The sequence below is a fragment of the Rana temporaria genome, chromosome 4 (assembly GCF_905171775.1).
Source record: "Rana temporaria chromosome 4, aRanTem1.1, whole genome shotgun sequence".
NCBI lineage: Eukaryota > Metazoa > Chordata > Amphibia > Anura > Ranidae > Rana > Rana temporaria.
This window is the reverse complement of record NC_053492.1, coordinates 123,401,464-123,473,552: the sequence shown is the minus strand read 5'-3', so window position 1 is coordinate 123,473,552 and position 72,089 is coordinate 123,401,464. Positions and strand designations below refer to the sequence as shown.

At 45.6% G+C, this 72,089-nt stretch overlaps 1 protein-coding gene across 1 annotated transcript; it reads right to left on the bottom strand.

The window, feature by feature from the left end:
* Positions 1-33,107: 33,107 nt before the first annotated feature.
* On the bottom strand, positions 33,108-63,599 carry LOC120936556 (G-protein coupled receptor 35-like). The gene is given in 4 exon segments (XM_040349004.1): positions 33,108-33,962; positions 33,964-34,406; positions 55,342-55,403; positions 63,098-63,599. Coding segments are annotated over 4 exon segments (1,023 nt in total). The 5' UTR covers positions 63,109-63,599; the 3' UTR covers positions 33,108-33,455.
* Between the last annotated feature and the right edge of the window lie 8,490 nt (positions 63,600-72,089).

Genomic DNA, 72,089 nt, shown 5'->3' with positions numbered 1-72,089 from the left:
AGAATCTGTCCTCTCCCAGGCTGCACAGCAACCCATTACAGTTTCCTCAGTTTTTCCTGGGTGTTGGGAGGGTATTTCCTCTGGCTGCAGCACAGTCCTGAAACATTCAGTGTTCTGTCTGTCTCTTTTCCCCTTCTCCACGGAGACGCTCTTGGGGCTCTCTGGCATCCTGAGAAGGAAGGAAACAGAACAGTGATGGCCGGAAAAAGATCAAGTAGTCCACTGAGTCCCCATTTATTTAATGTTTTTTTTTTTAAACTGTTTTGTCTGCATATAAATCTATGTTTGCCCCATGCATGTTTGAAAAAATGTGGGGGTGGCTGCGGCAGCAGTGTAATGATGACAGTCTGACAGCTCTGGGGACTGTGGTTACATTTTTTATGAAACCCTGTTTATTAAAGGATACAATCAACTTTCAATATTATGTAGCACCTGTGTACTTTTCAGTACAGGTGCTATACTAAATTTAGTGGGGAATGAGAGAGTTACCGTATTTATCGGGGTATTGTGTGCTCCGGCGTATAGCGCGCACCCCTAAAGTGGACCCGACATTCCTGTAAAAAAAGATTTTTGTACTTACAGTTTTGGTGTCTTGCGCGGCGTCCATCGGCGGCCTCGTCGGGTCCGGCGTCCGTCTGCAGCTTCGGGTGTCCTCTTCGTCGGGTCCGGAATCCTTCTGCGGCATCCTGCCCGCTCGATCCCCCCTTTCCCGCGCCGAATTTGAATACTGCGCCGGCATATACCGAGCGCAGTACACTCGCGTATAGTCGGCAATGCTCGGCTACTCTCGCGCTCACGGCCTGTACGTTCAGGACGTGAGTGCGAGAGGAGCCAAGCCTGCCCGACTATACACGAGTGTAATGCGCTTGGTATATGCCGGCGCAGTATTCAAACTCGGCGCTGGAAAGCGGGTATCAGCGTATATCGCGCACCCACGATTTTGCCCCGATAAATACGGTACTTGCTCTCATTCATTGATTTGTTAAATTTGGCTGTCGCCAATTCTGGAATGTCCTGTGGGTCAGTCTGTGCGTCCAGAGATACGGTTTCATCTCTGGATGGCAGGTGGCGCCAGAGGGGTCCAGGCAGAGCCACTTCTTCCCAGCAGCCAATGAGAGGAGTTTGGACCTCGCTGTGCATGCTGGGGAGGAGTATTTCTGTGGCGGAGGCCGTTGCTTCGTGTTCTTTCCGCAGGCTCCTGGTTCCAGGTGCGGCACCCACCTTCAGGCATTATGGCCTACCAGGCCGGGGCGCACGTGCTATGCGGAGTTCCTGACTCTGGGCTTTTTAGGCCCGGAGCAACTGATGCTACAAATGGGGCCCCAGTGACTTACTGGGTCCCCCATCTCTATTGAGAAGATCCCAACCTGGGTGCTGTTCGGTGGGGGATCGGTCTGAGGAGAACCCAGAGGCAGGTGATCCAATAGGGCTTGAATGAACCATCGGGGATCTGGGTGACCGGACACTGACAGGTTGTATTCAGACTGTCAGTCGGTGACCCCAAAAGATACATTGGGAGGATTCGCTCTACCGTTCAACTTTCAAGTACTAGGCCTGTGGCAGAGGTCTCATCTTCAAACCCAAATTTAATTAGAGCCAAGTCTGTGGCAGAGACTTGTTTTTCTTCCCAGAAGTTCTAAGTGGCGCTCTGGCTGCCAGGTTCGTGAGAGGAATCTGTCCAGGGGCAGTTTACCCACTTCGGCTGAGGTGGCGACGAGGAAAGAGTTGCTGTAAAAGCAGGACTGCTTTTACTTATCCGTAGCCTGATACTGCGAAGTTCATTCTTCTTTCACCATCCTGTCCTGTCTACCTCAAGTTAACATGTTGGTCGTGTTGACCAGGAAAATAAGGCATTGAAAACGTCAGCCAACAGCCTGGACATTCTATTACTGCTCTCATTGCTGTCATCATCCCTTAGACACATCACAGAGGTAACTTAAATACGCCAATCCCAAAATCTAATCAGCGGCTCCTCCGGGGGTAGCGCTACAATTAACTAGTAAAAACTGGACTAAAGACTAAATCCTTTATACTTTTACTTACGATTATAAATTGGTACATTGCTTTTGCAGTTTATAAAAATAAAATTTTTTAACTATGTGTAGCACTACCACCGGAGGAGCTGTTGGTTAGATTTTGGGTTTGCAAGTTACCTCTGTAGCTTCGTTGTCAGGGTGGGAAAGTCCATAATAAATGCAATGTCCAGACAGATGTAAAACCTTCAACAGTTAGGTTTTATTTATTTTACTGCAAGGTAACTTGAACTAGAGAAAGTAGAAGGGAGGAGAAGAGCAGGGGAAGGTTCAGGCACACGGTACAGAATAAATCAGTCTCCACTCTCAGCTATTGAGTGGGTATTGCACAAACTAATGTCCAGAGGGCAGGGGCGGACTGACAACTCATGGGGCCCCCAGGCAATAGAAGATTATGGGGCCCCCAGGCTTACAGATGGCCACCACGCCAGGAGGAAGTGCAGAGGCGGGGCAGCTAAAATCTCAGATTTTCACATCAAAAGCAAGTCGGTTTTGGACATATCAGGGACAGATGTAAAAAAACACAGATTTTTACATACTGTCCCTGGTTTTACTGAGCCTGGCAACCCTGATGGGGCCCCCTAGTGGCATGGGGCCCTCGGGCAGTGCCCGAGTGACTCAATGGTCAGTCCGCCCCTGCCAGAGGGTCTCTGCCACAGACCTTTTGGAATGAGCTTGGTCTCTGCCACAGACCTTTGAATGAACTTGGTTTCTGCCACAGACCTTTGAGTGAGCTTGGATGCGTCCAGGGAACCTTTGCCACAGGATTTCAAAGTCCCGAACCTTCAGCCGAGCAGTTGAAGAGCCTTTAAGCTGGAACCGGCAGAGTGCAGGGCTTTCAATGTAGTGGATCCCTCCTTAATTAGGTCACCAGGCCTTACCTGAGACGCTAGCACTTTGCCGGTCTCCTCCAGGGCAGATCCTCCCTCGGTTTCCTTCATTAAGATAGCTTCCTCCCTTGTGGACAGACAGCTTGGGATCCCCTTTTAGGATTGCAGGCCTCAGCTAGCATAGCTGGACCTACTCAACAGCAAAACTACTCTGGGCCAATGTGGCCCCGAAGTCGGGCTCACACACATGCACACCTTGCGCCAGGAGGGCCACGAGGTGTAGGACCCCGATCAATGGCGTCTGTCCCTTAAGTACCCCTCCCCAGCATGCACAGCGGGTTCACCGCTCCCACTGCACCGCTGCCGAGAAGGGACACCCAACACTCCCTGGTACACCTGCGTTCCAACATAGGGCCAAGATGGCAACACCACCTGCAAGCAACAAGGGAAACTACCAAGTAGTACCACAGCCAGAACAGAGGCAAATTTGTGTTAATCAAACAGGTCTGGGCCCAAGTATTGGCCCAGACTTCTCCTAAATTTGAAATAGCGCCCCCTAGATTTGGGGTGGGCGCTACATATGGTTAAATAGTAGTTGAAGTATAATATACATCTATTGTGGCCAGGTATATGGCTGGTCAGGGGGAGCAACTGTTAAGGCAGTGTTCTACAGTTGCTCTATGTGCTTGCACAGGACTTCTTTGTTGATAAACTCAGTGCAGTTCAGTCTCCATGCTCTAGAGGGAGCGGATGGGACATAAGGACTATAAAGACTTTTTATTGCAGACCACGCTGGAATTGTAACCTGGTAGAAGGACTTGGCTATTGCAGCAGATGGGGAGAGGACTTCAATTCCCAAGAGTGGAGATAACAGAGAAAGAACCAGAGGTTGTTTCCTGGACAGAAAAAGGAAGCTTGTTTAGGAGATATTCATTTACCTATAGCTAAGCTATATTATAAGCTTACTAGTAGGTAAAAGTTGCAAAGCGGATTTTACTACCACTTTAAGAAGACAAGCGGCCACTAGATGAAGTTGGACGAGAAGCGGCTTAAAAAGGGGTTGTAAAGGTTCATTTTGCTTTTCTAAAAAGGTTCCTTTAAGCTAGTGCATTGTCGGTTTACTTACCTTTTCCTTCGATTTCCCTTCTAAATGTTTATTTTCTTTGTCTGAATTTCTCAATTCCTGTTCCTCCTCAGTAAGCTGTTCAGTAAGCTGTTCTGGCTGACTAAACACCGCTCGGATGATGGTGTGAAGTTTACTGAGGAGACGCGGGAAGTGATAAATTCAGACAAAGAAAATAAACATTTAGAAGGGAAATCGAAGGAAAAGGTAAGTGAACCAACAATGCACTAGCTTATAGGAACCTATTTAGAAAATTAAAAATTAACCTTTACAACCCCTTTAACCTTAAACTGAGTAAGTGGTTCTTTACTGCTAGAGTGATGAGAATGTGGAACTCCCTTCCACTGTTGGTGGTAACAGTGTGTCAGGGTGTCAATAATTTCAAAGAACTTTAAAGTGGATGTAAACCCTCACATACACCCAGTGAAGTAAACAGCCTCAGATGATACACAGGGATGAAACAAATCTCCCTGCATAAGTTTTACGTGTATAGGAGATCGTGTTAAGAAATTTTCTCTTCCTAGTCCACACTGTAGTGAAGTCTGGGCATAGACAGTCAAGACAGCAGATTGGAGGAAAGGCACACACCCCCTCTCTTCATAGGTAGAGATGATAGTTGAATAGTTCAGGGTTCTGCTAATCAAAACTCAGGCTGCTTTTATCATATGTAATAGAGAACTTGTCAGGAGTTATCAGGCTGATAACAGAAGAATGGAGACATCTACAGGACTTTGTGAGACAGATAAGACAACACTGCAGATATATGTTCCCAGCTCAAATTTAATGAATCGGATTTATATCCACTTTAAGATCTTAGCAAATGCATACAAGGATGCATATACAGTGCATACAATGCATATACAGTGATATGGGAAATGGTAGTGACATAAACACACTCACACTCACATTAAACTTCCCCATAAGCTGTGTTCCATTTCTTCGATGTATATTTTTTGTTCTTTAGGCAGACCTAATAGTGCAGATTCTATCTGCTGCTGTACATAGGTTTACAAGAGGATATTATGAAGACAGATTAAGGCAAGGCTCGACAAAACCCAGGCGCCAGGTTGCCATGGTGAGTAGAAATTGCATTTTGGCGCCTGGGCTTTGGTCAGCCATCAGCATCTGCCTCCCACTTTCTGACCATGCTATAGCCAAAAGATGGCTACAGTTCGGTCTTCCAGTTCTGGGAGGGCATCTATTGATGCCTCCCAGAACCCTGATCCCTGGCGGGCCCTCAGGGTGAACATCAGGCACACTTTGTGATCGCTGTGTCCTTCGGAGACAGCTGATCACAGATCAAGGTAAAGGGCCAATTACACCGGCCCTTTACCATGTGATCAGCTGTGTCGAAGGTGATCACATGTAAACATATGCCAGTTATCAGCATTACCTTTCCTCAGCACTGTTACAGTGTGAGGAGAGGAAAGAAAAGAAGATTACTGGCTATGCAGCCCTATCAGTCCAATGAGTGACCATCAATGCAGCATATCAGTGCAGCTTATCAGTGACCATTGGTGCAGCATATCAGTGACCATCAGTGCAGATTATCAGTGACCATCAGTGCATCTTATCAGTGACCATCAGTGCAGCAAATTTGTGTGGCTTATCAGTGCCCATCAGTGCAGCTTATCAGTGCCCATCAGTGCATCCTCATCAGTGCCCATCAGTGTATTATCATCAGTGCCACCTAATCAGTGCCTATCAGTGCAGCCTCATCAGTGCCCATCAGTGCAGCCTCATCAGTGCCTCCTCATTAGCACCCATCAGTGAAAAATATCAGTGATCATCAGTGCTCATCAGTGCAGCCTCATCAGTGCTCATCAGTGCCGCCTCATCAGTGCCCATCAGTGCTGACTTTTCAGTGCCCATAAGTGCAGCCTCATCAGTGCCCAGCAGTGCAGCCTCATCACCACACATTAGACAGAGAGAGAGAGAGAGAGAGATTGTCTTTGTTTTCTAGCTAGATAGAGCAGGCAGGCTAGTTAGTTAAATTTACAGCGTGTAGAGGATATATATACATCCCAGGAGTTGTACATATATTTATACACTGTATAGTTTAGTTAGATTAGTTGTTCCTAATCTGTCAGGCAGTTGATTGTGCTAGCTGCAGTGTTCTCACTTACAGTGTGTAGAGGATATATATACATCCCAGGAGTTGTACATATATTTATACACTGTATAGTATAGTTAGATTAGTCCTTCCTAATCTGTCAGGCAGTTGATTGTGCTAGCTGCAGTGTTCTCACGTGTTGTATTGTCCGTGTGCTCAGTGCAACTAAACCCACTTGGTGGATAGTGCAAGTGTGCTGCTCATTCATTTGCAACTACACCCACTTGTTGCATAGTGCTAGTGTGCTCATTACTTTGCACATTAACCCACTTGGTTTCAAGTGCAAGGGTGCTAATTACTTTGCACCTAAACCCATTTGGTTTATAGTGCAAGTGTGTTCATTACTTTGCACCTAAACCCATTTCTTGTATAATGCAAGTGTGCTCATTACTTTTCACCTAAACCCACTTGGTGTATAGTGCAAGTGTGCTAATTACTTTGCACCAAAACCCACTTGGTGTGTACTGCACGTGTCCTCTGCAGTTTGCACCTAAAGCTACGAGGTGTGTGTACTGACTTTGTCCTCTGCAGGCCATTATAGTGTCTGGAAGGACAACAAAGAGAGGCAGAGAGTCACAAGGGCAAGCAGGCTCTGCATCTAGAGGCAACAGTGCTGGTGGTGGACACGGTGCATCCTCTTCAGCACGTGGCCGTTGCACTCACTCGTCCTTCTTTTCGGGAGCTGGCCATGTTGAGCCTCAACATGCAGACAAATTGGTAGAGTGGATGACCAAGCCATCCTTATCCTCTCTCAACCAGGCTCAGGGTACTTTGTCTGGCAAATTAGCTGCCAAGGCGTCCTCTTCCCTCTGCTCAATGGCATCATTTACTCCTTCCCTAGTCCCACCATGTCCTCCTGAGGAGTCCCCCGAACTGTTTCAACACAGTGTTGGGTACATGCTGCATGAAGATTCGCAGCGTTTTGAAGGCTCCGATGATGGAACACAGATAGAGGAAGGCAGTAATGTGAGCCCAGAGAGAGGGGGTGCCCAAGAGGGACAGCAATCTGGCAGTCATGTTCCCCCAGCTGCAGCATACTGCCAGGTTTTTGACAGTGATGAGGAGGGAGGGGATGATGAGGTCACTGACTCTACGTGGGTGCCTGATAGTAGAGAGGAGGAGGAGGAGGCACAGGCACATCTCTGAAGAGGCAGGATGCCCTCCAGGGCACAGCTTAAGGGCAGCACACCAACTGCATTACATCGCAGAGCTACGCCTGTGCAGGGCGCTGCTGTGTCTCAGCGTTACTGCAAAAGTTCTTTGGTGTGGGCCTTTTTGAAAACATGTGCATCAGATCGCACCATTGCTATTTGCAACATATGTCTCAAGCGTATCTCGCGTGGCCAAAACATCACCCGCTTGGGCACCACATGCTTGACCAGACATATGTCGACCTGCCATGCAGTTCGTTGGCAAGCATACCAGAAAGACCCACACCAAAGAACAAATCTGACCTCCCCTTGCCCCTCATCAGCTGGGATCTCCAACCCCACTATACCCTCAGTCCTCTCTGAAGCCTGCACTGATAGGACTGAAGGTGTAGAATTAGGTGTGTCACAACCTAGTAGTACATGCGGGCAATCTACTATCGGTACACCGATGTCAGATTGTACCAGCCAAATTTCCCTGCCCCAGCTGCTGCAGCGCCAAAAGAAGTACTCTCCCAGCCATCCACATGCCCAGCGGTTGAATGCTAGCTTAGCAAAATTGCTATTACTTCAACTACTGCCTTTTCAGTTGGTAGATTCTGCCCCCTTCCGTGAGTTTGTGGAATGTGCGGTACCTCAGTGGCAGGTTCCCAAACGCCACTTTTTCTCACGGAAGGCGATTCCAGCTCTCTACCGCCATGTGGAAGGCAATTTCCATGCCTCGCTGGACAGGGCGGTCAGTGGTAAGGTGCATATTACCGCTGACTCATGGTCCAGCAGGCATGGACAGGGACGTTACCTCTCTTTCACGGCGTATTGGGTGACTCTACTGGCAGCTGGGAAGGACGCAGGGCAAGGTACAGTAGTGTTGGACGTTGTTCCGCCACCACGCCTCCAAAACACTACTACTGGTTGTGACACACCTCTCTCCTCCACCCCCTCCTCTTCTTCTTCCTCTGTGGCCTCTTCCTGTGCTGATGTGTCCTCGGAACCAGCCATGCTCCGTAGGCGTACGAGGGGCTACGCAGGAATGCAGGCAAAGAGATGCCATGCGGTGCTAGAGCTGGTGTGCTTGGGAGACAGGAGCCACACTGGGGCAGAGGTTCTGTCAGCTCTGCAGGGGCAGGCTCAGAGGTGGTTGACGCCACGCCCGCTTAAGCCAGTAATGGTGGTTAGCGACAAGGGCACCAACCTCCTCTCTGCCCTGCGACAGGGACAACTGACCCATGTGCCATGTTTTGCTCATGTTCTGAATTTGGTGGTGCAGCGGTTCTTGGGCAGGTACCCGGGCTTACAGGATGTCCTGAAGCAGGCCAGGAAAGTCTGTGTGCATTTCGGAAGGTCATATAATGCCAATGCTCGGCTGACAGACCTCCAAAGGGAATACAACCTGCCCAAGAACCGCCTAACCTGTGACATGCCCACCAGATGGAACTCTACATTGGCCATGCTGCAGCGGCTGCACACGCAGCAGAGGGCCATCAATGAGTACCTGTGCCAATATGGCAGCAGAACTGGGTCAGGGGAGCTTGTTTTTTTCCCCCATGCCAGTGGGCCTTGATCAGGGATGCATGCACTGTCATGTCACCATTTGAGGAGGCCACAAGGATGATGAGCAGTGACAGTGCATGCATCAGTGAGACTGTCCCTCTTATTCACATGTTGGAGCACACGCTACGTGGAATAATGGACAGGGCCCTTGAGGCAGAACAGAGGGAGGAAGAGGAGGACTTCCTTACCTCTCAAGGCCCCTTTTATCCAGACAGTGGTCCTGGAGGAGGAGGATGATTGTATCATCAACATGGAGGTGGAGCCTACCACTCAGCATCAGCAGCAGCAGTCTTCAAGGGATCATTTACAGTCCCAAGGAACCCATGGACTTTTACGTGGCTGGGATGAGGTGGCTGCGGATCCTGTCGTCCTCAGTGACCCAGAGGACTGTGCCCCGAATGCCTCAGCAAACCTACGCTGCATGGCCTCCCTGATCCTGCAAAGCCTGCGTAAGGATCCTCGTATTCGTGGTATCAAGGAGAGGAATCATTACTGGCTTGCAACTCTCCTTGATCCACGTTACAAGAGTAAGGTTGCGGACCTTATCTTGCTGTCGCAGAGGGAGCAGAAGATGAAACATCTTCGGGAGGCCTTGCAGAAAGGTCTGTGCAATGCATTCCCAGTACCTGGGGGATTACCAAATCCTGGTCCTGGACAACCTGTTGCTGAGGCTTCGGTGAGTCACAGAAGGAGCGGTGGAGAAGGTGGCCATCTGACCGATGCATTCAGACAATTTTTTAGTCCGCAGCCCCAAGGTATGACCGGTTCCAGCAACCATCGCCAGCGCCTGGTTTACATGGTGCAGGAATAACTAGGAGCAAGATCAGACTTGGACAACTTTCCCACCGAAATCCTCTGGCTTACTGGGTCTTGAGGATGGATCACTGGCCAGAGCTTGCACAGTACGCAATTGAGCTACTGGCTTGTCCTGCATCCAGCGTTCTTTCAGAATGCACATTCAGTGCTGCTGGAGGCTTTGTGACCGATCACAGGGTGCGCCTCTCCACCGACTCCGTCGATCGACTGACCTTCATAAAAATGAATCAGGCTTGGATAAACACCAGCTACCAAGCACCTGATGCTGATGTAACTGAATAATTTTTTGGAAGTGTCAGATCCCTTGGAGACTGCCTATGCTAATGCTGTGTGACTATCCTGTTAAGCTGACTGAATATCATTTTCCTCCTCAATGATCTTGCTCATAGCTAGTAAGAACATTGTCGGTTCTGGGCACCGCCACCAGTGCCTAAGGCCCAAATTTTCTGCCCCTGTTTAACAGGGGCGTGTAATAAAAAAATTTGATGCAATAGTTTGCATGTGGATCTTTGCTGTGCTCCAATTACAGTATCTGTGAGGGGTTGCAGTGTTGTGGCACCAGCACCAGTGTCTAAGGCCCAATTTTTCTGCCCCTGTTTAACAGGGGCATGTAATTACAATTTTTGATGCTATGCTTTGCAGCGGGCTCATTACTGTGCTCTAACTAGAGTATCTGTGAGGGGTAGCAGTGTTGTGGCACCAGCACCAGTTCCTAAGGCCCAATTTTTCTGCCCCTGTTCAACAGGGGCGTGTAATTACAATTCGTGATCTAATATTTCACAGCAGGGCGTTCCAGCGCCCACCAAGACTAACTGTGAGGGCTTACAGTGTTGTGGCAACACCAATACCTAGGGCCCAAATTTCTGCAGAGTATATACGTCAGGCCCCTACTTTCAAACATTCAACTTACAAACGACTCCTACTTGCAAACGGAAGGAGACAACAGGAAGTGAGAGGAAATCTACCCCTAGGAAGGGAAATTCTCTTCTGTAAAAGGTGTCTCCTGTCCACTGATGCTTTATCACAAATCACAATCCTTGTTTCACAAAAAATGTTTTTTTTTCAAAAAATCATTTGTCTTTGGGACAGAAAGTGAGGTGCAATCTTCTGAACAGATGCACACAGACAGCAAAACAAATGTTACAGGGTGATAACCCTTCTCTATGTTTTCAGAAAAGCTTAAAAAAAGATTTTATGGCTGAAGCTACACATTAAAGAAGTACCAGTTGGAAATTACAAACAACAAACCTACAGTCCCTGTCTTGTTTGCACCGCCTGTATACTGCTGTTCAAAGTATATAGGGCTAAAGGGGCTTGTAATGACCTGGGGGAGGGGGGCGGGGAAACCCATGCTATTTTTCTCAGTGATTTTCATCCATATTGCAGGGACCAAACATTACATTAAAGCCGCAAGCAGTCTTAAATGATTTTTTTCTTATAGTAATCTTATTTTGTGCAGGGACAGTTCTAAACATGTACCACTACTATAGACACCCAACAGGTACGATATTTAACCACTTCCATACCGGGCACTTACGCACCTTCCTGCCCAAGCCAATTTTCAGCTTTCAGCACTGTCGCACTTTGAATGACAATTGCGCGGTCGTGCTACACTGTACCCAAACAATTTTTTTATAATTGTGTTCCCACAAATAGAGCATTCTTTTGGTGGTATTTTATCATCTCTGCGGTTTTTATTTTTTGCGCTATAAACAAAAGAAGAGCGACAATTTAAAAAAAAAAACACAATATTTTTTACTTTTCTATTTAATAAATATCACAATTTTTTTTTAAAAAAACATTTTTTTTCCTCAGTTTAGGCCGATACGTATTCTTCTACATATTTTTGGTAAAAAAAAAACGCAATAATCATATATTGATTGGTTTGCGCAAAAGTTATAGCGTCTACAAAATAGGTGATAGATTTATGGCATTTTTATTTTATTAATTTTTTTACTAGTATTGGCGCGATTTGCGATTTTTTACTGTCACCGTGACATTGCAGCAAACACATCGGACACTTTTGACACGTTTTTGGGACCATTCACATTTATACAGCGATTAATGCTATAAATATGCATTGATTACTGTGTAAATGTGACTGGCAGGGAAGGGGTTAACCACTAGGGCGTTGAAGGGGTTAATATGTTCCCTAAGATGTGTTATAACTGTAGGGGGAGGGGACTCTCAAGGGGAGGAGACCGATGTGTGTTCCTCTGTACTGGGAACACACATTGGTCTCCTCACCGCTGACAGGAGGTTGATCTGTGTGTTTACACACACAGATCCACACTCCTGCCATGATTACCGACAATCGCGGCCGCCGGGCACCCGCGCTGGGTCACGAGCATCGCCGTGAGCGTGCGCGCACGCGCCCTAGATCGCCGGGAACGCAGGATGTCATATGATGTCCACCCGGACCGAGGAGGGGTTCCTACCGCAGTCATTTTACAATGACGCGGTATGGATGTGGTTATAGGAATTTTTCATTTTTTTTTTCACTTTAAGCATCATTAAAATCGCTGCTCCAGGAAAAAACAAGAGTTTTTAAAACTTTTTTTTCCAGTGATACATGTTCCCTGGGGCAAGACCCGGGTCCCCAAACCAGTTTTCCGACAATAACTTGTATATTTTGCTTTAAAATGAGCACTTTTGAATTCGAACGTTCGAGTCCCATAGACGTCAATGGGGTTCGATACGTTCGTGCGAACGTTAGGTCCGTTCGAAGGTTCTGGTGCGAACCGAACACGGGGGTGTTCGACTCATCCCTACTCAGGACGACATGATCCGCAGCAACCTCCTCCCAGCCACGTACAAGTCCATGGGTTTCTTGGGACTGTAATTGATCCCTTGAAGACTGCTGCTGATGCTGAGTGTTAGGCTCCACCTCCATGCTGACACAATCCTCCTTGTCCTCTTCCTGTGTGATAGGCGGGCAAGCAGGAACACTGTATGGATAAAGGGGGCCTTGAGAGGTAAGGAAGTCCTCCTCTTCCTCCCTCTGTCCATTATTCCATGCAGCGTGTGCTCCAACAGGTGGGACAGTGGCACTTATGCATGCACTGTCACTGCTCACCATCCTTGTGGCCTCCTCAAATGGTGACAGGACAGTGCATGCATCCCTGATCATGGCCCACTGGTGTGGGGGAAAAAAAACAAGCTCCCCTGACTCTGTCCTGGTGCCATATTGGCCCTCTGCTGTGTGTGCAGCTTCTGCAGCATGGCCAACGTAGTGTTCCACCTGGTGGGCATGTCACAGATTAGGCGGTTCTTGGGCAGGTTGTATTCCTTTTGGAGGTCAGCCAGCCGAGCACTGGCATTATATGACCGGCGGAAATGCACACAGAGTTTCCTGGCCTGCTTCAGGACATCCTGTAAGCCCGGGTACCTGCCCAAGAACCGCTGCACCACCAAGTTAAGGACGTGAGCTAAACAGGGCACATGGGTCAGTTGTCCCTGTCGGAGGACGGAGAGGAGGTTGGTGCCATTGTCACAAACCACCATTCCTGGCTTAAGTTGGCGTGGCGTCAATCACCCCTGAGCTTGCCCCTGCAGAGCTGACAGAACCTCTGCCCCAGTGTGGCTCCTGTACCCCAAGCACACCAGCTCAAGCCCCGCATGGCATCTTTTTGCTTGCGTACCTGCGTAGCCCCTTGAACGCCTTCGGAGCACCGCTGGTTCTAAGGACAAATCAGCACAGGAAGAGGCCACAGAGGAAGAAGAAGAGGAGGGGGTGGAGGAGAGAGGTGTGTCACAATCACCAGTAGTAGCATTTTGGAGGCATGGTGGCGGAACAACCTCCAACACTACTGTACCTTGTCCTGCATTCTTCCCAGCTGCCAGCAGAGTCACCCAATGCGCCGTGAAAGATAGGTAACATCCCTGTCCATGCTTGCTGGACCATGAGTCAGCAGTAATATGCACCTTACCGCTGACCGCCCTGTCCAGCGAGGCATGGACATTGCCTTCCACATGCCGGTAGAGAGCCCGGAATCGCCTTCCGTGAGAAAAAGTGGCGTTTGGGAACCTGCCACTGAGGTACCGCACATTCCACAAACTCACGGAAGGGGCAGAGTCTACCAACTGAAAAGGCAGTAGTTGAAGTGCTAGCAATTTAGCCAAGCTAGCATTCAACCGCTGGGCATGTGGATGGCTGGGAGTGAACTTCTTTCGGCGCTGCAGCAGCTGGGGCAGGGAAATTTGCCTGGTACAATCTGACGTTGGTGTACCGATAGCAGATTGCCTGCAAGTACTTGGCTGTGACACACCTAATTCTACACCTTCATTCCTCTCAGTGCAGGCTTCAGAGAGGACTGAAGGTATAGTGTGGTCGGAGATCCCAGCTGATGAGGAGCAAGGAGAGGTCCACTTTGTTCTTTGGTGTGGGTCTTTTAGTTACACTTGCCAACGAACTGCATGGTAGGTCGACATATGTCTGGTCAAGCATGTGGTGCCCAAGCGGGTGATGTTTTGGCCGCGGGAGATACGCTTGCGACATATTTTGCAAATAGAAGTGGTGCAATCTGATGCACTCGTCTCAAAAAAGGCCCACAACAAAGAACTTTTGGAATAACGCAGAGAGACAGCAGCGCCCTGCACATGCGGAGTGATGCAGTCAGTGTGCTGCCCATAAGCTGGCCCCTGGAGGGCATCCTGTCTTGTTGGAGATGTGCCCTCTCCTCCTCTCTCCTATCAGGCATCCATGTGGAGTCAGTGACCTCATCATCCCCTCCCTCCTCATCACTGGAGCAAACCTGGCAGTATTCTGCAGCTGGGGGAACATGACTGCCAGATTGCTGTGCTTCTTGGGCACTCCCTCTCTCTGGACTCAAGTTACTGCCTTCCTCTAGATGGGTACCATGATCGGAGCCTTCAAAACGCTGCGCATCCTCCTGCAGCATGTACCCAACACTGTGGTCAAACAGTTCGGGGGACTCCTCAGGAGGACATGGTGGGTATAGGGAAGGAGTGACTGATGCCATTGAGCAGAGGGAAGAGACCGCGTTGGCAGCTGCTTTTCCAGACAAAGTACCCTGAGCCTGGGCATCACATGATGTGAAACATATCAGCCACCTTTTTTCTGTTGTTCACTTAATTTTTACTGCATCGCTTTGGTTGTTTTTTGGATTTTATTTGTACAATAAAGACATCGTTTTAAGGAGTGCGGCAGTCCAGGATCTTCTTCTATTCAATACCCTGAGCCTGGGTGAGAGAGGATGAGGACGGCTTGGTCATCCACTCTACCAAGTCTTCGGCATGTTGCGGCTCAACACGGCCAGCTGCCGGAAAAAAGTACAAGTGTGTCCCATGGCCACTTGCTGATGAGGATGCATTGTGTCCACGACCAGCACTGTTGCCTCTAGATGCAGAGCCTGCTTGCCCTCTTTTATCAGCTATCTGCCTCTCCTTGTTGTCCTTCCAGACGTACTAATGGCCTGCAGGAAGATGTAGCTGCACAAAGTTGGGATGTATATATATATATATATATACTGATTATACTGCACCCTGGCTTTGGCCTCTGTACAGGCGGCGCTGTGATTGGCCAAGCATGCGGGTCATAGTACATGCTTAGCCAATCATCAGCCAGCAATGCACTGCGATGCCGCAGTGAATTATGGGCCGTGACGCGCCACTAGAATGGGTTCGACTCGAACTCGAAGTTCATCCCCAATTGCAATGAAAAGAACTAAACATTACTCACTTAACACATATTTGTATGCATAATTTTTTCACAGTAAAACTGTGTTAAAATGCAGAACCGGATAGAAACCTGACACCATAGAGGTTTATATTTTACTAGTTCTACTTCTGTTTTCCACTCAGTTTTATTGTGTCATCAAAACCACAGTTTACACAGTTTAAATTTACTTTTTACTTCTGATTTGTGAATAATAGGTCTCTAGAAAAGAGAACTATTTTTCTGTGCATGACAAAATCCATGCTGTAATTTCACATGGGCTTTACTCCTCCACAATTTTAGAAACAGTTGTTTGTAAATGTTGTCATCCACATTCCAAGCCAAGTGTAGATATGCTGCCTGCACTACTATCAGCTTATTTAGTGTGAATTAGTGAATTGGTTCCAAAACCTCCAGGTTTGATTAGTGGTGTATGTTATACTGATTACTTCAAAATCAGATGTCACAATCCTGTTATTGTTTTTCTCTCCATGATTGTTCTCCATAAGCATACCTACCAACAGCCCTAAATTGTATGGAACTGTCCTGCATTTGTATCCTGAAAAAAGCCCTGTGTGTGTATATATATATATATATATATATATATATATATATATATATATATATTTATGCACTGCTCAAAAAAAAATTATGGAACACTTTTAAATCAGAGTATAGCATCAAGTCAATTCAACTCCTGGGATATTGATCTGGTCAGTTAAGTAGCAGAAGGTGTTAATCGGTTTCAGCTGATTTGGTGTTAATGAAATTAACAGGTGCACTAGATGGGCAACACAGAGACGTCCTCCAAAACAGGATGGTTTTACAGGTGTGGAGACCACTGAATTTTTTTTCCCTACTCATCTTTTCTGACTGTTTTTCACTAGTTTTGCATTTGGCTAGGGTTAGTATTAGCTTACTGTTAGCTGACTACTGATAGCATGAGGCTATATCTGGACCCTACAGAGGTTGCACAGGCAGTCCAACTCCTCCAGGATGGCACATCAATACGTGTCATTGCCAGGAGATTTGCTGTGTCTCCCAGCACAGTCTCAAGAGCATGGAGAAGATTCCAAGAGACAGGAAGTTACTCTAGGAGAGCTGGACAGAGCCGTAGAAGGTCCTTAACCCATCAGCAGGACCGGTATCTGCTCCTTTGTGCAAGGAGGAACAAGATGAGCACTGCCAGAGCCCTACAAAATGACCTCCAGTAGGCCACTGGTGTGAATGTCTCTGATAAAACAATCAGAAACAGACCTCATGAGGGTGGCCTGAGGGCCCGACGTCCTCTAGTGGTCCCTGTGCTCACTCCCCGGACACTGTGGAACCCGACTGGCATTTGCCATTGAATGCCAGAATTGGCCACTGGCGCCCTGTGCTTTTCACAGATGAGAGCAGGTTCACCCTGAGCACATGTGACAGATGTGAAAGGGTCTGGAGAAGCTGTGGAGAACGTTGAGCTGCCTGTAACATCAGTCAGCATGATTGATTTGGTGGTGGGTCAGTGATGGTCTGGGGAGGCATATCCATGGAGGGAAGCACAGACCCCTACAGGCTAGACAATTGCACCCTGACTGCCATTAGGTACCGGGATGAAATCCTTGGACTCATTGTCAGACCCTACGCTGGTGCAGTGGGTCCTGGGTTCTTCCTGGTGCACAACAGTGTTGGGCCTTATGTGGCGAGAGCATGCAGCCAGTTCCTGGAAGATGAAGGTATTGATACCATTGAATGGCCCCCACCTGACCTAAATCCAATAGAATACCTCTGGGACATTATGTTTCGGTCCATCCGACGCTGTCAGTTTGCACCTAAGTCTGTTCAGGAGCTCAGTGTCAGTGATGCTCTGGTCCAAATCTGGGAGGAAATACCCCAGGACACCATCCTTCCTTCATTAGGAGCATGCCCCCACATTGTCAGGCATTCATACAAGCACGTTGTGGCCTTATAAAACTACAATTTTGAGTTGCTGCAATGAAGTTTCAGAAAAATGGACTAGCCTGCTGCATCCCTTTTTCACTTTGATTTTCGGGGGAGTCTTTTGAATTCCGCCCTCTGTAAGTTCATCATTTTAATTTCCATCAAACGATGTGGCATTCTTTTGTTCCTAACACATTACCCAGTCCCATATCCGTATAGATATCAACCATAATATTGTTCCCCAATGAGATCTGATTTGTTTCCAAGTGTTCCTTTCATTTTTTGTGCAGTGTATATAATATATATATATATATATATATATATATATATGTATATATATATATATATATACTATATATATATATATATATATATATATAATATATATAATATATATGTTATATATATGTAATCTGACTCTTCAGATCCACACACAGCGGGAGCCTAGCGGCGGGTACTGTGGCACCCGCCGATCATCAAGCACAGAGGCAAACAGCGATCTGCCTGTGTAAACAAGGCAGATTGCCGTACTGACAGGAGGGAAGGCATGGATCCTGTGGTCCTCTGCAATGCAGGGTCTAGAATCCATGTCTTCCCCTAGTAAATGCACCCTCAACAGTTTAGTAAAACATTAGTTAGGCACACAGTTAACACTTTGATCATCCCTGGTGTCATTAGTACAGCCAGTACAGTAACAGTACATATTTTTTAGCACTGATCACTGTATTGGTGTCACTGGTCCCCAAAAAGTGTCAAAAGTGTCAGGTAGTGTCTGAATGTCAGCCACAACATCACAGTCCCGCTACAAGTTGCTGATTGCGCCATTAACTTTTTTACTTGTTGGTCTTTTTTTTGTTTAGAGTGCAAACAATAAAAACTGCAGAGGTGATCAAATACCAGAAAAAGAAAGCTCTATTTGTGGAAAAAAAAGGACATTTTATTTGGGTACAGCATCACATGACTGGGTAAACCTTCCGGAGGTCAAGTGGTTAATCAGCATGTCGCTTTCATGAAGCGTCGATGCTTGTCAGCTGCCTTCATTAATTTTAGTAGTAATGCTCTGTAACTGCACCTTAACAGCACCTAGAGCATTTATGGTGTGTTAGTGAAGCATTTATAAGATGTTTAACTGACATTGGAGGGCAGTGGAGACTCCTATATCACAGATTGCCCGTGTAAATGATAGAGAACTATGACAGAGCAACTCCAGCCTCTTTTCTGTTTGTACAGAGAAAGAGTGTGGTAACATTATTTTCTGTGTGCAGGCCAAAATCATCAACCATCCAGCAATACTGACTGTGTCAAGTAGGAGCAGAGACAGTAGCATTATTGTCAGTGACGCTATGTGTGGCTCAGTGTGTAATGGGCTCTTATGTGGACCACGGCTCAAAAGGCACTATAGATTTCAAACACTTTAGCTAGTGTTCTTCTATTGTTTCTATTCATAATACACCCAATTTAGAGCCAAAAAATGTATTTTGCAGTGTTTCCTCCAGTGTTTGCAGTTTTTTCCTCCATATCTGTACGTGTGAGTGAGTGAGTGAGTGAAGAACTTATATAGCGCAGCACATGCGAATTAAATCGCCTCTGGGCGCTCGTTGTTTCTGTCTCCTTTGATATCAAAAGAGATGAGCTTTGATCTTTCCTCTAAGGTCAAGTGATTCTCCTCAATCGAATGCTGGTTGGTAAAGCATTCCATAGTCTGGACCTTGGAGCGCAAATCTTCGCTCTCCTTTCGACTTGTGTCTGGCTTTGGGTATCTGGAGCAGATTTTGGTTGGTGGATCGCAGCACGCGATTGGGGTTGTGAGCTTTTGTTTTTTTCGCATAGATATTGGGGGGCCTTCCCATGGATGCACTTATGTATCAGACAGAGAGCTTTAAAGCAATTCTGTCTTTTACTGGCAACCAGTGAAGGGTTCTCAGCGAAGGTGAGATTGATTCCCATGGTTTTTTTCCCAGTCACCAGTCGGCGGCCGAGTTTTGAACGACTTGCAGACGAGTGATTTGGTACTTTGGAGTCTGAGATAGATGTGTTAGATAAACATTTTAGCTAGTGTCTTCTATTGTGCTATTAAAAAAACACCCATATATATTTTGCAGTGTTTCCTCCAGTGTTTGCAGTTTTTCCTCATATCTGTAACGGTGTGGAGATAAAACACTTTAGCTAGTGTTTCTTTCTATTGTTCTATTCAAAAACACCCATTTAGGGCCAAAAAATATATTTTGCAGTGTTTCTCCAGTGTTTGCAGTGTTTCCTGCATATCTGTACATGTGAGATACACACTTTGGGCTAGATTTAGGTAGCCCTGCGTAATTTAGTGCGGGCGTAACGTATCTCCGATACGTTACGCCCCCGTAAATTAGGGCGCAAGTTCCGTATTCATAAAGAACTTGCGCCCTAAGTTACGGCGGCGTAACGTTTGTGGGCCGGCGTAAGCCCGCCCCTAATTCAAATGGGGATGATGTGGGCGTCTTTAATTCAAATTAATGGTGACCCCGCGTATTTTACGTTTTTTACGAACGGCGCATGCTCGAAATTCCGCCGCAAATCGTCATTGCTTTCGACGTGACGTAAATTACGTGCAGCCCTATTCGCGAACAGACTTACGCAAAATACATAAAAAATTCAACGCAGGAACGACGTCCATACTTAACATTGCGTACACCTCATAATAGCAGGAGCAACCTTACGCCGAAAAAGACTAACGTAAACGACGTAACAAAATAGCGCCGGGCGTACGTACATTTGTGAATCGGCGTAATCTAGGTCATTTGCATATTCTACGCCGAAAACGACGGAAAGCGCCACCTTAGCGGCCCAGCGTAAATATGCACCCTAAGATACGCCGGTTGTAAGAGATTTACGCCAGTCGGATCTTAGGCTAATGTCGGCTATCTTGCTTTCTGAAATACAGACAGATGCTACGCCGGCGTAAATTCTTGCTGAATCTAGCCCACTAGATACTGTTTTTCTATTGTGTTATTAAAAAAAAAAAAATATTTAGGGCAAAATTATTTATTTTTTTTGGTGCGTTTCCTGCATATCTGTACATGTGAGATACACCCTTTAGATACTGTTCTTCTATTGTGCTATTCAAAAAACACCCATTTAGGGCAAGATCCTTACATTTGAGAAATATGAGGAACTGTGGCAAACTGTGTTTCATCATCATTTGAGACGTGCTGAGATGGTCCCCCCATGTACTATCTTGAAACATAAGTGGTTGGACATTGGTGCACTCAATCTCTTCCACTTGTGGGGCAGGGCTAGGTGGATGGCCCGGGAAACCATGCTAATAGGAGTCATTAAAAAGCAGAGGAGACTGCTTGCCCGATTTGTGCTCAGGACTGCTTGGCTGAGATGGACTGATGGACATCAGCTGCAGGTGCCAACTCTGATCTTTCAGCATAAGACTGGTTGGGAGACAATGTGAAGGAACTGGAGGCACTGTCAGCAACCCAATCTACTACCGCCTGTTCTGCTCCTGGCCTCATCAATTCGTAGAGCCGGTTTTGGCCCGACCCAAATACCGCTGCAGGCCTCTGTCGCCTACTCGCACCTGAGAAGGTGTTTCACTTGAACGTGTAGCTGGCACAGATTCATCCACGTCCTCTCCCTGTACAGAGCCAGAGAGCCAATAGAGGGCAGTGATGCTTTGTCTAAAACCCTCAGCACCAATCCAGTTTCGTTTTACAAACAGTATCACACCTCCTTGATTAGTCACCACAGTGAGAAATCTCCCAGTACTGTGGTGATCAGGAAACAGTAAACCAGGAAGTGTCCAGAACAGAGAGGAATTACCAGCAACATCAAAGCAAAAACTAAACAATGAGGACATGAAACCAGGACTGCAGTAAGGTAAAGGAAGCTATTTAGCTAAAAAAAAAAGTAGTCATGTACAAACTGCCTGCCATCATAACCCCCACACTCTTCTCCTCTGCATACTGCCCACTGTATTACTCGTCACACTCCTCTCTTGTATATACTGCCCACTGTTATACCTTGGCATTTCTCCCCTGCTCACACTTTCTACTATCCATAGCCTCTGCACTCTTCTTCTAAATATACTGCCCACTCTCTGCACTCCTCTCTGTACATACTGCTTACTGTTGTCATAGCCTTTGCACAACCTCTACTGTACATACTTCCCATCCCTCTGCACTCCTATACTGTATACATTTTTTCATTGGCTGGTATTTTCTCAGACTTGCCTTTATGGAATAAACATGCTTTTACTGGTGTTTATAACTTGATATAATTTTTTTGCCTCCCTAAACTTGCTTGGTTGATGTGGCCTTTTCCAATGACCTTGAACCAAGTACTTCTGGGTTTGATGGCTCATGTGGTTCTGTAGTATTCCAAGCAGAATCAGAACTTTAACTGTTCAGTTTACTGTTCTCCGGCCAATATTTTCTCAGAGTAAAACGTACCTGTGAGAGAGTTTCTCACTCAACATTATGACAGAAAGTGTGCTGAATATCGTAATATCTTCTTCACAACTTTTTCTTAGGTATTTAATGTAAGTTCCTTCAATTTTAACGTAAATATTTGCAAAAGTCATTGCTATGATATATATTTTCATTACAGCCAGATAACAGTGTGCAGTTAAAAAAATACATTTTATGCGCTCAGATTAAATTAGATTAGTCAGGATGCATAGGAAATTCTTCAAATAATAATTAATAAGACTGCAAATGTATTTACTTTGAAATAGTGAGGAATTTATTAGGACAAAAAATCTTATCTAGATAGGCTGAAAAATGGCTTATGATGAGGTTAAGGAATTTAAAATAATATGTTCTGAAATCTCATTTTTTATTATGGTTCATAGTTATAAACAGATGTTGTTTGTTGGCTTTCAATCAATCCAAATCTCTAAACACCACTAAGTTTTCTCTTAAGGAGACCTTAACCGATATATTTTTCAGTGAGATGTTATGGGGTCTGAGTCTGACTGTTATGGGGTCTGATTGTTATGGGGTCTGTTGTAGTACAGCAGTCCCTAACACAGAGGATGAGTTGACAAGGATCTTTGTCTCTCCTTATCCCAATCTTGGATCCTTTCTCTGGTGTATAATTATGTGAGGCCAAAGCAATCAATCAAAGAACCAACTATAGCTCCCTCAATTCCTTCCTTCTTATTTACTGACCCCAGTCCACTTAAGAAGACCCCCCATGTGTCTTTGGTCTGGTCACCATGATATCATAGGCTATCTTCCTGGATGCTTAGAAAGCAAGCAGCACTTCCTAATGGCACAGTGCCATTCTTGGCAGTGTTCACCAGTGTGTCCAGGTTAACCTGATGACACTTTGGGGTCACGGGAACTGGATTCACCATCATTCATCCAGAACCTTCTAAAATAGAGTATTAGACCCATTTCACACTGGAGCAGTTTGCAGGCGCTATTACGCTAAAAATAGCGTCTGCCAAACCGACCCTAAACAGCTGTTTGCTGTTTCTCCAGTGTGAAACCCCCGGGGGGCTTTCACACTGGAGCGGTGCGCTAGCTGCATCTTTGGAGAGGTGAAGGAGCGGTGTGTATGGGACTGAATGGGACTGTAATGGGACTGAAGCAGCGCATTTAGGGCGGTATATAGCCGCGCTGTCCCATTGATTTCAATGGACAGGAGCGGTAACACACCGCTTCTTCACCGCTCCACAGATGCGGCTAGCAGGACTTTTTTTACCGTCCTGCTAGTGTACCTCTAGCTCAATGTTTTTGTAATACTGGATGCTACAAAGCTGCATAGGTAGAAATGAAAAGTGGCGATTCAGCTGGCTCAAAAAGCTCTATATAATCACCTCTCAATGCCCCATATTCTGATCTATGGTTCACTGTTTGAATGTGTAGTCTAACCCTACATAAATTCCCACACTGCATCAGGACCTGAAACATGTCCTTCAGGTGCAGGGGAGAGGCAAGTTTTAGTGTTCTCTAGACCTCTGCTAGCTAAACAACCAGCACAGTGTCTCTGATGTTATCAATAAAAAGCTTCGGACATGCTGGAGCTGGCATTTGTGTTTTTACTTGTTTTAAATAAACTGGAGATATGCTATGCTTGGCATCTGCGGCTGTTGGAATTTTATTAGGCCATTTTCATATGGGCAGCAAGGAGGCAGTGAGAACGGGTGGTTGTTACACATTTTTACTACCCTACGATTGCCCACTTAAAACCTAGCATAGCAGCCAAATGGCTTCATAACACATGTCACAGTCATGATGCTTTCCTTCTTGGCCAGTTTTACTTGACATTCCAATTTTGAAAGGCAGCACTGTCAGACCTCACATATTGAAGTCAATGGGACCAGATTGCAAACTCTTGGCTCAGAGGTTACGATGCAGTATTTCAATGCCAAATCCCCCTTGTAAAAATGTAGGCCAGCAGGAACATGTGAAAGAGTTCATGTGAAAGAGGTCAGCTGTGGCTGGATGTCATATAAACAAGAGAGGATTGCTGTTTGGGTGATTTGGTAAACCTGGGGTGGTTGGATGAGCTGGGTGGGTGGATATTTAGTTAAACCTGAGGTGTGTGGATGAGCTGTGTGGGTTGGATATTTAGTAAACCTGAGGTGTGTGGAGGAGCTGGGTGGGTGGATAATTGGTAAACCTGAGGTGGGTAGATGAGCTGGGTGGGTGGAATTTTGGTAAACCCAGGGGTGGGTGGATGAGCTGGGTGGGTGATATTTTGTAAACCTGAGGTGGTTGGATGAGCTGGATGGTGGATATTTGGTAAACCTGAGGTGGGTGGAATTTAGTAAATCCTGGAGGTGGGTGGATGAGCTGGGTGGGTGGATATTTGGTAAACCTGAGGTGGGTGGATATTTGGTAAACCTGAAGTGGGTGGATATTTGGTAAACTTGAGGTGTGTGGATGAGCTGGGTGGGTGGATATTTTAGTAAATCTGAGGTGGTGTGGATGAGCTGGGTGGGTGGATATTTGGTAAACCTGAGGTGGGTGGATGAGCTGGGTAGGTGGATTTTTTGGTAAACCTGAGGTGGGTGGATGTGCTGGGTGGGTGAATATTTGGTAAAACCTGAGGTGGGTGGTGAGCTGGGGTGGGTGATTATTTGGTAAACCTGAGGCTGGTTGGATGAGCTGGGTGGGTGGATATTTGGTAAACCTGAGGTGGGTGGATGAGCTGGGTGGGTGAATATTTGGTAAACCTGAGACGGGTTGGATGAGCTGGGTGGGTGAATATTTGGTAAACCTGAGACGGGTTGGATGAGCTGGGTGGGTGGATATTTGGTAACCTGAGGTGGGTGGATGAGCTGGGTGGGTGAATATTTGGTAAACCTGAGGCGGGTTGGATGAGCTGGGTGGGTGGATATTTGGTAAACCTGAGGTGGGTGGATGAGCTGGGTGGGGAATATTTGGTAAACCTGAGACGGGTTGGATGAGCTGGGTGGGTGGATATTTTGGTAAACCTGAGGAAGGTGGATGAGCTAGGTGGGGAATATTTGGTAAACCTGAGGTGTGTGGATGAGCTGGTGGGTGAAATATTTAGTAAACTGAAGTGGTGGATGAGCTAAGTGGGTGGATATTTGGTAAACCTGAGGTGGGTGGATGAACTGGGTGGGTGGATATTTAGTAAACCTGAGGTGGGTTGATGTGCTTGGTGGGGGATATTTGGTAAACCTGAGGTGGGTGTATATTTAGTAAACCTGAGGTGGTTGGATGAGCTGGATATTTGGTAAACCTGAAGTGGTTGGATGAGCTGGGTGGGTGGATATTTGGTAAAACCTGAAGTGGGTGGATGAGCTAGGTGGTGGTATTTGGTGAATCTGAGGTGTTGTGGATGAGCTGGGTGGGTGATTATTTAGTAAACCTGAAGTGGGTGGATGAGCTAAGTGGGTGGATATGTGGTAACCTGATGTGAGTGGATGAGCTGAGTGGGTGGATATTTAGTAAACCTGAGGTGGGTTGATGTGTGCTTGGTGGGTGGATGTTTGGTAAACCTGAGGTGGGTGGATGAGCCTGGGGTGGGTGGATATTTGGTAAACCTGAGGTGGTTTGGAGGAGTTGGGTGGGTGGATATTTGGTAAAACCTGAGGTGGGTGGATATTTGGTAAAACCTGAGGTAGGTGGGTATTTACTAAACCTGAGGTTGGGTGGTTGAGCTGGGTGGGTGGATATTTGGTAAACCTGTGGTGTGTGGATGAGCTGGGTGGTGGATATTTGATAAACCTGAGGCGTGTGGATGAGCTGAGTGGGTGATATTTGGTAAACCTGAAGTAGGGGGTGAGCTAGGTGGGTGGATATTTAGTAAACCTGAGGTGGGTGGATGAGCTGTGGTTGGATGTCGATATATACAAGAGCAGTGTTGATATTTGTGAAACCTGCTTACCCTCTACAGAACTTTCAAACTTACTCTTCCTGTGTCGGTGTACTTCTGCTTCTGCTTCACGTTTCACAGAACTTTTACCTTTTCCTGTGTGGTTGCACTTCTTATTAAAGTAACTTAAAGCGGGGGTTCACCGCAAAAATTTTTTTTTTTAACATTACATCTATCATACTAAGCATACTAAGGACATTTACTTTCGGCAGGTCATTTTTTTTTCTCCGTATATACCTTTATATTCTGTTTATGTCCAGGGCTTCCGGGGTTCCGATGACTGTGGGACTGGGCATTCCTATCCTTCGGTTTCGATGATTGACGGCTTGTGAAACAGGTCCCCCGTCGCACAACGCGCGTCACCAGATTTCCGGAAATAGCTGAGCTGCGAGTCGGCACTATACGGCGCCTGCGCAGTCAGCTCTACACGGCGTGACCCCGCAACACCGATCTAGGGTAAAGAGTCTCTGACTGAGACTCTTTACCACGTGATCAGCCGTGTTCAATCACGGCTGATCACAATGTAAACAGGAAAAGCTGGTATAATCGGCTTTTCCTCACTCGCGTCTGTCAGACACGAGTAGAGGAGAGCTGATCGGCTGCTCCTCTGACAGGGGGGTTTGCGCTGATCGAATATCAGCGCAGCCCCCCCCCCCCCCCCCGAGGATGCCCACACTGGACCACCAGGGATGCCACTAGACCACCAGGGATGCCCACCACAGGTATGCCACCCTAGACCCACCAGGGATGACAATCACAAAAAAAGGATGCCAATCAGTGCCCACAATGGGCATCACTGATTGGCAGGCATTATTGTTTGGCACTGATTGGCATCCATTAGTACAACACATTCATTAGTACGTTAGTGCCCACCTATCAGTGCCCATCTATGCCCATCCGTGCCGCCTATCAGTGCCCACACCATGCCACCTATCAGTGCCCATCCATGCCGCCAATCCATGCCCATCCATGCCACCTATCCGTGCCATCCATGCCGCCTATCCATGCCCATCCGTGTCGCCTATCTGTGCCCATCCATAACGCCTATCAATGCCCATCTGTGCCGCCTATCTGTGCCCATCCGTGCTGCCTATCGGTGCCGCATATTAGTGCCCATCATCAGTGCCCATCAATGCCACCACATCAGTGCCACCTCATCGGTGAACACCGCCTTATCAGTGCCCGTCAGTGCAGTACCATCAGTGTCCATCAGTAAACGAAAAAAACCTACTTATTTATAAAGTTTTATAACAGAAACAAAAAAAATATTTTTTTCCTTCATTTTTTTATTTTTTTTGCAGAAAATAAATATCCCAGAGGTGATTAAATACCACCAAAAGAAAGCTATATTTGTGGGAACAAAATGATAAAAATTTAGTTTGGGGTAAAGTGTAGCATGACCGCGCAATTGTCATTCAATTGCAACAGTGCTGAAAGCTAAAAATTGGTCTGGGGCGGGAGAGTGTATAAGTGCTCTGTATGGAAGTGGTTAAAGCGGAGTTCCAACCACAATAGCATTTTTTAAATGTATGGTCCTTTCATCCTGCGTTTTTATAATAAAAATCCGGTCACTTACTATTTTACAATCCGCCGCCGATCCGCATAGATATTCAAAAAAGATAGTTTATAAAACTATGTCTACACTGTTGTCATTTTATTTGTGGGCATTGTGAAGCCTACAAGCACTTAGGGCCAGATTCACAAAAGGGATACGACGGCGTATCTGCTGATACGCCGTCGTATTCCTGTTTCTATCTATGCGACTGATTCATAGAATCAGTTACGCATAGATATCCCTAAGATCCGACAGGTGTAATAGTTTTACACTGTCGGATCTTAGGATGCAGTACCGCGGCCGCCGCTGGGGGGAGTTTGCGTCGCAAACCAGCGTCGGGTATGCAAATTAGCACTTACGGCGATCCACAAAACTTTTTCCCGTCGTTACGTCTCTGCAAGTGTTAGTTCGCCGTCGCAAAGATAGGGCACCTTTTACAAAGTGTAAAATTACTACACCATGTAAAAGTATACCCGTCTTTCCCGCGTCGCTTTTGAATTTTTTTAAAAAAAAAAATTTCACGTCGCGATTCACAAAACGTTGGCGCATCGTAATTTCGCGCAAAGCACGTCGGGAAATTTGCGTCGGGAGCATGCGCAGTACGTCCAGCGTGGGAGCGCGCCTAATTTAAATGGTACCCGCCCCATATGAATTGGCCCGCCTTGCGCCGGACGGATTTAGGATACACAGCCGCAAATTTCCAGGTAAGTGCTTTGTGGATCGGGCACTTAGACAGAAAATTTGCGGCGGTGTAACCTAAATCGGTTACGTTACGCTACGCCCGGGCTACGTGAATCTGGCCCTTACTTCCTGGAAGTCTTGGATGGGGGAGTGATAATTGGACAGCGCACTGCATCCTGGAAATGATGACACACATTTCCCAGGAGCATTAGAGGGAGATGATGTCAGAATCCTAGGTGGTTTCAAAGGCAGATTTCGTGGGACCGCATAGCAACAGGTATTCCAGATGAGTAAAAACATTTATTTTTTATTTTTTAGGTGTAAGCTACAGTTTAAAGCAAAATTGTTTTTTTTGATGGAACCTCCACTTTAAGAATAAGTATTTCATCCTTACAAAAAAGAATCGGATGTTTTTATTTTTCATTAAATACCTAATGAAATGTTGCTACCCTTTGTAAACAGCACATGCATAGATATGTACAATAGCACATGACATTTGTAACTTTGTCTTACAGGCCATCTGTCACTTGTACATACTGTACACTGATTTCTGCAGAATGAAGTCGCTAGTTAGTTCTCATCGACACATAGGTTACTATACAAAACTATACACCAAACAACTAAAGAAAACGTGAAATTAATATTCTCATAGGGCTCTGAAAAAGTGCACATTAACATTTCACAATATTAACACAATATTGTTTGCAGTAAAAAAATAAATCTTTATGATCATGGAAATATTCCAAGCTCCATCACATGACCCAACACATATACAAAGGTCACAAAGCCTCTGGCTACCATAAGCACTGTGGATATTTCATAGCATTAGAGACTGCAGAGAGTCTATTGTTTCCAGTCAGAATGTCTGTTTGGCAAACTTGCAGTAAGTAAAAGGATCAGCTTGGCAGGAACCTTTGTGCAGCAGTACTAGGAGCAGGACCCTTCACATGTGATAGGCAAATATTACTGCCTTTCCATATAATCAATAAACTATACATAGAAACAAGGTTTTATATCATTGATACAATCTAATGAAAGTTGATCTTTATTGCATGTATTATATACAGTATATGAAAGAATTATTCAACTATAACTCCTCTTTTAAATAATTATAAATAATTTAAGTGCTTACCTGAGATGCATCATGGGAAACTCCTAGATGAGAGCTGTATTGTAAACGTGTGTTGGGCCTTAAAAAAAATTGCATCGCAGAAGGACAATGCCACCTGATGTCATAAATGCATTCTGAAACACACGGCCGACACTTAGTCTTGTACACACAATGGTCCAGATACGTCGTCGTATCTCTGCCTAGCGCCGTCGTACCTATGCGACTGATTCTTAGAATCAGTTACGCATAGATATCCCTTAGATCCGACAGGCGTAAGTCTCTTACGCCGGCGGATCTTAACTGCAATTTTTTTTTGCCCGCTAGGTGGGCGCTTCCGTCGATTCCTTCCCCCGTCGAGTATGCAAATTAGCTAGATACGCGAATTCCTGAACGTACGCGCGGCCGACGCAGTAAAGTTACAACGTTTACGTTAGGCTTTTCCTGGCGTAAAGTTGCCCCTGGGTCTATGAGGCGCAGTCAATGTTAAGTATGGACCGTCGTTCTCGCGTCGAAAATTTAAAAAATGTACGTTGTTTGCGTAAGTCGTCGGTGAATGGTGCTGGACGTAATTTACGTCCACGTCAAAACCAATGACGTCCTTGCGACGTCATTTAGGAGCAATGCACGCCGGGATATTTTAGGGACGCGCTTCATTTAAATGAAACATGCCCCCTACCCGCCGAATTTGAATTCCGCCGGGTGTTTTTACGCTACTCCGCCGCCGCAACTTTACAGGCAAGTGCTTTCTGAATAAAGCACTTGCCTAAAAAACTTGCGGCAGCGTAACGTAAAACAGATACGTTACGACCCGCTCCAAATTTACGCCCATCTACGTGAATCTGCCCCTAAAGCCGCGTACACACGATTGTTTTTCATGACGAGAAAAATGCAATTTTTTTAAGTGGTCATTAAAAATGGTCGTGTGTGGGCACCAGAGCAATTTTTCTTGACGTGAAAAATGGACATTAAAAAATTTAGAACAACCGGTCGTGTTTAGGCTTTAACGACAGGGAAAAAACGCGCATGCTCAGAAGCAGGTTATGAGAAGGGAAATTTGGCATAATCAGCCCAAAGGGTGTCGCCAATCGAATGGAACTTCCCCTTTATAGTGCCGTCGTACGCGTTGTACATCACCGCGCTTTGCTCAAGCATTTTTTTTCCACGATCGTGTGTATGCAAGGCAAGCTTGACAAGAATCACGTCGAGAAAAATTTTGTTTTTTCCATGACATGAAAAATGGTCGTGCGTACGTGGCTTTATAGTAGTTTTTCATTCAACCCAGCGGGTTGAACGAAAAAAAACCCGACAGCTCCGGTCAGAGCTGCTGTATTAACAATCCAATGTTAGTACAGCGAACTCCCCTGCTGTTCTATTGTGTTCTGATAGGGGGGCATTTCCCCCTTTTCGAACTTCCCCTGCCGTTGTAGTGTTGTACGTCACCCGCGTTTGAGAACGAGGAGATTTGGTCTTTACCATGTGTACGCAAAGAAAGCCTGTCAAGTTTCTCGACAAGCCTAACAAGGAACTCGTCGAGGAAAACGATGTGTCTTTTCCGACGAGTTCCTCGGTCGTGTGTACGAGGCCTAACTCACTCCACTGTAATTTTGGATGGAGCCATGGCTGTCCCTATTATTTTGGACTCTTAACATGTGTATTTCTCTTCATCTCAACTACATTGAGGGAAGGTGAGAATTTGGAGTTTACAAAAGCTAACTTGGAAGGAAGGTAACATTGTTTGTAATTTCAGTCACTGCACTTTTGGTAAAGCTTGTGAGTGAGTGTTTTTTTTTTCCAAAGCTTTTTTTGTGTTTTCACACTACATGTGCAATGTAATTGTAGCCCATTCGATGAAATGGGTTGACCCATGCATGACAACTGCACCAAAGAAGCTCATGTACATTTTTGGCATTAAGGGGTCAATTTACTAAAGGCAAAAAGACTGTGCACTTTGCAAAATGCAGGTTATCCCAAAGCTTGGTAAACGAGGGAAAAGCTTAATTTTGCAAAGAATCACGAGCAAAGTAAATAAAATAACAACAATTTTGCTTGTTCTATAATTGGTGTGTGTGTAGTATTTGAGGTGAGGAAGTTCACAGGAAGCAACTGTTAGATCAGTGCCATGACAGTTAAATGTGGCACAGGCAAGAAAAACTACAGGATACGGTTTAATTGTAAAATCCCTCTTCCTCTTCATTCTGGAGGGACCTTTCATCACATTTAGGTATCTACAGGAGATTGCAAAATAAGACGGATGTTCAGATTGAAATCGTTCTTTGTTATGCTGGTGACATGGTCATTGTCAGCAATCTTACGACTCTACAATCCTTTCAATGGTGGCCCATTGTGCAATTACTGTATCCTGGCTTGGCGGGAAAACAAATCACTGTGGGTAAGCAGGGGTCAGTTCATATTAATGCATTCACCTAAGACATCACAACTGTAGTAGAGCCCAAAGTCTTAAAGGATGTTATTTCACAGTGGAAACATTATTTTTTAGTTGTCAGCCGATCTTTTCTTCCCATTGGATACTTTACCCTGATCTTTTTCTCTGGAGACTTGGGGGCAGATTCAGATAGAGATACGACGGCGTATCTCCTGATACGCCATCGTATCTCTGAGATCCGACGGTCAGATCTATGCGGGCTGATTCATAGATCAGGTTCCGCATAGATCTCCTAAGATCCGACAGGTTTAAGTGACTTACACCGTCGGATCTTAGGCTGCAATTCCCGGCCGGCCGCTAGGAGGCGCTTCGTTTTTTTACGCGACGAATATGCAAATGCCGATTTCCGCCGATTCAGAAACGAACGCCTGCCCGTCGTTTTTTTTTTTTACGTCGCTTTGCGTTAGGCTTTTTCCGGCTTTTAGTTACCCTGCTATGTGAGGGGTATCCTATGTTAAGTATTGGCCGTCGTTCCCCGCGCCGAGTTTTGAATTTTTACATCGTTTGCGTAAGTCGATTCAGAAAAGCATTGGGAGCAATGCACGCCGGGATAATTCGCGAACGGCACATGCGCAGTTAAATCGGCGCGGGGAGGCGCCTGATTTAAACACTACACTCCCCCTAGCCGCGGAATTTGAATTCGCCGGGGGATTTACGATACGCCGCCACAAGTTTTTAGGTAAGTGCTTTCTGAATACAGCACTAGCCTCTTAAACTTGCGCCGGCGGATCGTAAATCAGATAGATTACGCGGATCTAAAGATCCGCTAATCTATCTGAATCTACCCCAAAGTATTCTGGACTTGTGACTTTCTATACCTTATTCTGCTCCTGTAACCATTTTTAGCTGGTTTCTGTCCTGATGCTTTCTGTTACCCTATATTCCTGTCTAACCCTGCTTTACCTGGCTCACCAATTTCTCACATTCTTTCCCATTTACCTTTTGTACTTTGTTAGTTCACTCTATTTTTTACTTGCATGTGTGTTTCTGGTGCACACAGAATTTGGTGCAGCTGTGCATAGTAACCAATCAGCTTCTAGGTTTTATTGTGAAAGCTTAAAGCGGAGGTCCACCAATTAATTTTTATTTTTTTAAAGTCAGCAGCTACAAATACTGCAGCTGCTGACTTTTTAAATAAGGACACTTACTTGTCCAGCGTGCCAGCGATGTCGACACCCGAGGCCGACCCGTCCCTTGGTCCTCGGATGCTGCCGCTGCCAGCTTTGGTAAGGGAATCAGAAATGAAGCCTTGCGGCTTGCGCTGCACAATGCCACTGGACCCGTGTGTCTCCCAGAAGACAGCGGGGGGTGCCAGATAATGCGGGGGTCTATGCCCGGAAGTGGGTGCAAATACCTGGGGTATCTGCTCCCTCTCCCCCCTGAAAGGTGCCAAATGTGACACCGGAGGGGGGGAGGAATCCGGACAGCGGAGGTTCCATTTTTGTGTGGACCTCCGATTTAATTGAACAAGCTGAAGTTAGAAGCTGATTGGCAACGATGCACAGCTACATCAGATTCTGTGTGCACCAGTTTTAGTAAATCTGCCCCACTGTGTTCCATAAGAGCCGGTTCACGCTGGGGCGACTCGTCAGGCGGCTCAACCGCCTGACGAGTCGCGTCCCATTCAATGCAATGGAACCGTTCTAATAGGAGAGACGCAAGTCGCTCCGACTTAGAACAAGGTTCTTGCACGACTTCAGGGGCGGCTCGGGGCGACCTGCATTGACTCCTATACAGAAGTCGTTTTGCAGGTCGCCTCTGAAGTCGTCTTCAGGACGACTTGCAGAGTCTCCCCCGAAGTCGTGCCGCGGAAGTGTGAACCGGCTCTAATAAATAGTATGGTTGCATTAAGTTATGAGTCTGGCCTCCTTTGTGTAGTTTTCACCTATCTGGTCACACTAGTAAGAAACTATGGCTTGGTATCCTTACACAGAGACAGTGACTGCACTGCACGTACATAACACAGAGATAAATTATAGCAATATAAAACTGTAAGAAATGTTGTAACCAAACTTTGCTACAATTTATGAAGTCAGCCTTGGTCCCATAAAGATCTTTTTACAACAAAGATAGTGGTAATCTGTGATTTCAACATGACACAGTATAGGATTTCTGTTCTAGATGCTGGACTCCTGGGTCTGGTCCTGCATCAGATGTTTTTTAGACTTTGGAAATAAAGATACTTTTTCCCAGAATTCTTTGGCCACAAAGTAATAGCAGACACTGTCCAAGCAGCAGTTCAGATCACTCAGGCCCTGAGCAAAAAGGGCAAAGTCACTAACAGTTTTTAACACTGAGCATTCCAGTTTCATGGATTCCATAATAAATCGCACTATATTTCCAACGCCAAGGGGCAAAAAACAAAGCAAGAAAATTGCCATATTTGTGGTTACTATGTTGACAGTTTTCTGAATGTCTTTCTCCTCTTGAGCATTAATTTTCTCCTTCCTCTTTAGGGTGAGGATAATTTGTGTGGAACAGTAAACTAATATAAGCATTGGAACACAAAAGCCCAGAATAGAAAAATACAATGTTCTCTTTAACGGTTTGGTGTTGGCTTTTTGGAAGCACAGAGATGAGTTTCTTGACGGTGGAGTTGCGAGCAGGTCAAGGTAGAGACGGGTGGGCAATGAAGAGGAACCAGACAATCACACAAGCTATAGCTGCCTTCTTGGCAGAACGAAAAGATCTTGCTCTTAGTGGAAACTTTATGGCCACATATCTGTCCACAGATATCAAGGTGATGGTGGAAATGCCTATATATGTGTTCATGAAATAAAACGACACGAGTGCATCGCAGAATTTAGCACCCAGATTAATTGAGTGCCGGGTGAGATAGATGCGAAAGGGAAGTGTAAAAAGAAGACAGCAGTCACTAAGAAGGAGGTTCATCATAAAGACTCTTGTCTCTGTCCATTTTTTCATCTTAAAGCAGAAAACCCAGATTGCCAAGGAGTTAAATATCACCCCGAAAACCAACACAAGTATACGAAAGATAAACAAGAAAAGTTCCAGGTTGTTGTTTCTTTCCTTCATGATGCTGGTGCAATCCGTGTTGTTGTAATTTGCTACAATAAAACATAACATGTTACAAGTGAGACAAACACTTAATTACACTTAAATAATAATTAAGTACCATGACAAAAATTACCAGTGACACATCATCATCTAACTTTCAGCTCACTGATCGGCTATCGGCTCTGGAACCCCCCACTTCAGGCAAAACGCGGTACTGCACACCACTTTGGTCTAAATCGTGCTCATTTTGCGAGACAACACTTGCAAACCGAGTTACGGTTTTTAAAAATACAGTGCTCGTATTGCGAAACTCTCTACGGGAGAGTCAGGACGCCCACTAACACACAGCTCCTTTCTCTATCTGCAACGTAGAGAGCGTCCTGACTCTCCTGTAGTCCAAGGGAGGGGGCGAGCATGACACTTCCTGCCCGCCATATAGTAGAATGACGTGTGCAAAGGGGTTAAAGGGTTTGTAAAGGTAAAAAAATGTTTCCCTAAATAGCTTCCATTACCTTAGTGCAGTCCTCCTTCACTTACCTCATCCTTTCATTTTGCTTTTAAATATCATTATTTCTTCTGAGAAATCCTCACTTCCTGTTCTCCTGTCTGTAACTCCACACAGTAATGCGAGGCTTTCTCCCTGGTGTGGAGAAAGCCTCTTGAGGGGGCGAGCAGGCAAGTCAGGACACTCTCTACTTTGCAGATAGAGAAAGGAGCTGTGTGTTAGTGGGCGTCCTGACACTCCTGCTCACCCCCTCCCCCCTCAAGAGGCTTTCTCCACACCAGGGAGAAAGCCTTTCATTACTGTGTGTAGTTACAGACAGAAGAACAGGAAGTGAGGATTTCTCAGAAGAAATAAGGACATTTAAATGCAAAATGGAAGCATGTGGTAAGTGAAGGAGGACTGCACTAAGGTAAAGGAAGCTATTTAGGAAAAAAACAATTGTACCTTTACAACCCCTTTAATGCATACAATGCATGAAGGTAAAGAACATTCACTCTTTACAACCACTTTAAGCTTATCAGCCAGTACACACGTTGGCATTTTCTTGCCCACTTTCCAAGGGCAGCTTAATACATTAATGCCAATTTACCTTCACTTTTGTTTTGCTTTCCTTGTATGAAGTTAAGACTATATATTTGATATGTCTGTGTAGTTTGAACTTCATAAACATTAAGCAACTAGTTAATCTTAAATGTTGTGAACAAATCCTTCTTTGCAGAACTGCTAACATCTGTTTTATTGGTTCATTCAATCGTGGGCTTTTATGAGACATCAGAGTGCATCTCACAAAATGACTCAAGAGGAGTTTCACTGGCTCAGTCCCAAGAAGTTCACAGTAAAAAAAATTGCATTCTTAAAGCTAAAGATGCTCTTCTGTAAATATATGAAAAAATCTAATTGATTTGTTTTATTGAAACATGCCTAAAACTAAGAACATCCAGTTTTTACACATAAAGGGTCAATGTTAAAGGAGCTCCAGAAACTAGAAGGCAAACACGAAAGGACAAGGGTAAACCATAAAATCATAGTCATAAATAACTTTGCTATAACATTATATTATACCACTTAGAAAACAGTCAGCAAAAACCTTTTTGCAATTTATCCTGTCTGTGAATATATCAAGGATTAAATAAACACCATATAACACTGGCCACATGTTAACAAAATACCAAGGCTATCCAGTAGATCAGTCTGCTAAAGTCTCCAAAACTTAAAAGAAGGCAGTCACAATTAACTACCTTTGCATTGGATGTTTTAGACTGTACAAGGAATAATTCCATCAGTAATGGGTTCCACTGGTTCTATTAGCTGGCTACATGTTCCTTCTTACCAATGCACCACACTGAATTTAGTACATTGTACCCAAAGTAAAATATAGTGGTTATAATGGCAGGAAGAACTGATAATTTGAAAGTGCTTACGTACGTCTAGGGCAGTGATGGTGAACCTTTTTGAGCCCGAGTGCCCAAATAGCAACACAAAACCAACTTATTTATTTCAGAGTGCCAACATGGAATTAAACCTAGCAGCGGCTCTGTACAAAGGAAGGAACTGATCATCCTTCTGAATGAGCCCTAAGGAACCAAAAACATACAATTCTGCCCAAAAAAAACACGTTTGTGATATTTTTTAAAGGAGTGCGTTACGCTCAGAATACTGGGATCAGGGATGGAAGCATGTGCTCAGAATACTGGGATCAGAGATGGATGCATGTGCTCAGAATACTGGGATCAGAGATGGATGCGTGTGCTTAGAATACTGGGATCAGAGATGGATGCATGTGCTCAGAATACTGGGATAAGAGATGGATGCATGTGCTCAGAATACTGGGATCAGAGATGGATGCATGTGCTCAGAATACTGGGATAAGAGATGGATGCATGTGCTCAGAATACTGGGATAAGAGATGGATGCATGTGCTCAGAATACTGGGATAAGAGATGGATGCATGTGCTCAGAATACTGGATAAGAGATGGATGCATGTGCTCAGAATACTGGATAAGAGATGGATGCATGTGCTCAGAATACTGGGATAAGAGATGGATGCATGTGCTCAGAATACTGGGATAAGAGATGGATGCATGTGCTCAGAATACTGGGATAAGAGATGGATGCATGTGCTCAGAATACTGGGATCAGGGATGGGTGCATGTGCTCAGAATACTGGGATCAGGGATGGGTGCATGTGCTCAGAATACTGGGATCAGCGATGGATGCATGTGCTCAAAATACTGGGATCAGGGATGGATGCATGTGCTCAGAATACTGAGATCAGGGATGGATGCATGTGCTCAGAATACTGGGATCAGAGATGGATGCATGTGCTCAGAATACTTGGATCAGGGATGGATGCATGTGCTCAGAATACTGGGATCAGAGATGGATGCATGTGCTTAGAATACTGGGATCATAGATGGATGCATGTGCTCAGAATACTGGGATCAGAAATGGATGAATGTGCTTAGAATACTGGGATCAGAGATGGATGCATGTGCTCAGAATACTGGGATAAGAGATGGATGCATGTGCTCAGAATACTGGGATCAGAGATGGATGCATGTGCTCAAAATACTGGGATCAGGGATGGATGCATGTGCTCAAAATACTGGGATCAGGGATGGATGCATGTGCTCAGAATACTGGGATCAGGGATGGATGCATGTGCTCAGAATACTGGGATCAGAGATGGATGCATTTGCTTAGAATACTGGGATAAGAGATGGATGCATGTGCTTAGAATACTGGGATCAGGGATGGATGCATGTGCTCAGAATACTGGGATCAGAGATGGATGCATGTGCTCAGAATACTGGGATAAGAGATGGATGCATGTGCTCAGAATACTGGGATAAGAGATGGATGCATGTGCTCAGAATACTGGGATAAGAGATGGATGCATGTGCTCAGAATACTGGGATCAGGGATGGATGCATGTGCTCAGAATACTGGGATCAGAGATGGATGCATGTGCTCAAAATACTGGGATCAGGGATGGATGCATGTGCTCAGAATACTGGGATCAGGGATGGATGCATGTGCTCAGAATACTTGGATCAGGGATGGATGTATGTGCTCAGAATACTGGGATCAGAGATGGATGCATTTGCTTAGAATACTGGGATCAGGGATGGATGCATGTGCTCAGAATACTGGGATAAGAGATGGATGCATGTGCTCAGAATACTGGGATAAGAGATGGATGCATGTGCTCAGAATACTGGGATAAGAGATGGATGCATGTGCTCAGAATACTGGGATCAGGGATGGATGCATGTGCTCAGAATACTGGGATCAGAGATGGATGCATGTGCTCAAAATACTGGGATCAGGGATGGATGCATGTGCTCAGAATACTGGGATCAGGGATGGATGCATGTGCTCAGAATACTTGGATCAGGGATGGATGTATGTGCTCAGAATACTGGGATCAGAGATGGATGCATTTGCTTAGAATACTGGGATCAGGGATGGATGCATGTGCTCAGAATACTGGGATCAGAGATGGATGCATGTGCTCAGAATACTGGGATAAGAGATGGATGCATGTGCTCAGAATACTGGGATAAGAGATGGATGCATGTGCTCAGAATACTGGGATAAGAGATGGATGCATGTGCTCAGAATACTGGGATCAGAGATGGATGCATGTGCTCAGAATACTGGGATAAGAGATGGATGCATGTGCTCAGAATACTGGGATAAGAGATGGATGCATGTGCTCAGAATACTGGGATAAGAGATGGATGCATGTGCTCAGAATACTGGGATCAGGGATGGGTGCATGTGCTCAGAATACTGGGATCAGGGATGGGTGCATGTGCTCAAAATACTGGGATCAGGGATGGATGCATGTGCTCAGAATACTGAGATCAGGGATGGATGCATGTGCTCAGAATACTGGGATCATAAATGGATGAATGTGCTCAGAATACTGGGATCAGGGATGGATGCATGTGCTCAGAATACTGGGATCAGAGATGGATGCATGTGCTTAGAATACTGGGATCATAGATGGATGCATGTGCTCAGAATACTGGGATCAGAAATGGATGAATGTGCTTAGAATACTGGGATCAGAGATGGATGCATGTGCTCAGAATACTGGGATAAGAGATGGATGCATGTGCTCAGAATACTGGGATCAGAGATGGATGCATGTGCTCAGAATACTGGGATAAGAGATGGATGCATGTGCTCAGAATACTGGGATAAGAGATGGATGCATGTGCTCAGAATACTGGGATCAGGGATGGATGCATGTGCTCAGAATACTGGGATAAGAGATGGATGCATGTGCTCAGAATACTGGGATCAGAGATGGATGCATGTGCTCAGAATACTGGGATAAGAGATGGATGCATGTGCTCAGAATACTGGGATAAGAGATGGATGCATGTGCTCAGAATACTGGGATCAGGGATGGATGCATGTGCTCAGAATACTGGGATCAGAGATAGATGCATGTGCTCAGAATACTGGCATAAGAGATGGATGCATGTGCTCAGAATACTTGGATCAGGGATGGATGTATGTGCTCAGAATACTGGGATAAGAGATGGATGCATGTGCTCAGAATACTGGGATCAGGGATGGATGCATGTGCTCAGAATACTGGGATCAGAGATGGATGCATGTGCTCAGAATACTGGGATAAGAGATGGATGCATGTGCTCAGAATACTGGGATAAGAGATGGATGCATGTGCTCAGAATACTGGGATAAGAGATGGATGCATGTGCTCAAAATACTGGGATCAGGGATGGATGCATGTGCTCAGAATACTGGGATCAGAGATGGATGCATGTGCTCAGAATACTGGGATCATAAATGGATGAATGTGCTCAGAATACTGGGATAAGAGATGGATGCATGCGCTCAGAATACTGGGATAAGAGATGGATGCATGTGCTCAGAATACTGGGATAAGAGATGGATGCATGTGCTCAGAATACTGGGATAAGAGATGGATGCATGTGCTCAGAATACTGGGATCAGAGATGGATGCATGTGCTCAAAATACTGGGATCAGGGATGGATGCATGTGCTCAGAATACTGGGATCAGAGATGGATGCATGGGCTCAAAATACTGGGATCAGAGTTGGATGCATGTGCTCAGAATACTGGGATCAGGGATGGATGCATGTGCTCAGAATACTGGGATCAGGGATGGATGCATGTGCTCAAAATACTGGGATCAGAGATGGATGCATGTGCTCAGAATACTGGGATAAGAGATGGATGCATGTGCTCAGAATACTGGGATAATAAATGGATGCATGTGCTCAGAATACTGGGATAAGAGATGGGTGCATGTGCTCAGAATACTGGGATAAGAGATGGATGCATGTGCTCAGAATACTGGGATAAGAGATGGATGCATGTGCTCAGAATACTGGGATAAGAGATGGATGCATGTGCTCAGAATACTGAGATCAGGGATGGGTGCATGTGCTCAGAATACTGGGATCAGGGATGGATGCATGTGCTCAAAATACTGGGATCAGCGATGGATGCATGTGCTCAAAATACTGGGATCAGGGATGGATGCATGTGCTCAGAATACTGAGATCAGGGATGGATGCATGTGCTCAGAATACTGGGATCAGAGATGGATGCATGTGCTCAGAATACTTGGATCAGAGATGGATGCATGTGCTTAGAATACTGGGATCATAGATGGATGCATGTGCTTAGAATACTGGGATCATAGATGGATGCATGTGCTCAGAATACTGGGATCAGAAATGGATGCATGTGCTCAGAATACTGGGATCAGAGATGGATGCATGTGCTCAGAATACTGGGATAAGAGATGGATGCATGTGCTCAGAATACTGGGATCAGAGATGGATGCATGTGCTCAGAATACTGAGATCAGGGATGGATGCATGTGCTCAGAATACTGGGATAAGAGATGGATGCATGTGCTCAGAATACTGGGATAAGAGATGGATGCATGTGCTCAGAATACTGGGATAAGAGATGGATGCATGTGCTCAGAATACTGGGATCAGAGATGGATGCATGTGCTCAGAATACTGGGATCAGAGATGGATGCATGTGCTCAGAATACTGGGATAAGAGATGGATGCATGTGCTCAGAATACTGGGATCAGAGATGGATGCATGTGCTCAGAATACTGGGATAAGAGATGGATGCATGTGCTCAGAATACTGGGATCAGGGATGGATGCATGTGCTCAGAATACTGGGATCAGAGATAGATGCATGTGCTCAGAATACTGGGATAAGAGATGGATGCATGTGCTCAGAATACTGGGATCAGAGATAGATGCATGTGCTCAGAATACTGGGATCAGAGATGGATGCATGTGCTCAGAATACTGGGATTAGAGATGGATGCATGTGCTCAGAATAGTGAGATCAGGGATGGATGCATGTGCTCAGAATACTGGGATCAGAGATGGATGCATGTGCTCAAAATACTGGGATCAGGGATGGATGCATGTGCTCAGAATACTGGATAAGAGATGATGCATGTGCTCAGAATACTGGGATAAGAGATGGATGCATGTGCTCAGAATACTGGGATCATAGATGGATGCATGTGCTCAGAATACTGGGATCAGGGATGGAAGCATGTGCTCAGAATACTGGGATCAGAGATGGATGCATGTGCTCAGAATACTGGGATCAGAGATGGATGCATGTGCTCAGAATACTGGGATAAGAGATGGATGCATGTGCTCAGAATACTGGGATAAGAGATGGATGCATGTGCTCAAAATACTGGGATCAGGGATGGATGCATGTGTGGTGACCGGGGAGGGTGAGTCCCACGGCCACACACATGCGCTTGATGGTTAGCTACTTGGTTCTTGGGGCTAGGAGCCCAGGGTCAGGTGGTATTAACCCTTAGTGAGGGCCAGATGGTATTAACCCTCTCTGTCACGTGACGCCACTGTAGTCTTGGTATACCCCGGGAAACTACAGCTCCGGGGGCCTCCGTATCCCCGCTAGTTAGGATGGTAATAACACAGTCCACAACAGGGGGTTAAAACAACAAAGGCTTTACTGGCATGAAGGCAGGTGTCAAAATCTTCACAGCTTTAAACAGAGTGTCAAAATGTTCTGCAGGCAGTCTCTGGATCACACAGCTGATAATGCTTGAGCTTAGTTGATCATATACTGTATATACTCGGCTGCAAAAGCCGGATAGTAATTCAGGGCCTATGCTTAACTAGGCTGAAAAATAGATACACTTACTGAAGTGTCTGTAGACTTGAGGCTTTTCGCCGGAATAACGGATTGATCCGATAAATGAGCTGAAGTACTGGTTCTGTAATGTTTAGGGATACTCCACTCTTTGCTGTATTTTATCCTGGAGGCTTCAGGCCTGCACTGCTTTTCTGACTGTGTGTTGCTCTGCTCTGCCAGGAACTGAGGGAAGCATTAGACTGGCTTAAACAGGAAGTACAATCCCTTATAAGGGCCTGTTTAGACTAAAACCATTGGTTGAGAGCTGTGGATCATAGAGACTGACTTGTAGGATAACACAACACAATAAGGTCTTATCTAGCATTTAATCCTCCTAACTTCTTAAAGCTATACACACCTAATAAACGTATTATCAACCATAACAGTATATAAATCACATCATAACTAGCTGAGTCCCTGCAGGGGAGACCCCACAAGGCGAGGGCCTCAATCTGACAGGGCCTACAGCAAATACCTGTACTGGGACACCACAAACCCCACCACTAAACAGAAGTCGTCCTCGACGATTAAGGCACTGACGGATTGAGGAATGAGGTGACCTTGGGGCCACTAGAAGTCCTGAGGCATTTGTACACCAATGTCCGTTCCAGGTTCTTTGGAAAAATAACCATATACGTACAGGATCATATGATAAGTCCTGAGGCATTATACACATAAATGTCCCTTGCAGGCTCATTAGATAAGTGAGATCATTATTTTGTACAGGGTAAGTGGTTATCTGGGTCCCAGACAGAATACATATCTGTTAAACGTTATCACTCAGTTTTGAACAGTATATTATTGTTAGATTACACTTTTAAGACTGAGCAGGTTTTGGATTGGGCTGCCGGAGGCTTTCTACCCAATGCCTTGGCTACTGGGGCCCTTAGGCTATTAGCTCTTCTCCCCAGAACACACTTTAATATTTGCTAGACATTTTTATTCTATGCCTGAAGTACACAATTAGACATTTCTTAGAGGATACCCCTTTTCTTTTTGTAGTGCTTAAGTGAGGGATAGGAGACTTACTGGCCAGGTATGTTCCTATACACTAAATAAGGTAAGTAGGTAACTAGTGACATATTAGTTAGTAATGATGTATACTTGAGATGTATACTGACTGAGGTGTATGTAGTCTATCTACATATATTGTAGGTATAATTAATGGATTAATCCCTATATCTTGCTGGGGGATATCCGAAATTAGGTCTGGCGGATCTACGCAACACCATTTCTGAGTTTTCTGGAGCACTGTTTTCTCCTTGAACACTTGCTTCTTCTGGACTGACAGCTGCACCTTCATCTTGGACAATGGGGGCCAGTGATGGCTCTTGACTTATGGAGCTTTCTCCCACATTAGAAGGTTCTGATGGGACTGCAGCAGGTGAGCGGATGGCTGGAGTAAACTCTGGAGCTTCTGGTGCCAAGACTGAGGTTAATGGAATGGAACTGATTGGCACATAACCAAAGAAGACGTTTTGGTCAGAAGGGAAGAGAGGATCATCTTCGAACATCAGGAGTGGCCTCTCAGGCTCAACTGGCTTGGTGGGCCGCACTTGTGCTGGCTGAACTGGAGGTGGAAGACTTGGTGGTGCAGAAGGAGGCACCAACACAGGCAGGTTCCCTTTGTGACACAGCTTGATCCGGTTTCGGTGGACAACTTGTGGTTCATATCCGGCTTTTTGAACTGAGTAGACATCAGAGTCCGGGTAAGGGATGGAAATCACTGTGTATGGTTCAGTTTCCCAAAGGGAGTCCAACTTATGGGTTCTAGGATGCTTCTTCAGCCAGACTTTATCACCAACTTGCAACGGCTGGGCAGAGGCATGGCGGTTGTAGTCCTGTTGCTGCCTATAGTGTGCCTCGCCCATCTTTTTGTTGACTATCTCTCTCGCTTCCTGAATCCTTTTCTGATGTTCCGAGACCCACTCCGAAGAGGCTTGGGGGGAGTGGTTGAAAGGTGCTTGAAGTCCAAAGACCCTGTCTTTAGGCAGTTGACCGTGTCGGCCCATCATGAGGTAAAATGGAGTATAACCAGTGGAACAGTGGATGGTATTGTTGTAGATTTCCAACAATTCAGGCATTAGTTGAGGCCACTCTTCAGGTCGGGATACAGAAGCCGCTCTCAGCATGTGGATAAACACCTGGTTGATCCTCTCACAGAGTCCATTCCCTTGCGGATGATAGGCAGTGGTCCTGAGTTTCTTACAAGCATGGAACTGGCACAATTCTTGAAACAGTTGGGCCTCAAAGGCCGGACCTCGGTCGGACAAGACAGTTTCAGGACATCCAAGTATCTGTACCCAATGGGTGTAGAACTTCTGGGCTGTCGTCTTGGCTGTTAAGTCTTTGACTGGCACAACCACTACCCACTTGGAATAGTGATCCACCATGGTGAGAGCATATGAATACCCGGACCGGGTAGGTGACAGCTTGACATGATCCAAGGCGACCAATTGGTTGGGCCTCTCGCTCTGAATGGAATGGAGGGGTGCTCGCGCATTCTTGCGACCATTCTTGGTGATATTGCAGACTGCACACTCACTGCACCACTTTTCAACGTCGCTCCTCATTCCAATCCAGTAGAACCGGCGTCGGATGGTGGCTTCTGTTTTATGGACCCCAAAGTGTCCTGACTGGTCGTGGTAGGCATTCAATACCATGGCGGCATCTCTCCGAGGGATCAGAATTTGGTGTAGCCTTTCACCCGACACTGGGTCCAAGAAGTTCCTGTACACCATTCCTTTGTGCACAAATAGTCTTTTCCTCTGACGCCACAATCGCTTCAATTCGTAGTCATTCTGGCCCCGTCGTAACCGGGGAGGTACTCTCCTGGTCAATAAATACTCCTGCAGATCTCCCATAGTCTGACTTTCTTCCTGTAGGGTCCTCCAGGTATACAGGTCTTCCTGGATTGCTTTAGACCCAGATTCACTCCCTTCGCGGGTGACGACCACATCCTGATTCACGAATCTTTGATAGAAGGGAGGCATCTCCACATCTTCCCACATGTCCTCCACTGGGGGATCTTCGCCAGGAGCCATGCGTGAGAGCACATCCGCATTAATATTAGACTTGCCACTTCGGTACTTGATAGAGAAGTCATAGTTGGCCAGTCTGGAGGCCCATCTTTGCTCAAGGGCACCTAGTTTAGCGGTGTTCAGGTGAGCCAGGGGGTTGTTATCGGTGTAGACCGTGAATGAGGTGGCTGACAAATAGTCCTTAAATTTTTCGGTGACTGCCCACACAAGGGCCAGGAGCTCTAACTTGAAGGAACTGTAGTTAGAATCATTCTTCTCAGCCCCTCGCAGATTCCGGCTGGCGTAAGCTATCACCCTCTCTTGTTTTCCCTGCATCTGGGACAACACTGCCCCGAGTCCTTCGAAGCTGGCATCTGTATACAGTCGGAAAGGCTGAGTATAATCCGGATAGGCCAGGATGGGAGGCTCTGTCAATAGATGTTTTAGAGCCTGGAAGGCCACCTCTTGCTCTTTGGCCCATTCCACAGGCAGCTTGCCATTATAGTTCCCCTTCGCCGTGCCTCGCAGGAGAGAGGTCAATGGCTCGGCAATTTGTGCAAAATGAGGAATAAAGCGGCGGTAATATCCTGCAAATCCTAAGAAGCTCCGAATATCCTTAACGGTGCGTGGGATAGGCCAATTCTTGACAACTTCGACTTTAGCTGGATCAGGTTGGACCCCTTCGGCACTGACGACGTGGCCCAGGTAATGTACTTGTGGCTTGAGTAGGTGGCACTTGGAGGGTTTGACTTTCAGACCATGCTGGATCAGTACTTGGAAGACGTCGGACAGGTGAGTCAAATGTTCCTGATAGGATTTGGAATACACAATCACGTCATCCAGGTAGAGTAGGACACTCTGGAAGTTAAGGTGTCCCAGACATCTCTCCATCAGCCGTTGAAAGGTAGCTGGGGCATTGCACAGCCCAAAGGGCATACTTTTAAATTCGAAAAGACCCATGGGGGTGACAAAGGCTGTTTTCTCCCTGTCTTCGACGGCCATGGGCACCTGCCAGTATCCGCTGGTCAGATCCAATGTAGAGAAGTAGGCCGCAGAACCCAACGCGGTGAGTGACTCCTCAATCCGGGGGAGAGGGTATGCGTCTTTATGGGTGATGTCGTTCAACTTCCTGTAATCAACACAGAAACGGATGGTCCCATCCTTCTTCTTAACTAACACCATGGGTGCTGCCCAGGGACTCTGGCTCTCTTGTATTACATCTGCCTCCTTCATGTCGGTTAACAGTTTCTTGACGGTTTGGTACATGCCTGGTGCCACAGGCCGATGCCTTTCCTTGATGGGGGGTTTATCGCCGGTCAGGATTCGATGCTTAATCATGGAGGTTTTTCCAAAATCGGTTGGGTGTTTGCTGAAGGCACTCTGGCACTCCTTCACCACCTCGATGACCCCTTCGACTTGTTCTGGTGGGGTGAGAGATCCTCCTATTTGCAGTTGGCGCCACCAAGGTTCTGGAGAATTTTCGGTAGCCCCTGACACGGTTTGGGCACTCAGCTGTTGGGCCGCCTTCCGTGAAGAGAGTATGTCACTGGAGTCCAAGAAAACAAGTTGGGCCACTGGAGTGTACTTTGGTAGGGTGGTGGCTACGCCGGACAAATTAACTAGGCGGACTGGGACCCGTCCATTCACCACCGTCACTAGACTCCTTGCAGCTCGGACCAAAGGAAAATCTTCAGATTGTATGGGCTCCAGTAAGGCCGGATAGTCCTGATTCCTTACACCAGGGCGCGCCCGACACCACAAAATTGTCTCTGTGTTCGGCTGCAGGGTCACGGGCCTCATGTCTTGGATCCGAACTTTACCGATTTCTCCTCTCCGGTTCGCAAACTTCTGTTCTGCTTTCAGAATTTTGAGATGGTGTTGCGCAGTCCTCTGACCTGAGGAAGACATGTGGGGGAGAGAGGCATGCAAGGCATCCAAAATATCACTGAAGCAATGTCTCATTATATTCATCCCCAATATAAACTCTGTGGCCCCTGGTACTGTGACATTAGTGACAATTATACCTTGACCTCTAAGTGTGTGACCTCTCAGCTGAATAGTGGGCTCCCAGTACCCATGTCTGGGAATTGGTTTCCCGTCCCCTGCCAGGACACTAAAATCCATATCATCTGGTTCACACAATGAATCGACATTCCAGTACCTATAGAATAGGCCCTTAGAGATGGTAGACACCTGCGAGCCTGTATCAATCAGGGCCTGCAGTTGGACACCATCTATGGTAACATTTACATAGGGGCAGGATGCAATGTATAAGGACTGTCCTGAGTATATTGGCTCTTCTGCTGGACCTGTGATTCGTTTTCCTGAGGGCCGGTCCTCGACCTCAGGGGACGCCCGTTTAAAGCCCAGCATTGCATCTTCCAATGACCGGGTTTGTCACAGAAATCACAGTAAGGCCTACTAGATGGTCCCGAGCGAGGCCCGCTATAACGGGGAGGAGGGGCAGGAGTAGGTCTCTTAGTCTCTGGAGGCTCTCTAAGTACCCGAGTGGTGTGATTAGCCAACTCCTTTACCACTTGGGTAAGCTGGGCAATATCTTGTCTAACCTCTTGAATCTCAGTAATTGTAGTGGAGGCCGGGGTGACAGCCACGGGTGCGGGGGCTGGTGGTAACAGTGGTGCAGGGCACGCCGCCGCACCCATGGGTTCCGTTTTAGGGTCAGGATGCTCCTCAGGGCTTGCCCCCTGCTCTATAACTTGAAGGGCTAGGCGCTTAAAGGCAGAGAAAGACATATTGGGGTTCTGTACAGCTAACATCTTTAATTGCGCCTTGTCCCATTTATTTTGGACCCCTTCTATGAATCTATCCATCAATAGTTTGTTACCCTGGTCAGGGGTGATATTGTCCAGTTTCTGGACTGCCTCCAGGGCATTCTGCAAGGCTACTGCATATGCCCTTAGTGTTTCCCCCGGCTTTTGTCGCCTCTCGTACAGCCTGAGGCGGACCTCTGAGGGTGAGTGGGACTCAAATACCTGATGTAATCCCTCGAAGATCTGATCTACTGTAGTCTTCTCAGAAGTGGGCCAGGTACGGACTTCCTCACGTGCAGGTCCCTGCAACTGTCCCAAGAGCAACAGCACCTGTTGGTTAGGGGGGAGAGAGTAGAGAGAGAAAATGCTTTGGAAGCTCTCCTGGAAATCCTTGAGGGAAAAGGGATCCCCTCTGTAGTTAGGCAACACAGGTTTCCCCAGGTAGAATGGGGGGGCCCCACTGTCATGACGTCGCACTGGAGGTGATCCCGGAGGGGTAGCTTGTGCAGGAGCCGCAAGAGGATCTGGTACATCACCTGCATCTGGTGATCTTGGGGCTGACATGTTGTAGCCTTGTTTGAGTGCGCTGTCACTTTAAGAAACTTTGAGAGCGCTGTCTTTGAGTGCGCTGTCACTTTAAGAAACTTTGAGTGCGCTGTCTTTGAGTGCGATGTCTTTGAGTGCGCTGTCACTTTAAGAAACTTTGAGTGCGCTGTCACTTTAAGAAACTTTGAGAGCGCTGTCTTTGAGTGCGATGTCGTTGAGTGCGCTGTCTTTGAGTGCGACGTCTTTGAGTGCGACGTCTTTGAGTGCGCTGTCTTTTATTGCCGGACACGTTGCTATGGCTGCGCCCGGCAACTTCCTTTTTTTTGGTCCGGTCAGCAATTGTTTCCTCCGTGCAACACAGAGTGGATTCTCTAGTTCCGGCTTGCACACTGAAAAGGGGTCACCGCCGGGGCTTGACTGGGCGGAGCTGCGACCGCTCCCGCGCGCGGGAAATGCTGGAAACAATTTAACCCCTTCAGGTACAGACTTTCTCCACTTAATAATGGCAGCTAACAGTCTTTCCTTCACCTCCCCCACCACTTGTATATGCGCCTCGCTGAGTAAATTACTTTCAATGACACAGTTCAGATTCTTGGGGGGGGAGGACTTGCTTTAGTGGCTGAATGGTTAAGGCGTACACCCGAATCCTGTTCGTGACGCCAGAAAACGATGTGGTGACCGGGGAGGGTGAGTCCCACGGCCACACACATGCGCTTGATGGTTAGCTACTTGGTTCTTGGGGCTAGGAGCCCAGGGTCAGGTGGTATTAACCCTTAGTGAGGGCCAGATGGTATTAACCCTCTCTGTCACGTGACGCCACTGTAGTCTTGGTATACCCCGGGAAACTACAGCTCCGGGGGCCTCCGTATCCCCGCTAGTTAGGATGGTAATAACACAGTCCACAACAGGGGGTTAAAACAACAAAGGCTTTACTGGCATGAAGGCAGGTGTCAAAATCTTCACAGCTTTAAACAGAGTGTCAAAATGTTCTGCAGGCAGTCTCTGGATCACGTAGCTGATAATGCTTGAGCTTAGTTGATCATATACTGTATATACTCGGCTGCAAAAGCCGGATAGTAATTCAGGGCCTATGCTTAACTAGGCTGAAAAATAGATACACTTACTGAAGTGTCTGTAGACTTGAGGCTTTTCGCCGGAATAACGGATTGATCCGATAAATGAGCTGAAGTACTGGTTCTGTAATGTTTAGGGATACTCCACTCTTTGCTGTATTTTATCCTGGAGGCTTCAGGCCTGCACTGCTTTTCTGACTGTGTGTTGCTCTGCTCTGCCAGGAACTGAGGGAAGCATTAGACTGGCTTAAACAGGAAGTACAATCCCTTATAAGGGCCTGTTTAGACTGAAACCATTGGTTGAGAGCTGTGGATCATAGAGACTGACTTGTAGGATAACACAACACAATAAGGTCTTATCTAGCATTTAATCCTCCTAACTTCTTAAAGCTATACACACCTAATAAACGTATTATCAACCATAACAGTATATAAATCACATCATAACTAGCTGAGTCCCTGCAGGGGAGACCCCACAAGGCGAGGGCCTCAATCTGACAGGGCCTACAGCAAATACCTGTACTGGGACACCACACATGTGCTCAGAATACTGGGATCAGAGATGGATGCATGTGCTCAGAATACTGGGATCATAAATGGATGAATGTGCTCAGAATACTGGGATAAGAGATGGATGTATGTGCTCAGAATACTGGGATAAGAGATGGATGCATGTGCTCAGAATACTGGGATAAGAGATGGATGCATGTGCTCAGAATACTGGGATAAGAGATGGATGCATGTGCTCAGAATACTGGGATCAGAGATGGATGCATGTGCTCAAAATACTGGGATCAGGGATGGATGCATGTGCTCAGAATACTGGGATCAGAGATGGATGCATGGGCTCAAAATACTGGGATCAGAGTTGGATGCATGTGCTCAGAATACTGGGATCAGGGATGGATGCATGTGCTCAGAATACTGGGATCAGGGATGGATGCATGTGCTCAAAATACTGGGATAAGAGATGGATGCATGTGCTCAGAATACTGGGATAAGAGATGGATGCATGTGCTCAGAATACTGGGATCAGGGATGGATGCATGTGCTCAGAATACTGGGATCAGAGATGGATGCATGTGCTCAGAATACTGGGATCAGAGATGGATGCATGTGCTCAGAATACTGGGATCAGAGATGGATGCATGTGCTCAGAATACTGGGATCAGGGATGGATGCATGTGCTCAAAATACTGGGATCAGAGATGGATGCATGTGCTCAGAATACTGGGATCAGGGATGGATGCATGTGCTCAAAATACTGGGATCAGAGATGGATGCATGTGCTTAGAATACTGGGATCAGAGATGGATGCATGTGCTCAGAATACTGGGATCAGAGATGGATGCATGTGCTCAGAATACTGGGATCAGAGATGGATGCATGTGCTCAGAATACTGGGATCAGGGATGGATGCATGTGCTCAGAATACTGGAATCAGAGATGGCCTCAATGCCGCCCGATCGAATTGACGATCGCCTGCACCGCAAGTGACTGCTTTTCTGGGGGATTCCCTCCTCTATCCTGGCGGCGTGCTGCGTGCCCACAGAGAGGGCTCAGCGTGCCACAGGTTCTCCATCACTGGTCTAGGGTGACTTTCCCTACTGTCCAGTTGAGGTAGCACTGCTTCTGCATCACAAAATATATTTATAGATGACTTTGCTTAGTCTAAAGTCTAATACAGACCAATATTTTTTTTTGTTCAACCCAGCACGGCTGAGCAAAAAAAAAAAAAACTGACTGCTCTGGAGGAGCCACTATACTAATTATGCAGTGTTAGTACTGTTATCTCCCCTGCTGTTCTATTGTGTTCTGACAGAGAGACGACCCAACCGTCAGAAAACTCTGGCTAAACGGGAGTCGGTCGGCAGACCTTTTTCGGTCATGCCCTATCAACAGAAGCCTTCTGTCCGACCAGTGGCAGTACACATGGGCCAAATGATTTCTATTGAACCGGCCAATGCTGCCGGACATTCAGCCTGTGTGTACTAGGCTTAAGTGTTTGGTGCTATTTGGCTTCTGGGCAGGGCCATCTTAATGCATGGGCATCCCTGGGCACTGCCCAGGGGCCCCTAGGTGCAAGGGGGTCCCATGATAATCTTTCACTACATCATACTTGCCAACTCTCTTGAATTTGCTGGGACAATCACGGTTTTTACTTAGCTGTCCAGGGATGGCTGTGTCCCAAGCAGCGTCCTGGAAACCTGTACTGAGCCCCCCTAAAACCTGGACTGTGCCCTCCTGATCCCCCTGGTCTTGTGTCCTTTAAATTGATTAGTCATTGATTTATGGCATGTTTTCCTAATGTTTAAAAAAATAGATTTAATTGAAAGTACTAATAAATATATGTTTAATTCCATCAACAATTTATACTTGAGAGTCGGTGCATTAATTGGGGCAGGCTGTTAGGGGCCCAAGTACATTACTTTGCCCAGGGGCCCATGATGCTATTAAGACGGCCCTGCTTCTGGGTGACAGTAAAGCTTTAAGAGGAGCCTTTGACATTTTTCTAAAGGAAAACCAAGGTGGTGTTGCAAGGCCACAAAGGCAGGGAGGCCAAAACCAATCCTTTCAACATGTCCTGACCCAGAATATAGCAAATGGAGATTGTGATAATAATGAGGTCTGTGGTCCCCAACTGTGTGGGGAGTGGGGTATCATTTTTAAATTTCATAATCCAGTAATAAAATTGTAAGACTGAACCATTCAGCTTTGGAAGCAAGCAGGCTACAAGAATTCCCTTGCCTATTGCCTTCCTATGCAATTCCCATGAGATTCAGTGCAGTGCGATTTGAGCCCATTCATTTTAAATCGCATCGCACCATTTTTTGAACCTTCTTTAGTTTTGTACCATGTGATCCGGTACAAGCAAACCCACTATGTTTTCGACCTGCATTTGGGGTGTTGCTAACTTTGTATTGACACCTGCAACGGATAGAAAAGGCAGTAAAACTGGTATGTGGTGTGGGAAGTGCGCACGGATCACAACATTTCGCGCACCACTATAGTAGGAACCTAGGCTAAAAATGTACTTAGCAGAAGATAATGAAAAATCCTAGCAGTAGCATAGACAACATTGAGACAGCTTGAGCAGGGCAGGGGGTTATCTAAATGTGACTCTCATGTAGATAGTAATGGCGCAAGAAGGGGGAATATAATAATATAATATCATTTTGAAATCCAAATAAAAGATCCATAGAAGACTTAGCAGTCTCCAGAGTAAGCCAGCTCTGTAGGGAAAACAAACAAGAAGGGAAGTGCCATCTAAGTGGAGTATGCAAAACAATGTAGTAAAAGTAATGTAGCAACGGTAATAAAAACTCACAATATGCAAAGAAGGATCACGTTCATCATAAACTAGAAGCCACTATCACTGTGTGCTGATAGCAATGGTGTAGCTGTGGGCTGTGTTTACAAAGCCGAGGACGCTGAATGGTGATCTCAGAACCATCCCTGGCCAGCTTGCAGGCAGGCTACACACTAGGGGCTGGATTCAGATAGAATGCTCTATCTATCTGCGGGCATAACTTATCTCCGATACGTTACGCCGCCGTAATTTTGGGCGCAAGTTCTGTATTCAGAAAGGACTTGCGCCCTTAGTTACAGCGGCGTAACGTATGTGTGGCGGCGTAAGCCCGCCTAGTACAAATGGGGATGATGTGGGCGTGTTTTATATAAATACACTGTGACCCCATGTATTTGACGTATTGCATGCGCCGTTCGTGAAAAAATCCCAGTGTGCATGCTCGAAATTACGCCGCAAAGCCTCATTGGTTTCGACGTGAACGTAACTTACGCAAAGCCCTATTCGCGAACGACTTAGGCAAACGACGTAGAAATTTCAAAACTCGGTGCGGGAACGACGTCCATACTTAACATTAGCTACGTCTCATATAGCAGGGGTAACTTTACGCCGGGGTAACTTTACGTAAAAAAAGCGCTGGCCGGACGTTTGTTTCTGAATCGGCGTAAATACCTAATTAGCATATTCCTCACGTAACTATACGGAAGCGCCACCTAGCGGCCAGCGTGAATATGCAGCCTAAGGTACGACGGTGTAAGACACTTACACCAGTCAGATCTTAGGGAAATCTATGCGTAACTGATTCTCTGAATCAGGCGCATAGATACGACGGCCCGCACTCAGAGATACGATGGCGTATCAGGAGATACGCCGTCGTATCTCCTATCTGAATCCAGCCCTAGGAGCTTACTGCTCGTTCTACAGGCCTGTTGTGTTAAAGTTGTGCTTCAGTTTGTTACTTAATTCAAATCTGACAATGATTCTGTCTAAATGTATCCCCTGTGCTCATTCATCCAGAGTAGGATCACTCCAATACAGGAGGTTACTGGCCAGATCACTAGGTGAAAACAGAGGGCAAAAAAAAAATATTGCAGCCACCAAATATACTGATTGGTAAGCTGCAATATATTACATTTTGGGTTTTGGGCCTAATCTCGCTTTAAGACCAACTCTCCTTTGGTGTACAGAGAGAGAAACTGGTGCAGACAGATTTTGGAAAGTGCCTTGTGTGCTTTTTAAAAGTGCAGCATGCATTACATTTCAGTACAAGTTCTGGACAGGTACATAAATTTGGCGCATTCTGCACCACTTTTAGAATGCATGGGAGACTCTTTTGCCAAATCTGTCTGCACCAGTTTCTATGAATTCCAGCAATTGACTTCTGATAATGTTTGTGACTAAAAATAAGTGCATCTTAACCACTTGCCGTCGCCGCACCGTCGAAATACGTCCACAAGGTGGCTCTCCTAGGCGAGAGCACGTAATATGACGTCCTGCCTATTAGCCGCCACTAGGGGCGCACGCGCACCGCCGGAGGCGCGCTCGCGCGCCCCCCGCTCGCCCCCGACTCCCGTGCGTGTGCCCGGTGGGCGCGATCGCCGCCGGGCACACGCGATCGCTCGGTACAGAGCGGGGAACGGGAGCTGTGTGTGTAAACACACAGCTCCCGGTCCTGTCAGCAGGGGAAATGCTGATTTTCTGTTCATACAATGTATGAACAGAGGATCAGTGTTTCCCCTAGTGAGGCCACCCCCCCCCCACAGTAAGAACACACCCAGGCATACTTAACCCCTTCCCCGCCCCCTAGTGTTAACCCCTTCACTGCCAGTGGCATTTTTATAGTAATCTAATGCATTTTTATAGCACTGATCGCTATAAAAATGCCAATGGTCCCAAAAATGTGTCAAAAATGTCCGAAGTGTCCGCCATAATGTCGCAATACCGAAAAAAAAATCGCTGATCGCCGCCATTACTAGTAAAAAAAAATATTAATAAAAATACCCCCTATTTTGTAAACGCTATAACTTTTGCGCAAACCAATCAATAAACGCTTATTGCGATTTTTTTTTACGAAAAATATGTAGAAGAATACGTATCGGCCTAAACTGAGGAAAAAAAATGTTTTTTTATATATTTTTGGGGGATATTTATTACAGCAAAAAGTAAAAAATATTCATTTTTTTCAAAATTGTCGTTCTATTTTTGTTTATAGCGCAAAAAATAAAAAACGCAGAGGTGATCAAATACCACCAAAAGAAAGCTCTATTTGTGGGAAAAAAAGGACGCCAATTTTGTTTGGGAGCCACGTCGCACGACCGCGCAATTGTCTGTTAAAGCGACGCAGTCCCGAATCGCAAAAAGTACTCTGGTCTTTGGGCAGCAATATGGTCCGGGGGGTAAGTGGTTAAAATCTGTTATTCCAGAAATTCAATGCAATGACTTTTCTGCTGATTCAGTTATTGTTATTCATGTCTGTTGCTATTTTTATTCTAAATATTACCATTTCTTTAAATCATATAGTAAAGAGACACATAAGTGCTTACCAGTGGTTGTGCGGCCCACCATAGAAGAAGTCACAGCCATGAACCGAATGACAGAGATGTTTCTATAAAACATGAGCATGAAAGAAATTGTTTCAATCAGTATAAGTCAGTGAGGGTCTGATTTACTAAGATTGATGTCTCACTTGAAGGGAACTTTGTGAGGTTTGCTTGACATTGTGGGGGAGATTTACTAAAACCGGAGCACACAGACTACGATGCAGCTGTGCATAGTAATAAATCAGCTTCTAACTTCAACTTGTTCAATTAAAGGAACACTAAAGGCAGATTTTTTCGGGGGTAAAATAACAAACATGTTATACTTACCTCCACTGTGCAGTTCGTTTTGCACAGAGTGTCCCCTAACCCTATCTTCTGGGGTCCCTCAGCGGTTGTCTCTGCTCCTCCTCGCAAAAGCTTTCCACCTTCATGCGAGCTCCCTCGCACGGTGGAAAGCTTTTGCCAGCGTGCTCCCGTGATACAGCGGCGGCCATAGCCGCCGATTGTATCACTCGGCCCCACCCCCTGGCGCGCCGCGTCATCCGCTGTGATTGACAGCAGCGCCAGCCAATGGCTGCGCTGCTATCAATCCGCCCAGCCTAGCCAATCAACGGCCAGGCTGGGAACCGAACAGGATGACGAGGACGCGCCCGGGACTTTCGAGGGGTGAGGTAAGTAAAACGGGGGCTCGCGGGGGGGGGGGGGGGCTATGCTGTAAGATGTTTTTTTACCTTAATGCATAGGATGCATTAGGGTAAAAAAAACTTTTACCTTTACAACCCCTTTAAGCTTTGACAATAAAAGTCCCCGTTCACATCGGCATGATTTGACAGGTCAAATCGCATTTCAAATTGCAGCCTATTGCGGCGCCGCACTGATTTCCAAAAGTAGTTCCTGCACTATTTTTAAAGACATTGGGGGTGACTTCAATAGACATCTGTTCATGAACCCGCACAGATTTCTTTCAAGTCGCCCCTGAAGTCGGACTGAAATGCAGCTTTGAAATTGTGGGAGTTCAGATGAAGTTGCACGATTTCAAAGCCGTGTTCAGTGTGTATGTGGGCTAAAACCCAGAAGCTGGTTGCTATGCACAGCTGTACCAGATTATGTGTGCACCAGTTTTGGTAAATCCCCCCTGTGCCATAAGGCTTAATTTTCTATGGACGTTTTTACAGCTTAAAAACGCCTGTCTATGTTTTTTTTTTTTTTATTGCTGGAGCTCAAAAACGCAGCGGTAGCGTTTTTGAGCGTTTTTTAACGTCTGGCGTTTTTACAGCTCTAACGCTGGAGCTTCAGAACACACTGGTCCTGTTTTTTTTTGCAGCTTAAAAACGGCTCAGCCATCTACAGCTCAAAAACGTCATGGTGGGCATGAGGCCATAGACTAACATGGAGAGCCGTTTTTAAGCTGCAAAAAACGCTCAGAAAAGTGGCTGTAAAAACGTCCATGGAAATGAATCCTTATGCTTGTAAACCTCATGAGCATTTGCACAGCGATCATTTTATGGCCCAGTTCTCAGATATCGGATATATGGGCAATTAGTTAAAGTAAAACTCTAGGCGGTAATTATAGAACACAGTTTAATCCATTTATTATTTCTAGCATTGTAATTTGTCCTACTATGACCTTTCTATGATTCCCTGCATAGCCGACCATAGGAACTGAAACCAGTCTGTCTGATAGGGGTTTGCTGATTACAAACAGTTTCTATATCTGTATTTCAACTGTGCATTAGCTTATTGTCTGGAGTCCAGCTTTATGGTAAAATAAAGTGAGTGCAGAATCCCTCGTCTGTCAGTTTGTGAATTACAATGAGTATATAATATATGAGTAAATATGAGCAATGAGCATATAGCAGGAAAGAACCAGCTTAAAAAACACAGAAAATCAGAGTACAGGGAGTGCAGAATTATTAGGTAAATTAGTATTTTGACCACATCATCCTCTTTATGCATGTTGTCTTACTCCAAGCTGTATAGACTCGAAAGCCTACTACCAATTAAGCATATTAGGTGATGTGCATCTCTGTAATAAGAAGGGGTGTGGTCTAATGACATCAACACCCTATATCAGGTGAGCATAATTATTAGGCAACTTCCTTTCCTTTGGCAAAATGGGTCAAAAGAAGGACTTGACAGGCTCAGAAAAGTCAAAAATAGTGAGATATCTTGCAGAGGGATGCATCACTCTTAAAATTGCAAAGCTTCTGAAGCGTGATCATCGAACAATCAAGCGTTTCATTCAAAATAGTCAACAGGGTCGCAAGAAGCGTGTGGAAAAACCAAGGCGCAAAATAACTGCCCATGAACTGAGAAAAGTCAAGCGTGCAGCTGCCAAGATGCCACTTGCCACCAGTTTGGCCATATTTCAGAGCTGCAACATCACTGGAGTGCGCAAAAGCACAAGGTGTGCAATACTCAGAGACATGGCCAAGGTAAGAAAGGCTGAAAGACGACCACCACTGAACAAGACACACAAGCTGAAACGTTAAGACTGGGCCAAGAAATATCTCAAGACTGATTTTTCTAAGGTTTTATGGACTGATGAAATGAGAGTGAGTCTTGATGGGCCAGATGGATGGGCCCGTGGCTGGATTGGTAAAGGGCAGAGAGCTCCAGTCCGACTAAGACGCCTGCAAGGTGGAGGTGGAGTACTGGTTTGGGCTGGTATCATCAAAGATGAGCTTGTGGGGCCTTTTCGGATTGAGGATGGAGTCAAGCTCAACTCCCAGTCCTACTGCCAGTTTCTGGAAGACACCTTCTTCAAGCAGTGGTACAGGAAGAAGTATGCATCCTTCAAGAAAAACATGATTTTCATGCAGGACAATGCTCCATCACACGCGTCCAAGTACTCCACAGCGTGGCTGGCAAGAAAGGGTATAAAAGAAGAAAAACTAATGACATGGCCTCCTTGTTCACCTAATCTGAACCTCATTGAGAACCTGTGGTCCATCATCAAATGTGAGATTTACAAGGAGGGAAAACAGTACACCTCTCTGAACAGTGTCTGTGAGGCTGCGGTTGCTGCTGCACGCAATGTTGATGGTGAACAGATCAAAACACTGACAGAATCCATGGATGGCAGGCTTTTGAGTGTCCTTGCAAAGAAAGGTGGCTATATTGGTCACTGATTTGTTTTTGTTTTGTTTTTGAATGTCAGAAATGTATATTTGTGAATGTTCAGATGTTATATTGGTTTCACTGGTAAAAATAAATAATTGAAATGGGTATATATTTTTTTTTTGTTAAGTTGCCTAATAATTATGCACAGTAATAGTCACCTGCACACACAGATATCCCTCTAAAATAGCTAAAACTAAAAACAAACTAAAAACTACTTCCAAAAATATTCAGCTTTGATATTAACCTCCCTGGCGGTATGATTCTGTCAGAAAAAACATGCTAAAAGCGGTACCATTATTTGCAAGGAAATTTGGCGTTTTATATTGTAGGTCTGTAATTTTTAGAAATAACTCACTTAAATCTGACCAAACAAGATTCTAATAGGCATCCCAGGTATGACATTTTTTTAAAAACAAAATTATAAATTATAATATAATAAATAATTATAAATAATTATAACAAATAATAATATAATTATAATAAAAATTATTCAATAATGTAATCAAATCAAAATCACTGAAATTTGCTCAGTTGCAGAATTGTTGCTGTCATTATTTTTTTTTTTTTATGACGAATTTCCCCACAAATCGCTATCGCACATTTCTGCAAGTGATTATAATTTATTATCGCTGTTTTTTAGCTGATCTAAAACTATTTTTGACATAAAGGGACACTTTTGGTTGCTATGGACAATCTACAGTTTGCAGGGAGAAAGAAACGTTTTTATTATATAAAATGACATGCATGACACAGGACAGACCACTAGGGACAAGGGGGGGGTGTTTTTTTTACATACAGTACTGTAATCTATAAGATTACAGTATACTGTATGTAAGGTGTTTGTTTACTTTTTTGAATTTGGCGCCGTTCTCCGTCCCCGTGCGTCGTAACGTCGCAGGGAACGGAGATCGGCGTCACACGGAGGCACTGTGTGAATCGAGCGAGGTCCCGCTCGCTCACACAGCGCGGTGGCATCGCTGGATCCAGGGACAAGGTAAGTAACTTGTGCCTGTGGATCTAGCGAGGCAAGCCCGAGTCTGACTCGGGGTTTCCGCTCGCAGCAGGAAAATCAAACCCCGAGTCAGACTCGGGAAGACCGCCAGGCAGGTTAATGAGTTTTTTGGGTTCATTGAGAACATGGTTGTTGTTCAATAATAAAATTAATCCTCAAAAATACAACTTGCCTAATAATTCTGCACTCCCTGTATTGCACATGCGTTTACTCATGTTTGTGCATATGCACATTATTGCATTATGTCTGCCAGAATAATAATGTATTCTCTCCATTAGAATGCATTCACATGCAAACATGTGAATGCGCCTAGTTCTTATGCTAGTTTATGCACGGTTGGCCCTTTTTCAACCCAAGAGCTTCTCTCCTGATCTCACTGGTGATGGGTCTTTTTCTTCCTGTAAATGCTCCTTTACTAATACACTTGAAAATACTCATGTGTGTATGGACACGTAGGGGTTAATTTACTAAAACTAAAGAGTGCAAAATCTGGTGCAGTTCTGCATTGTAGCCAAACAGCTTCTAAGGCAGGTCATACATGGTGCAAATTTATTTTGTGCAACGGTGGGTTGCAGGAAAACGAAATTTGCACGATTCCCCCATCAACCTAGACAGTGCTCACTCCTGCCCAGCAAATATTTTCTTTCTACAGGGCAGGGGCGGACTGATAACTCATGGGGCCCCCGGGCAATAGAAGATTATGGGGCCCCCGGGCTTACAGATGGCCAACACGCCAGGAGGCAGTGCAGAGGCGGGGCAGCTAACATCTTGGGATTTTCACATCAAAAGCATGTCGTTTTTGGACATATCAGGGACAGATCTAAAAAAAACATAGATTTTTACATACTGTCCCTGGTTTTACTGAGCCTGGCAACCCTGATGGGGCCCCCTAGTGGCATGGGGCCCTCGGGCAGTGCCCGAGTGACTCAATGGTCAGTCCGCCCCTGCTACAGGGCCTTCGGGCAGGGGAAGCTGTCCCCACCGGGAGAAGACAATGATGATTGCTAGTGGCTATAGCAGCCGCTAGTGATAATCGCAAGGGAATGTGGCAGGCTGGTTGTTCCCAAGTTGATAGATTGATGAACTTGCCACATTCAGTCTGCCTATTAACGTTCAATTAAGCTTTAAAAAAAACTGGAAGCTGATTGGTTTCACAGCTGCACCAGATTTTGCACTCTCCAGTTTTAGTAAATCAACCCCAGGGGCTAACATAGAAGTGTGTTTACAGGTGGGGGAAAAAAAGTCAAAAAAGTCAATGCCAAATGCCTGTGAAAGTGTTTTTTTTAGGGGATGCCCCTGGAAGTTTAATAAAATCTGGGACTCATGGGTCAATTCAGATCGTACTATAATGCCTTGTACACACGGTCGGACTTTTGAGCATTCAAAAGTCCGCCGTGAGTCCGTCAGATGTCCGACGGAAAGAAAGAAAACAGGTTCTCTATCTAAGGTCCGTCGGACTTCCGAAAAAAATACTTTTTTCTCGGAAAACCAGGCCGTGTGTACGAGGCATAAGACCTACTGCTTGATTCATGGGATAGGGATGTAAGTTTAGACCATATCCTTTCTTATTTTTCCTTTCTCAAACCAAATGTCAGGGTTATGTATATTTGTTTTATTTTTTCCTCACTTTAGCTACGGATGTAAAATTGTAACTTCTACGTTGAGATATACAGCCATGGCCAAAAGTTTTGAAAATTACACAAATACTAATTTTCACAAAGTCTGCTGCCTCAGTTTTTGAGATGGGAAATTGCATATACTCCAGAATGTTATGAAGAGTGATCAGACGAATTGAAATTAATTGCAAAGTTCCTCTTTGCCATGAAAATTGACTTAATCCCATAAAAAAAAATTCCAGTCCAGCAAGCACCAGGACTGTCTCCTAAAGAGGATTTAGCTGCGGGGTCGGAGTGCCACCAGTGCAGAGCTTGCTCAGGAATAGGTGTGAGCACATCTGCACGCACAGTGAGGTGAAGACTTTTGGAAGATGGCCTGGTTTCAAGAAGGGCAGCAAAGAAGCCATTTCTCTCCAAAAAAAAAACATCAGGGACAGATTGATCTTCTGCAGAAAATATGGTGAATGGACTGCTGAGGACTGGGGCAAAGTCATATTCTCCGATGAATCCTCTTTCCGATTGTTTGGGGCATCAGGAAAAAGGCTTGTCCGGAGAAGAAAAGGCGAGCGCTACCATCAGTCCTGTGTCATGCCAACAGTAAAGCATCCTGAGACCATTCATGTGTGGGGTTGCTTCTCATCCAAGGGAGTGGGCTCACTCACAATTTTGCCCAAAAACACAGCCATGAATAAAGAATGGTACCAAAACACCCTCCAACAGCAACTTCTTCCAACAATCCAACAACAGTTTGGTGAAGAACAATGCATTTTCCAGCACGATGGAGCACCGTGCCATAAGGCAAAAGTGATAACTAAGTGGCTCGGGGACCAAAACGTTGACATTTTGGGTCCATGGCCTGGAAACTCCCCAGATCTTAATCCCATTGAGAACTTGTGGTCAATCCTCAAGAGGCGGGTGGACAAAAAAAAAACCACTAATTCTGACAAACTCCAAGAAGTGATTATGAAAGAATGGGTTGCTATCAGTCAGGAATTGGCCCAGAAGTTGATTGAGAGCATGCCCAGTCGAATTGCAGAGGTCCTGAAAAAGAAGGGCCAACACTGCAAATACTGAGGCCCCGTACACACGTCCGAGGAACTCGACGGGCAAAACACATCGTTTTGCCCGTCGAGTTTCTTGTGAAGCCGCCGAGGATCTCGGCGAGCCGAAATTTCCCATTGAACAACGAGGAAATAGAGAACATGTTCTCTATTTCCTCGCCGAGGTCCTCGTCGGCTTCCTCGGCCGAAAGTGTACACACGGCTGGGTTTCTCGGCAGAATTCAGCTCCGACCGAGTTTCTGGCTGAATTCTGCCGAGAAACTCTGTCTTGTGTACGGGGCCTCACTCTTTGCATAAATGTCATGTAATTGTCGATAAAAGCCTTGAAGTGCGTGTAATTATATTTCACTACATCACAGAAACAACTGAAACAAAGATCTAAAAGCAGTTTAGCAGCAAACTTTGTGAAAGCTAATATTTGTGTCATTCTCAAAACTTTTGACCACAACTGTATATGTTGACTGGATATATTGTAGATGCGATATATTGATGATTGAGCACTGTTTGCTCCACTATCATTATTTATGTTTGTATGTACCTGTTGTTTGTGTACAATAAAATTACACCTTTAAAAAACAAAAACAAAAAACAGCATAATATCTACAAGTTCCACTAGTCGAAGTTTATAACTGGAAATGATCGGCCACAGAATTTCAGGGTCTATTTATCATATAACTTTCACCCAAAATTCTCATATTTTTCTAATTAAATCTTAGTTAATCTTGGGTAACTGGTGTATAAAAACACAGATAAATAGACCCTTTAGTAAATGTACATGTTTATAGTCCTGGATGAGCTTTGAGCACAACATAGTAAACATGGCAAAGGGCATTATTTGCAAATACAACCAAGGAGAAACCTTACAGCATTCCAAGGATTTGCAGCCGATGAAGGAACATTCAGCGTTAGTAAATCAAGCACCAAGACGTAAAAGGCGAACGGCTTACCTTGGCTCCATTTCTTCTGTGTATACTCCGTAACAGTCAGGGGAGATTCAGTACACACAGCTGAGCAATTCGATTCTTCCTAGAAAAAAAAATATTGAAACCAGCGCAGAGACTTCATGATTACACAGGATTAATACACAACATTCCTCTTCCAGCCTTCTGCTTCCCCCTCTCCAAACAGTAAGTCCTTCCACCGAGTATTCATGAAAAGACCTTCTGTACACGGCAAGTTGTGTATAGGTCTCACTAAAGTGAAAGCTGCTCTATTGCCCAATTGCCTTCTTTGGAAACTTCCTTTATTCATACACGAATGAATCAGAAACATATGAAAGTCATGCGTCTTCTACGTATTGCATAAAAAGGGACATTCCCATGGTTCCTGCTATAATAACTCTACGTAAGGACAGACATACAATAAGTTAAATCTCTACATACTAAGCAAATTTCAATAAGGGTACATTCAAAGCAGAAATTGTACTTTAGACTGTAATGTAGAGCTCTGGGTGTGGCTATACATTTTTCTTGGAGGCTGAGTAATATTTAGATGATTCGTTAAAGAGGTAATGTTTGTGCCAATTCAGCTGATCTGCAGATGTTCCAAAAAAACTGTTAAAGCAGATCTGCAGCCAAACCTAGTTTTGTTTTGGATAGAGTGGGCAAGGGATAACATATCTGTAAGGTTTTCATTGCTGCTTGTGTTCATGTCTAAGAGATTTAGACTTACTTACTTACTGGTTGTCACCAGGACAGGAAGTGGGGTAATCTCTCCTCCATGGGGACATGTACAACAATAAAACACATCTTCTTTAATTAAAGTGTAACTTGTTTATTATTTTTTTTTTTTGATAGAGTGGAGAGGGATTAGATAGCACAGTTTTATTGCTGCCGGTGCCTCTATCAACGCTGTATCCTGGCCTAGGCCAACAAGGCCCGGGCCTAGGGCAGCACTTTACAGGGGGGGCAGCACGGAAAGAGTCTCCGCCGGCTTGCGCTACAGTGTTAGTGTAACGCCAGTCTTATGGGGCGGACTGGGCTGAGAGGCAAATTAGTCTAGCGCCCCCATAAAGCGGCCGTACTGCTTCTGGTATGCATTCTGTAACTGTGGGGGAGGGGGCTTCTCATTTTGACTGTCCTATCATCCTGGACCACAAACCTTACTCACTGTGTTATATGTTTTCTCCTGCACCATTGTCATGGTTATATCCTCTTAGTCCTCTCCATAAAATTATCAGAAATTTGAACTATAGGCAACACTTTTTTTTTTTCATTTTTAATAGAGTAAGGGGGGTTAGAGCCCCTGTCAGTTTATTTTTTTTACCATCCCTGTCCCATTGCAGAGATTTCCCTTCACTTCCTGCCCCATAAACAAACAGGAAGTGAGAGGACATCTGTGCAAATTAAGGGAATTCATTGACCCCCCCTCCCCAGGCCCACAGAATTAGTGTCCCCTCTCAATTTTATTTATCTCAATTTTATTTAGGGCGGGTCTTAAACCGAAAGGGGTGTGGCCTTGACAGAAAGGGGTGGGTCATATTTAAATTAGGGAGTACATGAATTTAGTCAGGCCTAGGGCAGCACAAAACCTAAATACACTACTGGCCTCTATTAGAGATATTGGCACAAAATAGTAAAAATATCATTTTTTGTTGTTGTATATTTCTTCCTATTATCATAACCTACCACCAAATAAATACTTTCTTGCTCCTGATGATTGCAGCTATACTGCATATAAGTATATTATTTGTTGCTTGTACACAATAGTACACATTTTGCATTTTTTTTTAATCCTACCTAAAACATACTAGGGGGGGGGGGGGGGGGGGGATTTACTAAAACATGTGTATGGGAGGCGTAACTAGAAACTTCAGGACCCTGGTAGAAGATATCATGAAGCCCCCCCCCCCCAAAAAAAAAAAAGCATGATTTTGGGAATATTGAAGAATGTGACTCCTCTATGCTATTATAAGGGGTGTTTGAAGCAAGTGCTCTACAGGGACAGCAAAAGGCTGATATCAGTTAAAAATCAGGTACTTGCATTGCTTACATAAAATATTTTTTTTGGATGGAATAATGGTTACAGTTCTGTGTTGTAAAATGTGTGTCTTTTATATTTGCATAGAGTTTCGATTTAAAGCAGAACTAAAGGCATAACAGTTTTTTTACACTTTGGGTAGTGTAAGCGAGGGTGAGATGTTTTACCATCTGTGCCCGCGTTGGGTAGATTTCCCTTCACCTCCTGTTTTACAGTCAAAATAGAAAGTGAAAGGAAATCTCTGTAAAGTTAGAGATTTACTGGTTGTCATCATGGTCACCAAAACCAGTGTCGCCTCTATTCCTTTTCTTGTGTCAACCCAATAACTATAACTAATTGCTAATAACTGTAAACAGGACAGATAGGGTGAATCTATCACAGACTAAAAAACAATCTCACAGATGTTGTATTCCCTCTCTATCTAAAACTTAAGGTAAAGTTTTTCTTTAGTTATATGTAGCGGGGTCATCCTGTCAGAGGCTAATGACAGGCCATCCTCACTGGAACTTTATTCACGCTTGTAAATATAAGAGTTACCTTTAAGGAGTTATGCATTGTGGGATTGCAAGTAGCTGGAGACATGGACTCCATTGACTCTTAGGAGAAACAGACTACACATCCCACAATGCCCTGCAGCAGTGGAGCATGTGACACCTTCGCACAGACTTATGGGGGAGGTTACTTAAGGAAAGGGCGCGGCTGACTTCGCTCTCTCGGGACCTACATCTTCTCCTATGCGGAGCTGCTGACACTAGGCCAGAAGCCTGGGCCTAAATTCACCGAGAGACAGCCATCCGGAAGGAAGCAAGACTCCAGTATCCAGCCTGTGTTCCCGGGGATCGAAGAGGCAACCCAGCTGACAACTGAAACAGTGGAGCACCCTCGTCCGGGATCCCCTTTGTGCTGCGGAGCAGTGTTTTACTGACGCGCTTTCTGAGGAGAATTCAGGCGGATCGGCCTGTCGGGTGAGAGAGCATACGCTCAGCTTTTGACTTCCACTTAGACACCTTAGTGCCATCCCACAGGCCGCAGACATACGTTCGGCCTCCCGCTGAAACTTAGAGGCCCACTTCGCTGTTTAAGTGTTCTATAGAAGTGACTGGCGCTGACGAGCGATCAGTTCACCAACGTTTATTGTTACAGATACTTTGTTGTGTAATTCTTACAATGATAGCCACTTGTGGATTACAAATTTAATGTGCACCGACCGGCCGCAACGTGGACATTAACTGTTCTGCAGAACTGCTCGCTAGAGGGAGCTCACAAGCATAGACTTCCTACCTTAGTTTAAGTAAATAGTACTATTCTTCAGTTTGAACCATTAATTGTTAGTATTAATTGCTGATTCCTGCAAGGGCCCTTGCGGAATCATAGTGAGATATTGTCTAACAGGTTGTTTGTTGTGATCTAAACCTATGCTTGTTCTTCAAGGTCACATAAAGTAAATTTATCTTTTATTTAAAATATAATCGCTGTGCGAAGTGTATTTTCTCGTCTGGAGGGATCTTCCATGAAAGCAGGTAATACTATTGTTTTATTGTCACTGTGTATTGTGTGCCTGCTATTGTGACCCCCAGCCCAGCAGAGGTCACAATACCTTACCCACCAGACTTCTGATGTGTCAAGGGAGGGTTCGAGTTAGTTAAACAGGGGCAAGCAAAACTGAGAGAGAGTAGATCCCAACAACAATCAGCGGCTCCTTCGGGGGTAGCGCTACATATACTTTATGGAAATGTGTATCACTGTGACTGAGTAACTATTGACAAAATGGTTTTCATGATATGATGTTAATATCACAGGAAACATGTGTTAGAAATCAGTGCAATGGTATGTGAAGCATGTAAGCTGCTCTGAAGGTTTTTCAGATAACCAAGAAGCATATGTTTCATATACCGTAGTAACTGTAATGTTGTATATTGCATTGCACAATCTGTTAGACTTCTACAACGTGTTACTGTATGCACAGCATCATATACAGGTATCAGAATATAACAGCCAGATATTAAAGAATAGCAGTGAATACAATACTTAACAGTCAATTGGGACCTGAAAGTCACACATTCAGATACAGGGAGCATGTACTACCTGCTTAGTACTTAAAGGGGTCCTAAAAGCTCAAGTTTTTGCTAGGGGGGGCACTTGACAGGAAGTAGGAGCCAGGAGTGCCGCTGCCAGTGGGGGACCAGAAAAGCGGAGGATCTGGGCTGCTCTGTGCAAAACCATTGTGCAGAGCAGGTAATTATAACATGTTTGTAATAAAAAAAAAATGAAAAAAAACGTGACTTTAATATTTCTTTAAGACCCATTTCACACTGGGGCATTTTTCCGTTGCTTTAGTGCTAAAAATGGTGCCTGTAAAGCCTGAGTGCTTTCACACAGGTGCGTTGCGCTTGCAGGACGTTTGAAAAAGTCCTGCAAGCAGCATCTTTGGGGCGGTTTGCGAGCGGTGTATACACCGCTCCTAAACCGCCCCTGCCCATTGGAATGCATGGGCAGTGCTGCCGAAGCACCTGCAAAGTGGTTCGGCAGCGGCGCAACACAGACGCTTTTAACCCCTGTTAAACCCTGTTAAAAACACCCCAAAGTGCAGCTATAACAGCGGTAATGCGCCGCTAAAACTAGCAACGCTTTACCGCTACCCCCCACCGCCCCAGTGTGAAAGGGCTCTAAAGGGTTACTAAATCCTCGGTTTTTTTAAAATAATTTTTAAATAACAAACATGTCATACTTACCGCCTCTGTGCAGTTGGTTTTGCACAGAGTGGCCCTGAGACCCCTCTTCTCGGGTCCCTCAGAGGCGCTTGTGGCCCCTCCTTCTTTCGAATGCCCCGTTGGAGAATTCACTCTCCTTTGGGACACTGCGCGGGTGCTCTCCTGTGTCCTGCTGCTGCGTCTATTTACACAGACAGCAGGACTTGGCCCCACAGCATTGGATTTATTTGACATGAGCAGGAGCCAATGGCTGGGCTGCTATCAATCTATCCAATCAGGACACAAGCTGGTGTGCTTGTCCCCAGCTTCAGATAATAAAAAAAAGGGTGTGTGTGTGTGTGGGGGGGGGGGGGGGGGGTCTGGGCACATCCAGAAATCCAGTGAGTGCCTGTCTGTAGTGAGCCTACAATGAAACACTGAATCCCCTAAAACATTACCAGGCATGCTTGAGTTCTTTATCGCTCTATAACCACTACAGAGAAGGTTTGGCATTGTCTACAAGAGTCAGCTGTATAGACTGATCTCCATTTCTTCATTCTAAAATGTTCTAACACCCTGTTAAAGAGGAGCTCCAGGCCCCTTCAGAAAAAAATTAAAGTAAGCAGCTATCAGGTGCTGCAGTCGCCATCTCCACTAAGACCCCTTTCACACTGAGGTGGTTTTCAGGCGTTTTAGTGCCTGTAAATTACCTGAAAACCGCCTCCCATTCATTTCAGTGTGACATTTCACACTGGGAAGTTGCGCTTTTGGGACATTAGGAAAAGTCCTGCAAGCAGCATCTTTGGGGCGGTTTGGGAGTGCTTAAAAAGCCCTGCCCATTGAAATAATGGGCAGCGCCTAATAAGCGATTCAGAAGCGCCGCAACACGGACGCTTTTAACCCTTTCTTCGGCTGCTATCGGGGGCTAAAAGTGTCCTGCTAGCGGCCAAAAAGCGCCACTTAAACAGCGCTATGGCACCGCTAAAACTAGCTGCACTTTAGTGCTACCACGGCTAAAGCCCCAGTGTGAAAGGGGTCTTAGGGTAATCACCAAAGAAGCCTTGCGGCTTTCACATCCGATACTCTACTGCGCATGCGGAGGAAGGAGGAGAGGGCTGAACTTTCGGCGAGCTCAGCTAGAAATGAGAGCTGGTACCGGTCAAAGCCAGGTATCTGCTCCCCCCAAAAGTTGCCAAATGAGGCAGCAGAGAGAGGAGGAGGCAGACAAGAAGAGTTTTACATTTTTGGGTGGAGCTCTGCTTTAAGGAACATTTCCAGGAAAGTGTACATGTTATGGTTATACCCACAAAACAAATCCTCAGTGTCCATTCTACATGCATTCAATTTTAAAAGAAATTAAATGTGTGCTTTTAATTTGAAAATAAATTAAATGTGGAGCTGCCTGGGGTGTTCTACGTAACCCTGACCAATCCACAACCTGAATTGGCAGGGGGCATGCCTCCTTAAATACTCAGGGTCAGCCCAGCCCACACTTTAGGGACCTGTGGTCCCTGCCTGCAAAGGGCAGTTGCTGAGGCCTGGCTGAGCCAGTGTCAGGCCTAACCTTACATGTGCTAGCTGGTCCTGAGGATTAAGAGTTGTGCAGGAGGAAGGAAGAAGAATAGTCTGCAAGCAAGGAAAGTGTTGGAGGAGACTGAAGTAGTGATGTGTACAGGGAGTGTACATAGTTTGTCCCAAATGATTGTTCTACAATTCACCAACTGATTGTTCTACAATTCACCAACTGATTGTTCTACAATTCACCAATTGATTCACTGGGCATCCCTTATTTTAATTAGCCCATCCAAGTTAAATTCCCTCAATAAAACAAACAAAAACAAGCACATGGACTGTTCATTGTCTTAGGCCTTGTACTCACGACCGGATCTGTGCGCTGGAAACTGTCTGCCCGACAGTTTCCGGCGTACAAGGCTGATTTGTGTTTTGTTCCGCTGGCGTGTACACACCAGCGGACCAAATTCCCGTCGTACCGGAACGCGTGCACGTAAACTACGTACGACGTCACTATAAAGGGGAAGACCAAAGTTAATGGCGCCGCCCTCTGTTCCTCTTTTGCTAGTTACGGGTTTGCTCGTGTTAGTGAAGGTTTGGTTAGAGCTGATTCGCGCTTCTCGGTCTCCAGGCTTTGACAGCGTGTATTCACGGGTTCAGTGCGTGTGCTTGCGGTAACGTAGTTGTCATTCGGCTATAGGCAAGCAGGTTGTTTCTGCTTTAGCAGTTGCATCCTGTGCGCTCGTATCTGTTTGTCACGCGTTTGTCGCAGGTAGTGCTGGATTTGCGAGTGCTTTCTGTTTCAGTGTGTTCTTGACTGACCAGCCGGCCGGTTTGAAGCCATGATGGAGCAGCAGCGTCAATTTTCGCGAGTTGGTGCTGTTTATGGGATGGCTGCTGGATATGTTCATTTGTCCAGTACTTTGGCCAGAAACAGGGGGCGGAGGCGTTTCTGGACCAAGAATTGGTTGCGCCAGCGTGACCAGTTCTCACATATGCCTCTGCTTAGGGAACTCCAGGAGAATAATCCTAATGACTTTAGGAATTTTCTCCGCATGACGGACCCCGTATTCAACCGTCTGCTGGATCTTCTGTCCCCCTATATCACGAGGCAGGACACTGTGATGCGCCAAGCCATCACGGCCGAGCAGAGGCTTATTGCCACGTTGCGGTACCTGGCGACTGGGAGGAGCCTGCAGGACCTCAAGTTCTCGACAGGCATCTCTCCGCAGGCGCTTGGGGTCATCATACCGGACACGTGTGCTGCCATCATCAAAGTTATGCATGAGGAGTATATTAAGGTAAGTTTCCTGGCTCTAATAATGTGGCCAACTAACTTTATTTTTATTTTCCCAGATATGCTGTGTGTTTAACTAACGTTACCTTTTCTCCCTATGCATGTTGATATCAGCTTTACATGTTTTATTCTTGGCCTACCTGCATATTTGTCCCTTACCCAATATTAACCTGTCCAGCATGCTATCCTAGGGACAAACCCACCTTGCCATTTTTTCAAACAGGACTTTTTGGTTTTTGTGTCCCCCCCCCCCCCCCCTTCAAACTTTTATTGTCCCCATCAGAGGGCTGTGGAGTCTCTTAATGAAGTGGCCCTATATATTTCATTTCCCAAATTCTCCATGCACATTTTTCTAATGCAATTTTAATACTGTGAACGGTCACAAGGATGCTTGTAGGATGTATTTGTTACAAAGTACTAAATCTCTAATTTTGTTTGTCCCCACAGCTACCCTCCACACCACAGGAATGGCAGTCTGTGGCTTCCCAATTTGCCCAGCGGTGTGATTTTCCAAACTGCGGTGGAGCAATAGATGGGAAACACGTCCGCATTGTGCCCCCACCCCGCTCGGGGTCGTACTATTATAATTACAAGGGTTATCATAGTATTGTGTTGATGGCGGTGGTGTCGGCACAGTATGAGTTTCTATATGTGGACGTGGGGAAGAACGGCCGGATGTCTGATGGGGGAGTGTTCGCACGGACTGATTTCTATGATCGTCTCCAAGCTGGTGGTCTGGCATTGCCACCAGATGAAGATAATGTGGAAGGACTTCCGTTTGTGTTCCTAGCGGACGAGGCTTTCGGGCTTGGTCCTCACCTCATGCGGCCTTTTCCCCAGAGGACCCTCACCTCAGAGAGGAGTGTGTTTAATTTTCGGTTGGCCAGGGCTCGGAGGGTAGTCGAGAATGCCTTTGGGATACTCACCAACCGGTTCCGCCTGTTCAGGACATCGATACATCTGGCGGAATATAAATTGGACACCGTTGTATTTGCCTGCTGCATTTTGCACAACTTTTTACGCAGGCACTCCCAGACGTACCTACCCGACATCGGTTCTGAGGCAAGACTACCCTCAGATCCCCTTCCCGGGCTGGACACTGGTCGCGCTGGCTTGGCCCCCCAATCAGCTCGTGAGGTACGCGACAAATATGTTGAGTACTTCATGGGTCGGGGGGCCATTGCTATGCCAGATCATATTTCTTTCTAATTCGGCCCCCAAAGAAAGGAATATTCTAAAAAATAATAAATAATTAGACCATTGGACTTTATACAGTTGTTTGTCATTAATGCTTTTTCTCTTTTTCTGTCTTCCTGGTTCTCTAACTAACTTCTTCAATTGTAATGCATAATTGATTTCTCCACTTTTAGTAACTAACCACATTTTGCACAGTATTCACTCATCTACAAACAGGGTATTGAGTCTAGAAATAAGAAGCAACTCCATTTGTAAATGTTGAGG